This window comes from Apium graveolens, chromosome 7 (genome assembly GCF_009905375.1).
Source record: "Apium graveolens cultivar Ventura chromosome 7, ASM990537v1, whole genome shotgun sequence".
NCBI classification, from domain to species: domain Eukaryota; kingdom Viridiplantae; phylum Streptophyta; class Magnoliopsida; order Apiales; family Apiaceae; genus Apium; species Apium graveolens.
Genome location: NC_133653.1, coordinates 38,062,814 through 38,134,902, shown reverse-complemented (window position 1 = coordinate 38,134,902; position 72,089 = coordinate 38,062,814).

Sequence of the window (72,089 nt, the reverse complement as noted above, 5' to 3'; positions counted from 1 at the left end):
AATAGAGTTTCTTCTTCGACTGCATCACCAGGACTTTTGTAAATAAGTGTTCAAATTTTGATGCATTCCCAATTCTCAGTCAACAAATCGGGTATGCTCTTATAAATCAAACTCATTTTGATTATGCAAATGATGTTTTAGGCTTTATTGGGGATATGATGACTGAAGATTGAAACACTGTATATTTTGCTAGATTCTGTCAGCTTATTTATAGTTCTTGTTGTTCTGATGCACCCCAATTAGCTAGTGAGTTAATTGAACCATTTAAGCTAGCAAAGAGAGCATTTACTGACTTACTATCTGCTGATAATAAGAAAACTGTTTTGAGACCCCTCCAAATCCCACAATCTGTCAAACAGTTTTTGGTAAACTCTGATCCAACCACATATTCTACTAGATATCCTGATGTCCAACCATCCCAACCTCCATCAGCACCTACACAACCAACCACCTCTCAACCTCAACCAACTCAACCAACAATCAGAACTTACTTCCAACCATCAGCTCAATCTTCCAACACCAACCATCAGCACATACAATCAGACCTTCATCTTCCAAGCCTAAGAGGACAAAGTCTGTTCCTCAACCTCCACAAAAGAGAAGAAAAATAATTCTCAGGGATGAGTCTGATAGTGAAGAAGAACAAGTACAAGTTCATGCATCAAAACCTGTGACTTTTGAAGCTGAAACTCTGGTTTTTCAAAAAGAAACAGAAGCTGCAGGGTCAACCCCAAAGGTAAATGCTGAAGCTCAAAGTTCTGATACTTTGAAGAGAAAGAGAACTTCTAGTTCTGATGCTAATAAATCAACTCCTTCACTAGCAAGGAGATTAAATAAAATGAGAGCAGGAAGGCACATGGCTAAGCCTCCATTAGAAGATACTATTGAAAAAGCTGAGGAAGGGGATCAGGAATCTCTGATCTTAAATCCAATTGTGATTGAATCTCTGCCACCTCCAGCTAAAGCAAAAGACACTGCTAATGATACAGTGGTTATGTTACCATACGACTTTGTTTAGGTAGTTGTTAATGGATTAATTCAGAATCTTTTGTTAACCTCGTTCAAAATTTCATACTTGAAAATTCAACATATAGTGGCTTTCCTTCTAATCTTTAGAGGAAAATCCTTGGGCATTCCACACAGACTTTCTTATTCTATGAATGGCTGAGGATGTTATCAATAAATACAATTCGCTTATCCAAGTACTCCTTATACATCATGTTCCTTAATTTCTTATAGACAACTGATACACTTGTTATTTCACATAATATCACCGGAGCTTGCAATTCTCATAACTCACTTTAATTGTAATCTTTGATATGTTCTCGGGTCAGATCTTAAGTTAATCCCCGAAACATAACATACTTCTTGAATTAGGTCTTGTAAGTAATTAATTCTTTATAGGGGTCACTTATTCTTATTTGTTGTCTTGTCCAACTCCCGATAATCAGTACATACTCTCATAATTTCATTCCTTTTCTCCATCAACATTACTGGTACATTTTACGATTCACTTCTTGTAAAACCACTCTTTGGTCTGCCTTGTCCACTAGGCCTCCGATACTTTGGCTTAATTCTTTGACATGTCCAACACTTCCTAACCCATCTTGAAATTTCCTTCTTATACCTGGTTATCACTATTTTTCTTTAAATTTCCGTATATCTTGTCATCTTCTCCATAAATTAAATACTTTATATTTTGAATTTCCCGGGGACCTTATTTCTTAATCCTTTTACTTGTAGCATCCAAGTGCTGGAAGAAAACCTGGGGGTATCGTGATCATTCTCATGGGCGCATAAATTTCATCTTACTAACTGCTAACATCGTGATCCATTATCTTCTCTTAACATCTCCTTATCTTTCCCTTAACAACTGTGACTGAAAGGTCATACTATCTATCCTTGCTCCTTTTGGATTATAAGCTCTGACTTCCAATTCCAACTTTTGAAATTCCATAGATAATTCTTCCGGTACAGTTTCTATGCTTACTTTCTTCTTTTTACTTATCATTTGCCACTACATTTGCTTTTCCTTGTAAATATATACTTCAAACTCTTATGGTCCGTATAGATTTTACACCTTTCTCCATACATATAATGTTTCCCAATCTTTCAAAACAAATATTATTACTGTTAGTCCCAATTATGAGTAGGATACTTCTGCTCATAAGGTTTCGGTTGTCTGGGTGCATATACTGTTACGACCGGCATTTTATGTGAATTTGGTATAATATTAAGTCAAATGAAAATATATTCAATGATTGTACGTTTGTGTGAGTGAAAATTTCTGCATTATAAATTTGCTTTGGGTAGTATATGATTTTTCAAAGCAAGAGTTTATTTAATTTCTTTATTTTTGATTTATAAGGAATATTCTAAGCTTTGGAAAAATCTTCTTTTAAAAGGCATTTTGTTCACAAATTTTGAAAATGATTTTATAAAGTCTCTAAAAATACAAGTTAATTTATGGTATAAATTTTATAATTTTTGAACTTGTATTTTATTTTATAAAAAATAAATCATTATAAATTTTAGTTGTCATATTTATCAAATTACATGAATAACCTTGCATGCAAACTCTCTTCTATTTAATCAAAGGGCAAAGAAGACATTCTCAACCCCACTAACTCACATTTTACTAACCAATTTACCCCTTTACCCTTGCATGCAAATCTACCTAACTATATTGGAGGGTTACTCTTGTAAAATCTCAAACCCACTCACATTATAGTCAAATCAATGCATAAAAACAAGTCCAAGAAGTGATCATCACCTCACTTCACCCCACCACTTCACTCTCTTCTCCCTCCCTCCTCCCTCACCTCTCGGTTTTTTCCCCTCCCCTCTCGGCAACCACCAAAACCGAGCCCCATCCCCTTCTTTCTTCAACTCTCACTCAAACAATCATCTTATATCCAAGTAATTTTACTCCCTATATGTTATTCTTATATATATTTCAAAAGTTTAGAGTGAAAAACCTATGTTTTGACCTTGCATGGTGATGTTTTTGTTAAACTCAAAGTGAACCTCCTTGATTCTTGTGAATCTAAGGCTTTCACCATGAGATATAGTATCATAGGGTCAAGAATGGCTAGACATAAGAGTCTTACACTTATGAAATATTGTTCTTACCCTAATCCATTCGGCCATGACTTGATAGGAGCCGAATGGATGGTGTTTTGTTGCCTTGTTACATTTTTGTGTATTTTGTGATGACAACGTGAATTTTATAGTAAAAGCTTGATAAAACCCTTTTGCATGCTAGTTGATCATTTAGTTGTAATCCATGTTAGGCTTGCATGTTGAATTATGATAAAAATTTATTTGGAAATCATGTTGCTTTGGCTTGAAAGATCCGAAAGCATGCATGCATGTAAATCACTTTTGATTTTTTTTGGAAGTTTTGATCATTTAGATTCATGTTGTTAGTGAGCCTTAATTTCAGTAGGAATAATGTATTAATATTGATTTATACTTCTTATTGCATGGTAATAATTCGTGGCTATCTATTATAAAAAAAATATATATATCTTGTTGCTTCAAGAGCATAAAGGTTTGTGATTTGTAAAGAGTAGTCTCTTTTGTTTTGCCATAGTTGCACCTTAGGTAAGGATGATCTCACCAAGGTTATTTTGATAAAAAGGGAGTTAGTTCAGTAGAATACCATGTATAAGTCTTTGTTTAAGTTTTGAGTTGTTGTTAGATAGGTTTGTCAAGTCAAAGCCTTGAAAAAATGAGAGTTATAGTTTCTGCAGAAAAATCAGTTTAGTACCCTGAGGTTTAGAGTGAGTTTTGACCATGTCATTGATGTGCACTTTGAGGCCCAAGCTACCAGAAGTTAGTATGGGGAGTATATAATAGGTTTTAGGAGTTGGTTGGAGGTTTGCATGTCATTTGGTTAGGTGCACAAGTAGAATAACAAAATCTGTCCAGCAGGGGACAGTTTTGTTGCAACTTAGAAATAGGGAGATTTGGCCATGTCATGGGTAGGCCCTCATTAGGCCCAATTGGGCCTTAGTTAGAGGGTATGTCAGAGAAGTTTTTCCAACCATAGTTCATAGGATATGAGCTAGAACCATGTGTCACAAGATAATTCAAGTCAGGGCATTTTCTGCCCAGAAAAACAGGGGAACCTTGGACTTTTAGCTTAGGCCCAAGAAGGCCCAAGCCAGGCCTTTGAGCCACATCAAGCTTGTGAGATGCCCTTAGGTCAGGAGAGTCTTGTGTAAAAAGTTTGAAGAAAAACTTGTAGTTTAAGAGTGTCTAATGCACTCAAGAAACCTTAGTTACCATTCTGAAATTTGCACCAGTGAGCACTTTCACTTACCACATAGCTTTAGAACACTTAGAAGTGAGTATTAGGTCGACCACCATAGTTGTAAGATAGTATAAGGTCAGTAGAGCAAAAGGCACAAGTGAGGGTCAATAGGTTTTGGATAATTTAGGAAAGGCACATTGAGTTAGGAAGCCCAAATTTGAAGACTTTGTTTAGTTAGCGACCAAGTGACTTAAGTGGTGAGTCGAGATCATCCAAGCCTAGTGTGGCATTATGGTGTATATGATGTTATTTGGTATTAATATATGATATGTGATTATGTGTCTACGTGTGTACATTTGAAAATATAATGGTGGATATGAATTAAGTGCGTATAGGCCTAAGTGCCATCCATGTTTAATTTCGGGTTATAAATAGGTTAAGATGGTAAGAATATATTATAATGAGGATTATTATTATTTATGTAGGATCTCGAGACGAGGGAAAACTTGCCATAAAAGTCGAGTGAAGCTCCAGTTGTTGCTCCTACCAGTCAGACCAGACCAGTCTATCTCAAGGCAAGTGATTCAACTTGACCTTCGTATTTACTGTAAACAGTTCATATATATATCGATGCAATTATCCTGAGTCATTTTGATATATTTAAATCAAGCGTATCTTTTGTTTATCTTTGAGTTACATAGAGATGCCATGAACCCTCGAGTACGTATTGCAAGTAGTTCAAAAGTCTTTCATGATAGTTTAATGTCATGATAAAATAGAGATTTGTTATAATATTTTATTGATCCTTTTGATTATCATGCTATTGATCCCTGAGAAATCTTGATATTGCACCCTGATGCTTTGATTCAACTCTTGAAATAACCTCGATAGAAACTTTATCTTGATACCTAAAAGCCAATCATTTCTTAAATTCATTCATGATTGTTTGATAACCCTATCCTTACCCTAAAGCTTAATACCCTGTTATATCTTGAGCTGATGATCACTTTCTTTATATTTTAACACCTCTATCCTATTGGAACCAGTGATGCTTATCTTCTTGATGTTCTAATACCTATACCTTGTCTACAACCATTGCTTTAAGCCTAGTTTGGCATTACTCGTTCATATGATCCAATAGCCTTGCTCAATTTCCTTGTCAAAGTTCTTGTTTATGGAAACCTCTCAATTACCCTAATATAGTAAAGTCTAGTGGATCATGGCCCTGAGATTTAGTGTCATATTTCCAGTGTTTCAAGTTGATCTATAATCCCTTGATAAAAATGATTACAGTCGAAAGAGATTTTGTCATAAATCGGCATCAGTTTTTAAAATGATTAAAATGTGGATTTTTCAGTCCCAAAGGGGGATAAATGTTTTCTTTGAATGGTGGATCTGGACTGAGACGCGAGTCCTTTCCACACTTATATTAGGCTTAAAAGTTGCCTAGGGATTCCCAATAATGTTTTAGAACCCAGCGAGGTTCGGGATTACTTCGCGGCTGATCACCGGCTGTAATCCGTAGCGTCATAAAATGATTTTGATTAAGAATGATTTTAAAATTATTTTGATGCAAGCAAAATGATGCCAACTCACATAAGTTTTATCTCTCGTTATCATTGATTATGTCTTTCCATTGTCATTCCTAAAGGTATATCTCGATTTATGTCTTGCGTTGTACTATTAGCACTTGTTGAGCTTTTGGCTCACTTCTTGCTTTACCCTGATATTACAGCTAGCAGCTATGGTTAGATTCAAGCAGACTGCCCGTAAGACCTGTGATGCTGATGCTTATGTTCGAGCTCAGGTAGAATAAGTAATAATAGCTGTGAGGATTCGGTATTTGTAATCAGATGTAATAGCTGGTAGTGATGGGCTGTTCCAAACCCTAAACTGTAAGATCTTGGATTGGTTGTGTATCCTTCATTAAAATGATGTAATAGCTATATTTATTTCGCTATTTAAGTTGGGGGTGTGACAGGTTTTGGTATCAGAGCTACGGTTTAGGGTCCCTGGACAGCCCAAATAGGTTATAGGATTTGTGTGTAGGTTATAGATATTATGCGAGAGAGTAGGTTAAGTAAATTATTATTAATACTCCTCTTATTGGTTGTCAGCAAAGGGCGCATTCCTCGTCATCCTCTGGGTCGGACGACACTATTGCTTTCTCCGTGTATGCTGAGTTGAGGCGCGAGTTCGACATGCTTCAGGGCAAGTACGACTGACTGATAGACCGACTGAAGAATGTGTATCCGGACAGCCGAAACTACGAAGGGAAGCCCAAGGAGCAGATGATTGCGAGACTTGAGACCTTGGTTCAGTACGTCAACACTAAGCTTGAGGAGATGCCAGCACACCGGGACCGTACCAGCCAGTATGTCATTCAGATGGTGGCGGATGAGCTCCAGAGCATTGTGAAGACGCTTCGAGAGGAAAAGACTACCAAGCCCCGTTCAGATGGAGTGGAGCCTTAGTTCTTTCCATTTACCTTTCATGTTGTCGTACTATCAGACTCTATGGAATCCCCAGTTGTTTCCGTCTTTCCTTTAAATAAGCCTGTTATTCCTAGAATCAGACTATGTCCCAATCCTATGTACTGTGACCTTTAAAAATTTCAATAATTATGTGCTATTGTTCCATTTGCTCTCAACTGTTATTTTATGTTTTTATCATCATATCTGCTTAATTTGGAAACTTGACCCCATATGTCAATGAGAATGCCATGCGATACCCTCGAATCATTTTATCATTCATATCTGTTATGACACAACTCTTATTTCAGGATCATGCCTCCCAAAAAGAAGAACCCAACAACCACCTTCACCACAGACCCAAACATTCTTCGACTACTGGAAACCTTGCAACAGCAAACCAATGCTATAGCTCAACAACAACTAACTCTTCAACAACGAATTGAAAACCAAGATAACCGTGAGCCACACCAACCACCCGAACCACCAGTACCACCTAGACAAATTGTCACTTTCAAAGCTTTTCAGAATGTGAATCCACCTGTATTTCATGATACCACTGATCCAGTGATAGCAAACACATGGATCAAGGAGATGGAAAGGGCTTTTGAGTTGGTACAGTTAGGAGACGATCAGAAGACGCCGTATGCCACTTACTTCTTGAAGGGAGAAGTCATCTATTGGTGGGAATCAGTAAAACCTATGGAAGTCACTCATCAGGTTTCTTGGGAAAGATTTAAGAAGTTATTTCTGGACAAGTATTACCCTAAGTATATGCAGAATCAGATGGAGCTAAAATTTCTTGAGTTAAAGTAAGGGAACATGACTGTACTGGAATATGAGAAGAAGTTCACTGAGTTGTCAAGGTTTGTGACAAAGTATACTAGCACTGAGGAAGAAAAAGCAAAGAAATTTCAGCAAGGATTGGAGCCTTGGATCAGAGATAGGGTGGCTATGTTTGAGCTTGAAACTTATGCGGGAGTAATACAGAAAGCTGCTCTGATTGAGAATAATGGGATGCAGTCAAGGAAAGAGAGGGATAACAAGAAGAGGAAGGTTCCATTTTATGGAGAAAAGTCTAAAGCTGGAAGTTTGCAAGATCGGAATATAAAGAGGATTGGTTTCCAGAAGGGCGGAAATTTTCAAAGGAAGGGAAATTTGGGCAAAAGGCAAGAATCAAAAGGGAACAATCAGGCAAGCCAAGGGCAAGTTGGAGAAAACAGGTTCCAGAGGCCAGAATGCAAGCACTGTGGAAGAAGGCACCCCGGAGTATGCAATAAGCTGAGTATGACCTGTTATAGGTGCAATCAGAAGGGACATTTGGCAAACGAGTGCAAGATGCCGAAGCCAGGAGTTACGTGTTACAAGTGTGGGAAGACTGGACATATGGCTAGGGAGTGTAAGGCAATAGGACCAGTCAGAGCTCTGATGAACGTGGCAAGTACCAGTGCAAGCGTGCCAGCTGAGGTATTGGCATTACCTCCACCACCCGCACCAACCCCGCAAGCAACAGCAAGGACATTTGATCTAAAGATGAAAGATGCTGTTCAGAATTCTGAGGTGATAGCAGGTACACTTTTATTCAATAATGTCAAAGCTAAAGTATTGATTGATTCGGGAGCAACAAGATCTTTCATATCAGAATCTTTTGTTGATAAGCTCCAATGTGATAAAACGGTTATGAGTGAGGTAGTAAATGTGGTAATTGTGAACCAAGAGAAGATTCCTGTGAATTAATTTTGTCCAAAATGTGAGATTGATATTTCGGGATATAAGTTCTCAGCCGACTTGATACTCTTCAAGCTGGGAGAGTTTGATATAATTTTAGGAATGGATTGGTTAGGAGAGAATAGCGCTCAGATAAATTGTAAGACCAAGAGAGTGTATTTAAAGACGAAGAGTGGAGAGAAGGTAGTATTTAAGGGGCAGAGGCAAGAGCAACTATTTCTTACAATTATTCAGGCTAAGAAGTTACTTAGAAAAGGTTGTGAGTCGTTCCTAGCATATGTAGTGGATTCAGAGAGAGGCAGCCCCAGCATGGAAGATATTCCTGTAGTTAATGAGTTCCCCGATGTGTTTCCCGATGAACTACCAGGCTTACCACCAGATCGACAAATTGAGTTCGAAATCAACCTTGCTCCAGGCACGGAACCAGTTTCAAAGGCTCCGTATAGGATGGCACCAGCAGAAATGAAAGAGTTGGCGAGCCAGCTACAAGAATTATTGGATAAGGGAGTGATACGACCAAGTACGTCGCCATGGGGAGCACCTGTTCTCTTTGTGAAGAAGAAAGATGAGAGTATGCGTCTATGCATAGATTATCGGGAGTTGAATAAAGTAACGATCGAGAACCGCTACCCGCTACCAAGGATAGATGACCTTTTTGATCAGTTAAAGGGAGCAAAATGCTTTTCGAAGATTGATTTGAGATCGGGATACCATCAATTAAAGATCAAGGAAGAAGATATTCCCAAGACCGCATTTAGGACCAGATATGGGCATTATGAATTCCTAGTAATGCCATTTGGATTGACCAACGCTCCGGCCGCATTTATGGATCTGATGAATCAAGTATTTAAGAAGTATTTGGATAAATTTGTCGTGGTATTTATTGATGACATCCTTATTTATTCTAAGTCGGAAGAAGAACATAAGCAGCACCTCTGGATAGCATTGGAGATACTCCGACAAGAGAAGTTGTATGCCAAGTTTACCAAATGTGAGTTTTGGTTAAAGGAAGTTCAATTTTTGGGGCATGTTATTGGAAATGAGGGAGTTAAAGTGGATCCGGTGAAGATTGAGGCAGTTATGAGTTGGGAGAGGCCAAAGACTCCTACGGAAGTGCGAAGTTTTCTAGGATTGGCCGGATACTATAGAAGATTCGTCAAGGATTTCTCGAAGATCGCCACGCCATTGACCAAGTTAACCAGAAAGAATCAAAAGTTTGAATGGAGTGCAGAATGTGAAAATAGCTTTCAAGAGTTAAAACAGAAGTTGGTAACAGCTCCGGTGTTGGTACTTCCAGATGATCAAGGGAATTTTGTAATATTCAGCGACGCTTCACATAAGGGTTTGGGTTGTGTGTTGATGCAACACAGTAAGGTAATAGCATATGCGTCAAGACAGTTGAAGCCGCATGAGTTAAAGTATCCGACGCATGACTTGGAACTAGCCGCCATAGTGTTCGCACTCAAGATTTGGAGACACTATCTCTAGGGAGAGAAGTGTGAAATCTACACGGATCACAAGAGTTTAAAGTACATTTTTACTCAGAAAGAGCTCAATATGAGGCAGAGGAGATGGCTGGAATTGATCAAGGACTATGACTGTTCGATAAATTACCATCCTGGAAAGGCGAACGTAGTGGTCGATGCGCTGAGTCGGAAGGAGAGATTGAATATGATGATAACATCAAAAGAGTTATCTGAAGAAATCGGAAAATTTGAATTGGAACTTTGTGCTTATGGGAAAGTCAAAGAAGTTTGTTGTGCAATGACCTTTCAGCCAACACTAATGGAAAAGATAAAGAAGTGTCAAGAGGAAGTAATGGAAAAAGAGAAAAATCAGTTATCTGGAGAAGAGATTAATACTAAAAGGGATGAGCAAGGAATACTAAGGTTTTCATCCAGAATATGTGTAACACCCCCAGATCCGGGGTCGGGGATCCGGGTTGTCACGGTCTTTCTTTCCACAATATCACTTCACTTAATTAATAATAAATAACCTCATGCTGTGACCCCACCCTAACACACACCACAACCCGTTATAGTCTCAGAGATGAAATTGAAATAAGTACAAGTCTTTGAATCCACAATTTAAAATTATTACAACCCAAAATGATTACTTGATAATTTACAGTTAATTGCCATTATCTGCCATAAGTTATAATTATACATAATTTGATTCTCAAAAGTAGATGGTCTGAACTACAATGGATCTACCTCTGCAGCTATAGCAGCTACAACATCAACGGGAAGACGCGGGACGCTTCCCACGCGCTTACGCTGGGTCTGCTGGAGTCTGGCCATCTCTCCTAACTGTTGTTGTGTGATGAAGAAATAAAGCAAGAGTGAGCCTTACAGCTCGCAAGATAATATATAGTGATAACAATAATATATGTATCTAAATGGATACTTACTAGAATCTCTATCATATGCAAGATAATTACTTACTAGATATAAGTAAAAACAAGGAATGAAGTTACCAATACTTCACCACACTTATATCATTTATAAAGCTACTTGAACTACCACCGTTCAAAGTATTATAAGTTTTAAGAAAACATCCCATAGATGAGACCACAAGTTAAGACTTGAATAGATTCAATCTTTGAAATATTATTGAATGAAAAAGTTATGAGATACTTTATTTAGTCCCGATATATATATATATCCACATATATATATCTCTTTAAACATTTCCTGGAACCTCTGTTATATAAAGTATGAACAGAGTTTGAAACATCCAATGAATTTTGGAAAGGAAAAGAATTTTGGCATAAACCAGATATCTTGCTGATCAGGCAAAGATACCAATAAGTAACCTTTTCTACTGTAGATGGATGAATTCCTCACCGGTCATCACCCTGGCCGCATTAGGACCTCGCGCTAGACCGTTACCCGGCCCCTCACGCGTTGATGGACTGCCACCCAGCCACTTACACAATAATAGACCGTACCCCGGCCTGTCGCTTATGCCGACTCAATTAGATGGGCTTACTTCCCGAACGTTGGGCAAGTAATCAATTCATTTACCAAAACTGCAACCTCGTTGCGAATATAAAATACACCGCAGAGCCGGATTCCCCAGGTTTTGAGCGAGTATTTAAATCCCCTTAAAAGGAAGATCTTAAATATAAAAAAAAAGAGTTTTGGGATCCGCTCTGACTTTTAAAAATCATTTTGAAGACTCGAAAACACTTTAAAGAGTGTTTGGAGTAAAGCTGATTTAATGAAGTAAATCAGTCCCCAGAATATTTAGAAAATGACTGAATATTATTATTTAAATAATATTCCCATAAAGAATAATCTTTATAAAAATAATTGAAGTAGAAGTATTAAAACTTATACTTGAAATAAACATTAAATAACCAAAGATATACTTATATGAAAGTATTATCCTTATTTGAATAATCGAAAATAAGTTTGATTATTGACATCTTATTCTTTAATAAATAAAGAATATATCTCAGCACATAATCGGAGTCATAGATCCTCAAATGAATATTCAAATAATATTCATAAATAATATAAAAGAGTCATAAGTCCTCGAATAATATTCGAATAATATTCAGATAAATAAATAAAAGGAGTCATACGCCTTCGAATAATATTCGAAATAATATTCAATAATAAAATAAAGTTAAAGCTATCGAATAAACCTTATTCGATTAATAGTTTGGAAAACTATAACCATATATATATATATAAATATAAATATATATATATATATATCCATATCCATATATACAAAAATCTACTCGGGATCCTCGACTCCCGGTTTTAGAAAATATTTTCACCTTTGGGTCCCTATACTAAGGGTATATGCAAGATACCGCTATCCTCTAGCATAGGTATTATCAACTGAACCAACAGATATATATTTCAAGAATATGAAACAGGCTTGCATATATACCATATCACATGCTACAATATATCGCAAGAATTTGCTAAATAACCAACATGCATCTATCGCAAGTTAATGCATATACAAGTGTATACATCACAACAACAGTATAACGGATAGAATACTTGCCTGAGCGACTTGGGGGTGAGAAAGGCTCGGGACGAGTCTGATAACCTATAAACAACAAGTAAGTTGGAATTAAACCAAAGTCACTTGTAAATCTATACTTTAACTAACTTAGATTCTAACGCTTGTTGTGCGCTCACCGATTCGCTTAAGTCACTCGGGTACCCTCGGCTCCACCATTTTTAATAATTTAACCTTTACGAGTTTTAAAGCGATTCCTACGCGAATGTCTTACCAACTGCCTAACACACTTACCATAAATGTTTCATACATTAATTAACCCTTTTTGGTCTTTAACCTACATTTCAAAGTAAGGCGAGGGAAAAAGTTTCGTTCGCGAAACGCCGTTACTTGAAACGGTCGTTTCTCCTAAACCGTGCATCGGAATTGAACGAACTACATATCAAAACGAAGCTCGTAACATGAGCTATCTAATCATGGAAGTGGTCATAATCCAGCAGGGGGTTCTCGGGTCCTAATGCTATTCACAAAAACAGTCCAAAGAAAATCGGACGTTACGACGGCTATGTTTACGCGATTTCCAAATTTTAAACCATACAAAACCAACCACAAACCAACCTCAAATCCAACATACAACCAACATCCATCCTTATCACATCATAACAACCCCAACCAATTCAATTTAATCATTCATACTTATGCTTAAACTTAACTTTAATCATACTTAAGTTCCTTTAAATCAAAACCACAACAATTACCATTCCATTTCACTACCATTCCAAATCCCAAACTCTAAATCATAACAACAAGCTACAATATCAACCCACTAATCAAAATCATCTTATAATAAATAGGAATCTAGGGTTTGGAGATGGTATAGCTTCCTTGAAGTGGTGGGTGGAGCTAGGAAGCCTTAAGAAGCTTTGAGAAGTCTTAAGAATGCTTGGATCTTCAAGAAAACAAGAAAAAGTTCAAGTTAAAAACTTGAAAACACTATTCATTGTCTTCTTCTTTGATTAAATGAAGAAGATTGAGAAAGAATTAATGGCTTAAACTCATGATATAGTCCTAACTAAGCATGAAGATGATTAGGGAATTATCTTACCAATTTAGGAAGCTTGGATCTTGGATTTTGAAAAATCTTGCCTTTAAAAAGTAAGAAAGCCGAGAGCAATGAAGAACTAATGCCTTGGTTGCTTTTGATTTTTGATGAGAATGATTTTTACTTGGCTTGGTTGACTTGTTTTGTATTTGATTTAGTCAATTACTTTCTTGCCCTTGAAATTGTGTGGTTACAAAGCTACCACACCTCCTTCCTTCCCATGTCATGCTTATGTCATCCTCATGATGTCATCCTCCCTTCCTTGTCCTCTTTCTATTGGTTGGATGACATCATTCCCACTAATCCCTTTGATTAACTTCCTAATCGTTTGCCTAATGACCGCTGATCTGTTATACGGTTTGCTTAACTTTCATTCTCGTTTATCGTTTGAAGGATCATACCCGGGATCTTATTACTTAGGTTTCCTTAACCTTTCTCAATACATTATATTCCTTTTTATGATCCTCTATTATAATCCTTTAATTTAAATCCTTTTTATCCTGTTACCTTATACTCAATTCTCTCCGTATCTTGTGGATTTCCGGGAAAAACCAAAGTGTTCGGAATTGGATTCTGACGATCTTTACATACACTTATATACTTCATAGAGTACTAATAATATCCCAGAATATCCATAACAGAACCCCTACATAGTGTGGCATGAAAAGTTTTCTCATTCAGCTAAAACACTATTCACAAGGGTTACAAAAAGTTGAAAATTTTGGGGTTATTACAGTCTCCCCTCCTTAAAAGGATTCCGTCCCGGAATCAAACAGAAAACAAATGGGGGTACTTTTCTAGCATTGTGCTCTCTAGTTCCCAAGTTGATTCTTCCACATTATGATTCTGCCATAGTACTCTGACTAGCTTGATCACTTTGTTCCGAAGCACCTGCTCCTTCTTATCCATAATCCTTACTGGCTTCTCCACGTAAGTTAGATCTGGCTGCATATCCACCTGCTCGTACTCCACTATGTGCCTGGCATCCCGATGATACCTCCTTAACATTGACACATGGAACACATTATGAACTTGTTGCAAATTAGGGGGTAGGGCTAGCTCGTAAGCTAACTTTCCAATCCGTCTTAATATCTCAAAAGGTCCAATATATCTTGGGCTTAGTTTTCCTTTCTTTCCGAACCTCATTAATCCCTTCCAAGGGGATACTTTCAACAGTACTAAGTCCCCTACTTCATATTCCTTGTCCTTTCGGGCTAGGTCTGCATATTTCTTTTATCTGTCTTGGGCTGCTACAAGTCGCCCTCTGATAAGATCCACTATATCTTTGGTCCTTTGGACCACTTCGGGTCCGAGCATCTTCCGCTCTCCTACTTCATCCCAGTATAAGGGAGATCGACACCTTCTTCCGTACAGGGCCTCATAAGGCGGCATTCCGATGCTAGCATGAAAGCTATTGTTATAAGAAAACTCGATCAACGGCAGGTGATCATCCCAACTTCCTTTAAGGTCTATTGCACAGACTCTCAACATATCCTCTAGTGTCTGGATGGTCCTTTCACTCTGTCCATCCGTTTGGGGATGGTACGCGGTACTCATATTTAACTTGGTCCCCGCACATTCCTGAAAGCTCCTCCAAAATCTGGAGTTGAACCTAGGGTCTCGGTCTGAGACAATGGACGCTGGGACTCCATGTCGTGTCATTATTTCCTTAAGGTAAATGTCCACCAGTCTATCGACTGTGTATCTCTCATTGATAGGAATGAAATGAGCTGACTTTGTCAGTCGGTCTATAATTACCCAAATGGCATCGTGATTGGCTTTCGTCCTTGGCAAGCCTACAACAAAATCCATCGCTATCTGTTCCCATTTCCATTCGGGAATCTCCAGGGGTCGCAAAAGTCCACTGGGTCTCTGGTGCTCTGCCTTTACTCTTTGGCAAGTCAAACACTTGTTCACCCATTCTGCTACGTCCCTCTTCATGTTGGGCCACCAGTAATATTCCTTCAAATCCCTATACATCTTGGTACTTCCCGGGTGAATGGAATACCTTGAACTATGGCTTTCATCCAAAATCTCATCTTTAAGTTCTTAAACATTCGGAACCCAAATTCGGTAGGAGTACCTCATTATCCCTTTATCATCTTTCTCAGTATGGATCTCCTCTCCAGTCATTGACTCTCTGCCTTCATTCATTATTTTCTCCTGGCACAATCTGATCTTTTCCAATAACTCTGGCTGCATTGAGATCTCAAAAAGCTTTTCAGTTCCGGTTCCGGTTACCTTTACTTCTATTTCCATTTTCTCAAAATCCCTTATCAACTCTTCCGAAGTCGTTATCATTCTGAGTCTTTCCTTTCTACTAAGGGCATCAGCCACCACATTGGCTTTCCCTGGATGATAGAGAATCTCACAATCATAGTCCTTGATTAGTTCTAACCATCTCATCTGGCGCATGTTGAGCTCTTTCTGCGTAAATATGTACTTGAGGCTCTTATGGTCTGTGAAAATCTCGCACTTCTCTCCATACAAGTAGTGCCTCCAAATTTTTAAAGCAAATACTATTGCCGCGAGCTCAAGGTCATGAGTAGGATATCTAACCTCGTATTCCTTCAGTTGTCTCGACGCATACGCAATAACTCTACCGTGCTGCATAAGCACACATCCTAATCCTTTGTGCGACGCGTCACTATATATCACAAAATCTCCTTTTCCGTCTTGCAATGCCAATACCGGAGCCGTTATCAACCTTTTCTTTAATTCCTGAAAACTGTTCTCGCATTTCTCCGTCCATTCAAACTTCTCTGTCTTACGAGTAAGTCGTGTCAAAGGGGCTGCGATCTTCGCAAAGTCCTGTACAAATCTTCGATAGTAGCCGGCCAATCCTATGAAACTCCTTACCTCTGTGGGTGTGGTTGGCCTTTCCCAATTTGAGACCGCCTCTATCTTGGAGGGGTCGACCAATACTCCTTCTTTATTGATCACATGTCCTAAAAATTGTACTTCATTCCGCCAGAATTCACACTTCGAGAATTTGGCATATAACTGCTCCTCTCTGAGTATTCCTAGAGCTATCCTCAAATGCTCTGCATGTTCTGCCTCAGTCCTTGAGTAGATCAAAATATCATCGATAAAAACTATCACACACTTGTCCAAGTACTTCTTAAATACTCTATTCATTAAATCCATGAAAGCCGCTGGGGCGTTGGTTAATCCAAAGGACATTACCAAGAACTCATAATGCCCATACCTGGTACGGAACGCTGTCTTGGAAATATCTTCGGGTTTAATCTTTAGTTGGTGATATCCGGTTCTCAGGTCGATCTTGGAAAAATAAACAGCATCCTTTAGCTGGTCGAACAGATCGTCTATTCTAGGTAATGGGTACCTGTTCTTTATGGTTAGCTTGTTCAACTCTCGATAGTCTATGCACAACCTCATGCTCCCATCTTTCTTCTTAACAAATAAAACTGGTGCTCCCCACGGAGACACACTGGGTCTTATCATACCCTTATCCAAGAGTTCCTGCAATTGGATAGCTAATTCCTTCATTTCTAACGGGGCTAACCGGTAAGGTGCTTTTGAAACTGGCGCCGTCCCTGGGGCCAACTCAATAGCAAATTCAATCACTCTATCGGGTGGTAATCCCGGAAGGTCTTGTGGGAATACATCTTCAAATTCGTTGACTACTGGAATATCTTGTAAGTTGGGCACCTCCTTCTGCGTGTCCACCACATAGGCTAGGTAAGCCTCACTTCCTTTTCGTAGCATCCTTTTGGCCTGGGCCATAGTCAAAAATTTCTGCGTCTGCCTCTTTCCTCTAAATATAACTTCTTTCTTCCCGGGGATATTTAACTTAACTTTCTTCCCTTTACAGTCTATCTGAGCATCGTTGCTAGATAGCCAGTCCATTCCCAAAATCGCATCAAACTCCCCTAATTTAAAAGGAATCAGATCAACACTGAAAGATTGCTCCCCTATGCCTATCTCACAGGCGGGGTGAATCTGGTTAACAGGAATAATTTCATGATTGGCTATTTCTACTTGTAAGGGTTCTATCAAGGGTTCAGCCTTAAGTATTAACTTACGCGCAAGGTCCTTTGATATAAAAGATTTAGTTGCTCCCGAATCAAATAAAACATTTGCACTGACTGAATTTAGAGAAAGGGTACCTGCTATCACATCTGAATCTTTCATAGCATCCTGGACTGTCATGTTGAAAGTCCTCGCAGTAGGTGGCTTATTGGAAGCAGCCCTGCTTGCTCCCGAAGCTGCTGGTTTGTTCATTGGGCATTCCCTCTTCCAATGACCTGGGCGTCCGCATTGATGACAATTGGTGGTTGGAACGACGGCAGGGGTTGATGATGGGCACTTATTTGAATAGTGGCCCTTCCGACCGCACTTAAAACAGGTTACTGGCCTTTCTTTACACTCCCCAGTGTGATTCCTTCCACATATGTTACAGGCTGGCAATGGGGGCCGAGACTGGTTGGAATAGGACATTCTTGACTTCTGGCCGCCCTGGCTCACACTCTCACTCATTGGTCGCTTAAACCCAGTGTTCCTTCCTGGCAGGGACACTGCTCCTCGATTAAATCTAGTTGGGAAGCTCCTTCCTGCGGAACCTCCACCCATGCTCATACTTTTCCTCTTTATTCCTTTCTTCTCTCTTTCCTTCTGCATCTGTTTACTTCCGACTTCTACAATCGTTGCCTTTTGCACCAGAGTGGCATAGTCCGTAAGCTCAAGGATTTCCACCCTATTCTGAATCCATGGTTTCAGTCCCTGCTGAAACCTCCTAGCTTTCTTTTCCTCGGTGCTCACAAACTCCGGCACAAACCTTGATAACTCAGTAAATTTCGCTTCGTACTTTGCTACAAACAAGTTATTCTGCTTTAGCTCCAAGAACTTGAGCTCCATCTGGTTTTCCATAAACCTCGGGAAATACTTTCCCAGAAACAACTGACTAAATCTCTCCCAGGTTATAATAGCATATGTCCCCATGTTTTTCTTGGCCTCCCACCAGTAGTTAGCTTCTCCTTTCAGAAGGTAGGTAGCAAATACAGTTTTCTGTGCCTCATCGATACTCAAAATCTCAAAAGATTTCTCCATTTCCTTTAACCATGCCCTTGCCTCAACTGGGTCGGCTGATCCGTGGAACTCAGGGGGCTTAAGGGACTTAAAAGCCCTGAAAGAGTTTGCCACTGTATTGTTACTTCCTTGAGGGGGTGGGTTGGGTTGACGTTCCAAATTCTGCCTTAGGAGTTGCATGAACTGGCCCATGGGATCCATGCCTGGGTTTGGTACTGGTTGCTCAACCTCGGTTTCTCCTTCTTCAGCCTCTATCTCAAATCCCTCAACATCATATGTTTCCTCTTCCTCTTCATACAGGGAGTCATCCTGTTCCACATAATCCTCATCTTCCTCTTCACTGTGTTCTTGGTTTCTATTGTCCTGATTATGGCTTCCCTGGTCCTCAGACCCAGGGTTCGCCCTAGTTCCAATCTTTCTTGGCGGCATGATTCTGATAATAATAAAAACAATTATTGGGAAAAATTCAACGTTAGGTCACAATCATATACATCATTGTGCCTTGCACGGCCCTTATAATGGGGAGAACATATATCGCAATTCTATTATTTTAAGAAAGTTCTAATACGAAGTGCAGTAATAATAATGATAAAAACAGTGATCCCGTCACTATGGAACTGAACCGAAAGGAAACAAATATATACATAATGCGAGAAATACATAGTTTGATCTGGTCAAAAGTACAACAGTGCTACAGTCATCTGTCCCAAAAGTGATACACAAGAGTCTATCTGTCTAGTCAGAAAAAGGGATGCTATATACAAGTCAACTATCCCGGAAAATTGGCTCTTACTAAGGCCTCGGCTAACTAGACAACTAAACTATTCCATCATCAATCCTGAATCACACACCGGAGCGGGTCAGCTCCTAAACCCTTTCCATCACACGACGGAAGATATAGTCGGCCTGCCGCCTGGAGATCCTACCATGCCTGTCCCCCTGGAGAGATCTGAGTCTCGCTCGGGACGTGAGCTCTATCCCCGTAAGCTCCCTCCTCAAGGATCGGGGTATAGAAGCCCTGGTCTCATAAGCTCGGGTACGCCTACCCGCCCTCTCTGCATCCAACTCCCTCCTGGCCTCATCTAGTCGGCCCTCGGCCACAGCCACTCGGGTCCTCAATACATCCTGAACATATCCATGAGCTAACGAAGACTGCCTGTGGGCAGGGTCAAGAGGTGGTGAATCCGGAGCCGCTGAGGGTGCCTCCTCGGTCTGCCTAGGCTCGGAAGTATGGGTCTCTGAGCTGTCATCATCAGGAATCCAAGATAGTGGTGGAGGGGTAGGGGCTCTGACCACCGGAAGTGTGGGTAAAGGGATACCAGCATACACTACCACAGATCCAACACGCTCCTCAGCTACTGGGACCTCATCCGGGTCCTCCTCATCTGGAATAGCAATAACCTCTGTCTCTGACTCCTCTGAGGGGTCCTCCTCATCTGAAACAGCAATGACCTCCGTCTCAGGCTCCTCTGAGGGGTCCTCCTCATCCTCCTCCATCTCAGGCTCCTCCTGATCCTCAACATCTAACAATGCCTCATCATGCTCACGCTCGAACATCTCGGGGTCCTCTATCTCAGGCGCCTACACATTAAACGAGCTAAGTTACTATCATGATACTTATAAGGGTTCTCGTAAGGGTTTTAACTGTCAGCACTACTTTAAGTAGTCCGACCATGAACTTGGCAAGAGTTCTTATTATCTTTGTGAGTTTTTTATTATATCGACGCATCATCTCTGAGGTTTATAACGCTTAGCTCTGATACCATTTCTGTAACACCCCCAGATCCGGGGTCGGGGATCCGGGTTGTCACGGTCTTTCTTTCCACAATATCACTTCACTTAATTAATAATAAATAACCTCATGCTGTGACCCCACCCTAACACACACCACAACCCGTTATAGTCTCAGAGATGAAATTGAAATAAGTACAAGTCTTTGAATCCACAATTTAAAATTATTACAACCCAAAATGATTACTTGATAATTTACAGTTAATTGCCATTATCTGCCACAAGTTATAATTATACATAATTTGATTCTCAAAAGTAGATGGTCTGAACTACAATGGATCTACCTCTGCAGCTATAGCAGCTACAACATCAACGGGAAGACGCGGGACGCTTCCCACGCGCTTGCGCTGGGTCTGCTGGAGTCTGGCCATCTCTCCTAACTATTGTTGTGTGATGAAGAAATAAAGCAAGAGTGAGCCTTACAGCTCGCAAGATAATATATAGTGATAACAATAATATAAGTATCTAAATGGATACTTACTAGAATCTCTATCATATGCAAGATAATTACTTACTAGATATAAGTAAAAACAAGGAATGAAGTTACCAATACTTCACCACACTTATATCATTTATAAAGCTACTTGAACTACCACCGTTCAAAGTATTATAAGTTTTAAGAAAACATCCCATAGATGAGACCACAAGTTAAGACTTGAATAGATTCAATCTTTGAAATATTATTGAATGAAAAAGTTATGAGATACTTTATTTAGTCCCGATATATATATCCACATATATATATCTCTTTAAACATTTCCTGGAACCTCTGTTATGTAAAGTATGAACAGAGTTTGAAACATCCAATGAATTTTGGAAAGGAAAAGAATTTTGGCATAAACCAGATATCTTGCTGATCAGGCAAAGATACCAATAAGTAACCTTTTCTACTGTAGATGGATGAATTCCTCACCGGTCATCACCCTGGCCGCATTAGGACCTCGCGCTAGACCGTTACCCGGCCCCTCACGCGTTGATGGACTGCCACCCAGCCACTTACACAATAATAGACTGTACCCCGGCCTGTCGCTTATGCCGACTCAATTAGATGGGCTTACTTCCCGAACGTTGGGCAAGTAATCAATTCATTTACCAAAACTGCAACCTCATTGCGAATATAAAATACACCGCAGAGCCGGATTCCCCAGGTTTTGAGCGAGTATTTAAATCCCCTTAAAAGGAAGATCTTAAATATAAAAAAAAAGAGTTTTGGGATCCGCTCTGACTTTTAAAAATCGTTTTGAAGACTCGAAAACACTTTAAAGAGTGTTTGGAGTAAAGCTGATTTAATGAAGTAAATCAGTCCCCAGAATATTTAGAAAATGACTGAATATTATTATTTAAATAATATTCCCATAAAGAATAATCTTTATAAAAATAATTGAAGTAGAAGTATTAAAACTTATACTTGAAATAAACATTAAATAACCAAAGATATACTTATATGAAAGTATTATCCTTATTTGAATAATCGAAAATAAGTTTGATTATTGACATCTTATTCTTTAATAAATAAAGAATATATCTCAGCACATAATCGGAGTCATAGATCCTCAAATGAATATTCAAATAATATTCATAAATAATATAAAAGAGTCATAAGTCCTCGAATAATATTCGAATAATATTCAGATAAATAAATAAAAGGAGTCATACGCCTTCGAATAATATTCGAAATAATATTCAATAATAAAATAAAGTTAAAGCTATCGAATAAACCTTATTCGATTAATAGTTTGGAAAACTATAACCATATATATATATAAATATAAATATATATATATATATATATATATATATATATCCATATCCATATATACAAAAATCTACTCGGGATCCTCGACTCCCGGTTTTAGAAAATATTTTCACCTTTGGGTCCCTATACTAAGGGTATATGCAAGATACCGCTATCCTCTAGCATAGGTATTATCAACTGAACCAACAGATATATATTTCAAGAATATGAAACAGGCATGCATATATACCATATCACATGCTACAATATATCGCAAGAATTTGCTAAATAACCAACATGCATCTATCGCAAGATAATGCATATACAAGTGTATACATCACAACAACAGTATAACGGATAGAATACTTGCCTGAGCGACTTGGGGGTGAGAAAGGCTCGGGACGAGTCTGATAACCTATAAACAACAAGTAAGTTGGAATTAAACCAAAGTCACTTGTAAATCTATACTTTAACTAACTTAGATTCTAACGCTTGTTGTGCGCTCACCGATTCGCTTAAGTCACTCGGGTACCCTCGGCTCCACCATTTTTAATAATTTAACCTTTACGAGTTTTAAAGCGATTCCTTCGCGAATGTCTTACCAACTGCCTAACACACTTACCATAAATGTTTCATACATTAATTAACCCTTTTTGGTCTTTAACCTACATTTCAAAGTAAGGCGAGGGAAAAAGTTTCGTTCACGAAACGCCGTTACTTGAAACGGTCGTTTCTTTTAAACCGTGCATCGGAATCGAACGAACTACATATCAAAACGAAGCTCGTAACATGAGCTATCTAATAATGGCAGTGGTCATAATCCAGCAGGGGGTTCTCGGGTCCTAATGCTATGCACAAAAACAGTCCAAAGAAAATCGGACGTTACGACGGCTATGTTTACGCGATTTCCAAATTTTAAACCATACAAAACCAACCACAAACCAACCTCAAATCCAACATACAACCAACATCCATCCTTATCACATCATAACAACCCCAACCAATTCAATTTAATCATTCATACTTATGCTTAAACTTAACTTTAATCATACTTAAGTTCCTTTAAATCAAAACCACAACAATTACCATTCTATTTCACTACCATTCCAAATCCCAAACTCTAAATCATAACAACAAGCTACAATATCAACCCACTAATCAAAATCATCTTATAATAAATAGGAATCTAGGGTTTGGAGATGGTATACCTTCCTTGAAGTGGTGGGTGGAGCTAGGAAGCCTTAAGAAGCTTTGAGAAGTCTTAAGAATGCTTGGATCTTCAAGAAAACAAGAAAAAGTTCAAGTTAAAAACTTGAAAACACTATTCATTGTCTTCTTCTTTGATTAAATGAAGAAGATTGAGAAAGAATTAATGGCTTAAACTCATGATATAGTCCTAACTAAGCATGAAGATGATTAGGGAATTATCTTACCAATTTAGGAAGCTTGGTTCTTGGATTTTGAAAAATCTTGCCTTTAAAAAGTAAGAAAGCCGAGAGCAATGAAGAACTAATGCCTTGGTTGCTTTTTGATTTTTGATGAGAATGATTTTTACTTGGCTTGGTTGACTTGTTTTGTATTTGATTTAGTCAATTACTTTCTTGCCCTTGAAATTGTGTGGTTACAAAGCTACCACACCTCCTTCCTTCCCATGTCATGCTTATGTCATCCTCATGATGTCATCCTCCCTTCCTTGTCCTCTTTCTATTGGTTGGATGACATCATTCCCACTAATCCCTTTGATTAACTTCCTAATCGTTTGCCTAATGACCGCTGATCTGTTATACGGTTTGCTTAACTTTCGTTCTCGTTTATCGTTTGAAGGATCATACCCGGGATCTTATTACTTAGGTTCCCTTAACCTTTCTCAATACATTATATTCCTTTTTATGATCCTCTATTATAATCCTTTAATTTAAATCCTTTTTATCCTGTTACCTTATACTCAATTCTCTCCGTATCTTGTGGATTTCCGGGAAAAACCAAAGTGTTCGGAATTGGATTCTGACGATCTTTACATACACTTATATACTTCATAGAGTACTAATAATATCCCAGAATATCCATAACAGAACCCCTACATAGTGTGGCATGAAAAGTTTTCTCATTCAGCTAAAACACTATTCACAAGGGTTACAAAAAGTTGAAAATTTTGGGGTTATTACAATATGGATTCCTCATGTACCTGAATTAAAGAATAAGATCCTCCGTGAAGCCCACCATTCGAAATTTTCAATCCACCCGGGAAGCACCAAGATGTATCAAGACTTAAAGAAGAACTTTTGGTGGCCAAATATGAAGCGAGACGTGGCAGAATGGGTTGCGAAGTGCTATACTTGTCAGAAAGTAAAGGTAGAACATCAACGACCAAGCGGATTAATTCAGCCCCTGAAGATTCCAGAATGGAAATGGGAAAATATCGCTATGGACTTTATAGTAGGACTACCGCGAACAAAATCCGGACATGACGCAATATGGGTTATAATTGATCGTCTTACGAAGTCGGCGCATTTCCTTCCAATAAATGAGAAGTCGTCACTGGACAAGTTGGTTCATCTGTATGTGCACGAAATCGTATTAAGGCATGGAGTACCCGTATCAATAGTTTCAGACAGAGATCCCCGATTTAACTTGAGATTCTGGAAGCAATTCCAGGAATGTCTTGGCACGAAGTTGAATATGAGCACGGCGTATCACCCGCAGACTGATGGTCAGAGCGAAAGGACGATTCAAACAATCGAAGACATGTTGCGCAGTTGTGCAATCGATTTTGCAGGAAGTTGGGACGACCACCTGCCATTGATTGAATTCTCATATAACAACAGCTATCATTCCAGTATCGGCATGCCACCATATGAAGCTTTGTACGGGCGAAAATGTAGATCACCAATAAGTTGGGATGAAGTAGGAGAAGGAAGAATTCTCGGCTCAGAATTGGTACAACAGTTGCATGACTCAGTCAAGTTAATTCAGAAAAGGTTGCTTGCTGCTCAAGATAGACAGAGGAAGTATGCGGATCCAGCGCGTAAGGATGTTCAATTCCAAATTGGCGAAGCTGTGTTGCTAAAGGTGTCACCTAGGAAAGGGTTGATGAGATATGGCAAGAAAGGAAAGTTAGCACCTAGATACATAGGTCCTTTTGAGATTTTGAGTCAAGTAGGAAAGGTGGCCTACGAGTTGGCCTTACCACCTCAGTATCGACATGTGCATAATGTGTTCCATGTGTCGTTACTTAAGAAATATAATCCTGACACTAGCCATGTGATAGAATATGAACCCGTAGAAATTCAGGCAGACCTGTCATTTGTGGAGCAACCGGTTAAAATACTCGACTGGCAAGTAAAGAGTCTTAGAAATAAGTCAGTAAAGTTAGTAAAAGTACTTTGGAGGAACCCTAAGGTCGAAGAGTCGACTTGGGAGTTAGAGTCTGATATGCGTTCCCGGTATCCTCATCTGTTCTCTTAGATTCTGGGGACAGAATCCCTTAAGGGGGAGAGGATGTTACGACCGGCATTTTATGTGAATTTGGTATAATATTAAGTCAAATGAAAATATATTCAATGATTGTACGTTTGTGTGAGTGAAAATTTCTGCATTATAAATTTGCTTTGGGTAGTATATGATTTTTCAAAGCAAGAGTTTATTTAATTTCTTTATTTTTGATTTATAAGGAATATTCTAAGCTTTGGAAAAATCTTCTTTTAAAAGGCATTTTGTTCACAAATTTTGAAAATGATTTTATAAAGTCTCTAAAAATACAAGTTAATTTATGGTATAAATTTTATAATTTTTGAACTTGTATTTTATTTTATAAAAAATAAATCATTATAAATTTTAGTTGTCATATTTATCAAATTACATGAATAACCTTGCATGCAAACTCTCTTCTATTTAATCAAAGGGCAAAGAAGACATTCTCAACCCCACTAACTCACATTTTGCTAACCAATTTACCCCTTTACCCTTGCATGCAAATCTACCTAACTATATTGGAGGGTTACTCTTGTAAAATCTCAAACCCACTCACATTATAGTCAAATCAATGCATAAAAACAAGTCCAAGAAGTGATCATCACCTCACTTCACCCCACCACTTCACTCTCTTCTCCCTCCCTCCTCCCTCACCTCTCGGTTTTTCCCCTCCCCTCTCGGCAACCACCAAAATCGAGCCCCATCCCCTTCTTTCTTCAACTCTCACTCAAACAATCATCTTATATCCAAGTAATTTTACTCCCTATATGTTATTCTTATATATATTTCAAAAGTTTAGAGTGAAAAACCTATGTTTTGACCTTGCATGGTGATGTTTTTGTTAAACTCAAAGTGAACCTCCTTGATTCTTGTGAATCTAAGGCTTTCACCATGAGATATAGTATCATAGGGTCAAGAATGGCTAGACATAAGAGTGTTATACTTATGAAATGTTGTTCTTACCCTAATCCATTCGGCCATGACTTGATAGGAGCCGAATGGATGGTGTTTTGTTGCCTTGTTACATTTTTGTGTATTTTGTGATGACAACGTGAATTTTATAGTAAAAGCTTGATAAAACCCTTTTGCATGCTAGTTGATCATTTAGTTGTAATCCATGTTAGGCTTGCATGTTGAATTATGATAAAAATTTATTTGGAAATCATGTTGCTTTGGCTTGAAAGATCCGAAAGCATGCATGCATGTAAATCACTTTTGATTTTTTTTGGAAGTTTTGATCATTTAGATTCATGTTGTTAGTGAGCCTTAATTTCAGTAGGAATAATGTATTAATATTGATTTATACTTCTTATTGCATGGTAATAATTCGTGGCTATCTATTATAAAAAAATATATATATCTTGTTGCTTCAAGAGCATAAAGGTTTGTGATTTGTAAAGAGTAGTCTCTTTTGTTTTGCCATAGTTGCACCTTAGGTAAGGATGATCTCACCAAGGTTATTTTGAGAAAAAGGGAGTTAGTTCAGTAGAATACCATGTATAAGTCTTTGTTTAAGTTTTGAGTTGTTGTTAGATAGGTTTGTCAAGTCAAAGCCTTGGAAAAATGAGAGTTATAGTTTCTGCAGAAAAATCAGTTTAGTACCCTGAGGTTTAGAGTGAGTTTTGACCATGTCATTGATGTGCACTTTGAGGCCCAAGCTACCAGAAGTTAGTATGGGGAGTATATAATAGGTTTTAGGAGTTGGTTGGAGGTTTTCATGTCATTTGGTTAGGTGCACAAGTAGAATAACAAAATCTGTCCAGCAGGGGACAGTTTCGTTGCAACTTAGAAATAGGGAGATTTGGCCATGTCATGGGTAGGCCCTCATTAGGCCCAATTTGGCCTTAGTTAGAGGGTATGTCAGAGAAGTTTTTCCAACCATAGTTCATAGGATATGAGCTAGAACCATGTGTCACAAGATAATTCAAGTCAGGGCATTTTCTGCCCAGAAAAACAGGGGAACCTTGGACTTTTAGCTTAGGCCCAAGAAGGCCCAAGCCAGGCCTTTGAGCCACATCAAGCTTGTGAGATGCCCTTAGGTCAGGAGAGTCTTGTGTAAAAATTTTGAAGAAAAACTTGTAGTTTAAGAGTGTCTAATGCACTCAAGAAACCTTAGTTACCATTCTGAAATTTGCACCAGTGAGCACTTTCACTTACCACATAGCTTTAGAACACTTAGAAGTGAGTATTAGGTCGACCACCATAGTTGTAAGATAGTATAAGGTCAGTAGAGCAAAAGGCACAAGTGAGGGTCAATAGGTTTTGGATAATTTAGGAAAGGCACATTGAGTTAGGAAGCCCAAATTTGAAGACTTTGTTTAGTTAGCGACCAAGTGACTTAAGTGGTGAGTCGAGATCATCCAAGCCTAGTGTGGTATTATGGTGTATATGATGTTATTTGGTATTAATATATGATATGTGATTATGTGGCTACGTGTGTACATTTGAAAATATAATGGTGGATATGAATTAAGTGCGTATAGGCCTAAGTGTCATCCATGTTTAATTTCGGGTTGTAAATAGGTTAAGATGGTAAGAATATATTATAATGAGGATTATTATTATTTATGTAGGATCTCGAGATGAGGGAAAACTTGCCATAAAAGTCGAGTGAAGCTCCAGTTGTTGCTCCTACCAGTCAGACCAGACCAGTCTATCTCAAGGTAAGTGATTCAACTTGACCTTCGTATTTACTGTAAACAGTTCATATATATATCGATGCAATTATCCTGAGTCCTTTTGATATATTTAAATCAAGTGTATCTTTTGTTTATCTTTGAGTTACATAGAGATGCCATGAACCCTCGAGTACGTATTGCAAGTAGTTCAAAAGTCTTTCATGATAGTTTAATGCCATGATAAAATAGAGATTTGTTATAATACTTTATTGATCCTTTTGATTATCATGCTATTGATCCCTGAGAAATCTTGATATTGCACCCTGATGCTTTGATTCAACTCTTGAAATAACCTCGATAGAAACTTTATCTTGATACCTAAAAGCCAATCATTTCTTAAATTCATTCATGATTGTTTGATAACCCTATCCTTACCCTAAAGCTTGATACCCTGTTATATCTTGAGCTGATGATCACTTTCTTTATATTTTAACACCTCTATCCTATTGGAACCAGTGATGCTTATCTTCTTGATGTTCTAATACCTATACCTTGTCTACAACCATTGCTTTAAGCCTAGTTTGGCATTACTCTTTCATATTATCCAATAGCCTTGCTCAATTTCCTTGTCAAAGTTCTTGTTTATGGAAACCTCTCAATTACCCTAATATAGTAAAGTCTAGTGGATCATGGCCCTGAGATTTAGTGTCATATTTCCAGTGTTTCAAGTTGATCTATAATCCCTTGATAAAAATGATTATAGTCGAAAGAGATTTTGTCATAAATCGGCATCAGTTTTTAAAATGATTAAAATGTGGATTTTTCAGTCCCAAAGGGGGATAAATGTTTTCTTTGAATGGTGGATCTGGACTGAGACGCGAGTCCTTTCCACACTTATATTAGGCTTAAAAGTTGCCTAGGGATTCCCAATAATATTTTAGAACCCAGCGAGGTTCGGGATTACTTCGCGGCTGATCACCGGCTGTAATCCGTAGCGTCATAAAATGATTTTGATTAAGAATGATTTTAAAATTGTTTTGATGCAAGCAAAATGATGCCAACTCACATAAGTTTTATCTCTCGTTATCATTGATTATGTCTTTCCATTGTCATTCCTAAAGGTATATCTCGATTTATGTCTTGCGTTGTACTGTTAGCACTTGTTGAGCTTTTGGCTCACTTCTTGCTTTACCCTGATATTACAGCTAGCAGCTATGGTTAGATTCAAGCAGACTGCCCGTAAGACCTGTGATGCTGATGCTTATGTTCGAGCTCAGGTAGAATAAGTAATAATAGCTGTGAGGATTCGGTATTTGTAATCAGATGTAATAGCTAGTAGTGATGGGCTGTTCCAAACCCTAAACTGTAAGATCTTGGATTGGTTGTGTATCCTTCATTAAAATGATGTAATAGCTATATTTATTTCGCTATTTAAGTTGGGGGTGTGACATATACAATAATTTTATTGTGTTGCATCAACACACTTCCTACTTCCTTATGAGAACCATCACTATAAACTACCAAATCTCCTTGACACTTTCAAATTGATAAAACAGGTGTTGTAACCATTCTTTCATTTAACTTCGCAAAATTTTCCTTCACCCTTCTCCACTTCACAAAAACTCCTTATTTTTCCTGATTAGTTTCGTCAAAGGTATTGCAACTTTCAAGAAATTTTGCACAAATTTTCAATAATAACCATCCCAGGGTAAAATTTCTTACTTTTGTTGGAACTTTTTGGTCTTTCTTCATTTATAGTAACTTTAATCCTTGTTGAATCCCCCTTTTTGCCTCCTCCTCACTGACTGTTTATGCTAAGAATTATACTTCCTACCATCAAAGCTTTCACCTTGTAAACTTTACATACAATTTCATTCTTCTTCGACTTCCCAGTTATCATTAAATACCTTGCATGGTCCTCCTTGGACTTTAAGTAACATAAATATAACTTATTTGGATCTTCCTTCACAGTTTTGTTCATCAACTTTAAATATTACTAGTATATTGGTTAATCCAAATGACAATACTAGAATTTTATAACCACAGTACTTAGTTCTGAAAATTATCTTTGATATGTCCATAGGTTTAATCTTCAATTGGTGAAATACCAAGTCTTAAATCAATCTTATAAAAGTACTTTGCTTCTTTCATTTGATCAAACAAATCATTGGTTCGAGGTAACATATACTTGCTCTTGATAGTAAACTTGTTGAGCTTTCGCTAGTCAACGCATAATCCCATACTTCCGTCTTTCTTATTAACAGTTAGTACTGGTGCACCTTATGGGATACACTGGGTCTAATCGCTTCTTTTTCTAGCATCTCTTGCATCTGCTTTGCTAACTTCCTCATGTTAACTAGTGCCATTTTGTATAAAGCCTTGGTCACTGGCTTCGTCTCAGGTGCTAAGTCAATCGCGAACCTCATTTTCCTATCTGGAGGAAATGTGGATAACCCTTCTGGAAACATATCTTGAAACTCCTTGATTGCTATAAAATCCTCAAGTTCTGTGTGCTCCTGACTTTCATCTATAATCGCCATAGCGCTTACATCTCGGTCACTGTAACCTTTTAATCTTAAATCATTGTTAACAAGTTCTTTACCTTCCTTCGTCCTTTAAACCTCATCATATTCTCATTTGGCGTCTTTAAACTAACTTCTATCACTATGGTCTATCTAGGCATCACGCTTGAATAGTTAATCCATTTCTTAGAATAATGTCCAATCTTCTTATCTCAATGATATCAATTTTTTACAACTTATTTCCAGAAATCTCAATTCCACTATTGGTACTTATTAAAAAATTATACGTTCTTGACTTGCTAGTCCTTTGATCATAATCTTATCAATTCAACAGGGTAATTCATCTTATTAACAAAACCTTGAGAGATAAACAATTAAATTTCTCTCACATGTTTTAATACTTTAACGCGTAAGGTATCCAAAATAATCGTTCACGTCACCGCATCCGTATTCGGAAGAACATATTTCACAGACAAATCATAAACTCTCATTCTTGGAGACGTATTCCTTATTGGAGTAGATTCTCTTGACTCTTAGTGCATTTCTGACTGGGTTAGTGATTTGCAATTCTCGCCATATGCCCTTGTTTCCTTTCCATGCATGAGAGGTAGATGGAACTTTGCCCATTTGGTTCAGAATACGTTGATTTATACTTGAAAAACTTTTGCAAAGAACAACAGTACGACATTACAACTAGAAGGATTCACAATTTTAATAAACTTAGAGTTGGAAAGAAAGAAGAAGTGATGATTTGAATATGAATGAGACAACCACATTGGTACTTAAGATGGCCAGTCTTTCGTACCATATGGCATACAACACATGATTAGGTGGCGTCCCACCCTACTCTTCGTCATCCCGACAAAGCGTCTCACCATAACACTGTTTGTCCCAATCAGAGAGCAAAACTTGAGGGGAACAATTAAATTTGAAAGGAATGCAATATCCTCCTTTTTGATATCATCATAAGGAGTTTATTAAGAGAAGAAGTTCATACATTTTGAGGAATTAAAAAGGAATATACGCTGTAGTATTAAGGACAAGAATGATACCATTAGTCACCATCCACATTTCACTTGTATTCATCTTTCGAGCTTGTTCGATCATATCCCAGTTGTGTCATATGACCACTTTAAAAAGTACGCTGAAATGCCTTCGCAAATTAAGCATTATGGTTGATTCTTACTTGTTAAGTCTCGCGTCTTTAACATTGCACCTACACGTATAATACTTTAACAATTCGATCATAATGGTGTTCTTACCAAATAACTTTGAGTTTCCTCTTTTTAAGTTAAAATAACCATGAATCATTCAACATAATGATCCTTTTGTTAATAATATTCTTCTTTTAGAAAAATCTGGAAATCTTCCCAATCTTCTTCGATCACGCCCAGGCTCCTTTTAAATCAATGAATTCTTTAAACTTTAATGGTTTCTGCAACTGGATGAATAATTACTCCGTGCGCGGATTCTGTTATTAACCTTGTCAAACAATATTTGCACTTTACTGTTAGGAATAATCAACTTTTTCATAATCGCGGGTTACTTTGTTTTCTGAATTAACAATATTAAGTTTGAAACAAGTATCCTTTCAGGTAATCCGGGTCTTTTAACAAACAAGAAACTCAAGTAGTAACTTGAAAACCAATATTTCAAACTCATTTATTCAAAAAGGGTTTTAGGAATTTTGTAAGAAAAAATCTTTTTTCGAAAACTTGTTTAAAAATTTTGAGAATCACAAATCTGGTTGTCCTTACTATATGAGTTGGTTTTTGTCTTTCCTTCTTATAACAAGGTACCAAATCAAAGAAACGATCACATAAAGGTCCATTTACTTCAATCTACCCTCTCTCCTTTATTGGGTCCATTTGCCTTCCTTAATCAACAAAGACTTCAGTTGTCGTTGCATGCTATCTTATTCGTAGCTTCACATCAAGCTTCCATACTGGTAATACCTCCGTTATCAACTATACAATCGTTAAGTGGAACAGACTATCCAATAGTCAACAAGTCAGCTAATGTCACACCATCTTGTTAAAATATATATCACATTATCATAATACCATTATCTAACTTCAAGAAATCTCCAGATCCATAATATCCTCTAACTCTCTCTCTTCAACACTTATCTACTCCATTCCACAAGCTAGTCATGGGTGGCCTAATCACTAATAGCTTCTTGTAACCTGGTAACAACTATCCTCCGGAACACTTGAATCTTATTTCTAAACTTCTTCTCACCTTTATTTGTATCTCAATGCTCACCATTTACTGCAACTCCCGAATCCATCCTAATAGGTACAATTGCTTCATAGGACAAGTTCTAAACTGGGGGTATAGAACAAGGGGTAGGGTAAACTGAAAAGATTCATTCACAGTCGAAAGTCCAGTAAAATAAAAATAAACGGATGGAGGTTCTTAAATAGGTAGTCTCATAACAAGAGGTGGTAGAATAGCGTGGAATAACTTGAAGAGGTACAACTGTCATGACAGAAGGTAGTGCCATTAATACTGATGGAGGAACCACGTGCAAATTAAATCTGAGAGAAGATAACGATCCTCGAACGGAAAGCTCCCAAATGATCAGACGATACAGGGAAATCAGGATCTGCCATTGCCGTTATCTGGGAATCACATCGCAAGTTAAGAATCCCGAATCACAATACAAACCGTGCCGGAGACCTACTATACAATCGCACTCAACCTCACAACGTCTTATCTTTCAATTTCCTATTCCTAATCCTGACCCTCTACCCAATCCCGACAATCTAGGCTGGTTTCAGTGACTTATAACCTATAGCTCTGATACTAACCTCTGGGGCTCTTCAAACCCGGGTCAGAAGTTTAGGGTCCACAAAACATACACAATATATAAACCTGTATACGAAATATTCTTTGCAATGACCCTGTTTTACATAACCACGGATCGCAACAGGTTAAAGTATAAAAACAAGCCACAACCTTAAATTTTATTACAACGTACCAAATCCCAACTAATTTAACTTACAACTGAGAATGAAATTATTCTTACAATCTTATTATCTCACTACCATATGAAGCTTTTGCTAGCTCGATCCAACTCAAACTGGAATCCTAGCTCGCACTTTGGACTGAGGAACTTCACTATCATCCATATCCTTTTCAACTGTAGCATATATAAAAAGATTCGCAAGAGTGAGCTAACTAGCTCAGCAAGTCATAATAACGATAACTGAGGTTAAACAATGATCAAATGAGATAATTTAGAGGAATCAAGTTTCTTTTTAACTAATCATTAGAATTGGATACTCATTTTAAGTTTTAAAAACCAAGGTTAGGCTGCTGATCAGTCACGCACTAACCCCGAGCGAAGCACACAGCTCTGCTCTACGAACTGGATCCAAGGCACACATTGGCCTAATTCGACCACGAATCTGGTCTGACCACGAATCTGGTCCACATAAAGAAAACTATCCAATTCTAAAACAATTCGGTGTAATAAACAATGTAATTCAATAAGCAAGATCATAATTAACAACGATAAAGCATTGGTATAAAAGCGTAAAGTGATTCATGACTATCACAAGGGTATATCAGGGTATGTATAAGAAACGGTTTTCAGTTTGTAAAAGGATTAGGTATTAGACCAGTAATGATTTTTCAAGGTATAGTGCTTTGAGGTTATAAAGAATGGTTGGAGTATAAAAGTTTCTGTGTTTTCAAACAATTCTCTTCCAGTGTTTGGTGTTTAGTAGTTATACATTTGGGGAGTAGTATCATAGTTAGGAGGTTTGGTATCTGAAAATCAACAAAGGATGGTTTACAAAGAATAAGGCTTATGGCCCAAAGTTCAAATGATGTGATATGGGTTCAAGGTTGTATGGTTCAAGGTACTTTTAATATAAAACAGAACTATTTTGAATACTTAACAATATGTCACGAGAGAATTAAAAATATTTGCATTGTATATCAGAAAAGGTTTAGAAATACTTGCCTTACAGGGCTTTACAGCTATTACTGATCGACTTTGAGCCGACTCTGTCGCTCAGGCTTTATTGTCTATCCACTATATCCCATTGGATTCGACTTTGACACTCAGTTTTTTTTTCTGTTGAAACTCTACTGAGCTCGTTGGCTGACTACTAGGTCATCTTTAGTCCAACGTCCACTTTCGGTTTCCCGACTAGAACCTACAGGGGCGAAATACTCTATGTTAGACACTCAGTTATGCTTGACATATCCTCGCTAACCACCTACCCATATGATAGCATATTCTGACTTGTAATCATTCATATTATAATAACACAAGCAATAACTAGGGTTCACGTTCTCGAAATCGGTTCAGTGTTCATTTTCAGAAAATACATATACTCGTCATTGTATGAAATTAGGGTTATTGGTTTTGGCAAAACGTTTTACTACAACCTACAATCAGGTTTTTCATAAAACATATGTATATGTATTTACCTATACTCGCTCTACGTCTGATAATCCTCGGATACGCTCCCGTATTTCCGTAGTTTGATTTCCCGAAAATCGGACAGCGTCCCCTTTATTTATCGGACTACCCGTCGGAACATCATCGACGTCAATAACACAATCACAATCCAAATCCAAACCAACCACAATCCAATTCCCAACCACCAATTTTAGTTAACAATGTTAATTCACAAATTCACCAATACCAATTAAATATAATTATTAATTGTATTTTATTCATTTAATTATTTTAAGATATTAGGACTCAGAATTAAATCATCACCGTCCACCGTCGACTCACTGAAGTTCACCGTCGACGCGGTAAAATTTATCGGTGCCCGATACGTGTCGGGTTTCCAAATAAATCCCACCGATTAGCTTTTATAATTTCCTGCACAGAAATCATTTTTATTTCATGAATTAAAGTCAATTAATTCTGCAGAAAATAAATAAAATAAATTAATAAAACAATAATTTCCACATAGCAATTGAACCAAAGCACAGGACATCAATGGAACGCACACGCATAACTAGGAACGACCGCACAGGGGTCGCTGTGCTGGAAAAAGCCGGCGGCAACCAACAGTAGAGGATACAGGCGATGAAAAGAAAGGAACAGGGAATACAGCAAATACACATAACTCAATCGCGTATACACATATACATACGTATATATATACACTAATCGAGTAAAGACAAAACGGAGCAGTCACCGGAGTCGACCGAGAGGCGTAGGCAGCGGAAACTACCAGGCGACAACAGCATAACAGGGCGGCGGCAAAATTCCGGAGCATAGTGGTGACACGGACGGGAAAAGAAGGAACATGGAACAGAACAGAAAATGGGAATAGCCGAGTAAACTGAGATAGAGAAGAGGAGAGTGATGTTTGTTTCTTCTTCTTTTTTTATACATGTAAAGAAAATAAAAGAACTGTGCTCTAATCCTGCATACAACATGTGTACAGAAATAGGTGCCACGCAGCTCTAATTCAAGCCACGTGTCCCCAAACTATTTCACAGGCCCGGTTTTATAAATTTAACGAACATCGCGCGAATAAAAATGATACCAAAAATTCCAAATAAATTTTTAAAATGTCATGAATAATTCAAAGTTGTTAAAATAATTTTTTTCATAATTTTTAAAGTATTTTGGAAATGTAACTCGTACCCGCATTTATCAATTAAACGAATCAACGCGCGGGTGAAATTAATCCTAAAAATTTCCAAAATAATTTTAAAATTCTCAGAATATTCCAAACTTAAATAAATATGAGTTTCATAATTTTTGAAGAATTCTGGAATTAAATACAAATTTTATAATTAAATGTAATCAGAAAATCATATTAGGCTAAATAATTGATGAAATATTGATTTCTAAATTTTATAAAATCCCAAAAATAATTATTGAAATTATAAAATCATAAAACTAATTTTAGAGACAATCCAAATATTTACAGATTTAAAACTGTAATAAAATCAACTTTAAAAGTAAAACAGATCAATATAACTCAATCTTTAACTACACATTCCAATCTTTTATACCAATAAATCACAGACAAATAGTATATATCAATATACTGCTGCCAAAACCAAGACATATATTTTATTTAATTAATATTCCACAATTACATATTTAAATAATTCAAAAATATACGGGCCGTTATAGGTTACACCTCCTATCTCTCCTCTTCATGAAGATGTTACAATTGAAGATTCAGGCTTAAGTCCTGAAATTGACATCAATAGGCTGCAAATTCCTACTATTCTTTATTTGGAAGCTCCTATAGCAGCTCAGCCATTTACAGTCAACTCTCCAATCTTAAATGTTGAGATATCATCTACACCGCCAGCTCTTAATCTGGAGATAAATTCTGATGATCAGAACTTAAATGAAGATGTTCCAGTATCTCCAGTTGCCTCACATACACTTGTCTTATCAGAGAATGATGAGTCTTCTTCACGCTCTGGAGACAGTGTTTCTGTTGCCACACCAGCTCCTACTCTAGGAAAGGAGGCACTAATTGAAAAGTTTGTTGAGCAAGCTGCTCCTATTCCTTGGGAAGATACTCACAGAGGTGTGGAGTGGACCAAGAAGTGGAATGAATCAGATTTTATTCCAAGCTCTAAAGTTCTGACAGACCATATTGGAAAAGCTGATGAGTTGCTCACAAATGCAGATTTCAAGACACAACTCAAAATCACAGCTCTGTCTACTAAAAATCTTCAAGGTCTACATTCTCAAACTTATGCTAAGGTTGATAAGCTTCTTGAGTCAGCTGAAAAGATGGATATGGAGACCAACCTTGATAAAAAGAGGTTTATCAGACCTATTGCTGAAAAAGTTGAAGCAATTGAGAAGATTCAAGAGAAGCAACAGGCCCAAATTGTTGAGGTCCTACAGAATCAAGCTTCTCAGAGAGCTCAATTGGATGAAATCCAATCTTCAGTGGAACTTCTTCTCTCTCTCCTACTACCTGATGATGCCAAAAAGGGGAGAAGATAGTCAAGTCCAAATGCTCTAATGATTAAGCACTGAAGAAGAAAGATGATGAAGCTGATGACCAGGGAAACCCTAGCAAGGGTAGAGGTCAAGTTCAAGGAAAAGAGCAAAGCAGCAAAGTTTCTTCTAGGAAACTAATTACTGATGCAAGCAAATCTTCTAGTCAAAAGAAGACAAATTCTGAAGCTGCTCAAACTCAAAATCTGATAGCAAGTACTGATACTCAAAATCTGATATCAAGTTCTGATGAGAAAAGTCTGATGACAAAGCCTGATGTTTTGATTCAAGGTGAAAGTCAAGATTCTCAAAAGTTCATGCAAACTCTGAAGCTCAAGGGAAAGCAAACTACAGTCTACTATAAGGATCCAAAAATTCAGACACTTGATGAGGAAATTGCTAGAAGATTATTTCAAGCATAATCCTGGAATGGATTTGGAAGCACTCAAGGAGGAAGAAACTAGATTTAAAGCTGAAAAGATAGATCTAAAGTCTAAAGCTTTGTTGCAAAGAAACCTCCAAGGCTTAAAGAGAAAGGCAATGTGATCAAAGAGAAGTCAAATTCTGAGGCTTCAAAGCCCATGACAAGATCACAGGTTGATCCAAAAGATAAAGGGAAAGGGAAAGTTGATGAACCAGTAAAGCCACAGGAGATTAAAATTCCTCAAATCTTGATAAAAACCTGTGTGCAAACTAGTTCAAGTTATTGATATTCTTGCTGATGATGAAGATGTTCAAACTCTGAAAAGAAGGAAGATTTCTGAAGAATCAAAGACAATCTCTGACAAAGCTCAAGTTGTTCAAAGTGAAGAACAACAAGCTACAGAAGAAGCAGCAAGTTCTGATAAAGTCGTCAAATCAACCTCTGACAGTGCTCAAGTTGATTTAGACAAGATGGAAGTAGCTGATAAAAAGAAACTTCTGTGGAAGAATGTCAAACCATCAGATCCAAGGAAAAGCCAATTGCTGTCTACTTTCATGACTATTGGGTTAAATGCTAGAGAAGCAAGAGATAGGGATGGACTAGGTTCTGATGAAGCTAAGATCAAGACAGGAGTTGAAGTTGCTACTAGAGATCCATTTCTATTGACTGACAGACCTCTTGAAGATGTTACACAGAAACACCTTGATAAGGTTACCTCTGTTCAAGTGGTACTGGATGTTCATGACAAGCACAATGTCAAGGAAAATCTAATTTTATTTCTTGAAGATGGAAGGACATATCAAATGTCAGAATCAGATGTGCTAAACAAATCACTGAAAGAACTTCAATTCTTTCATTACCTTTTAGAGGTAAAGTCTGATATTACCAGGAGATGGTCAAATTTCATATTGAAGACCATAAGACATAAAGATAGAATTTCTGGTTTAAGAGTTACAGAATTCATTCCTAATATTTTTGAAGATGATGGAAGTGAGATTTCAATAAAGAAGGATTCTGCTATACTTGAAGTGATACTGAATGAGAAATGTCTGTGCTACAATGAAAATTCTTCTAATCCTAAGGTATTAAGACTGAATTGTAACGACCGGGAAATTTACGTTGTATTATATCATATTATTAATAAAAGATGTGTATTAATATGTCATTTATATGTGATTAAATGTGTTGAGTCATTAAACCCTAACTGTTACGTGTTACGTGTTATCTGTTTTGATCCAAACGTGTTTTGGATATTTATTGAGTGTTTTATTGCAAGTTAGATATCTTATATCAAAACCCGTACAGCTCAAAACCATGTTTTAAAAGCCCGTATTTCAAACAAAATCATTGGCCCTATTTTGCCAAAAATGCCCTATACCATATCGTTATTCTGAACCCCTAGACGTTTTACAAATTGACCTTTTTCGCGAAAAAACGACTTTTCCGGGCCCCTTCGGGTACCAAAAACCCCACAAAAATCACATTTTTATTTTTATATGACCATGAAATTATCATATATCAGTTTTCTTTGCATTTTTGTAATATTCACAATTTTTGGGAATTTTTGACATTAATTTTGTATTTATTAAATATTTAAAAATTCAATATTAATACCCAAAAATTATAAAAATTGGGGCCAAATATTTTTATTAGGAGTGTAATTAGACCCTTAATTTTACTTAGGGGTATTATTTTCATAAATATAAATACCTGATTTATTGTTAATTTTTCAGTTAATTTTAATTAAAAATCAGAAAATAATCAGATAATAGAAAAAGAAAAGGGAATTAGGGTTTGTGTTGGTGAAGAACAGGCAGAGAATCAAAGCTGAATTTGAAGGTGATTCCGGAGTCCAAATCAGTCATGTGAGTACTCGTTTTGAAGCTTATGATCTCTAGTTTTTGATTATGTAGTTGTTTTTCGTGTTTAATTGATCGAATAGAAATTCATATTTTCGGGTTTGAATTTCTGGTTATTGTTTGATGTTTTGATAAGTACGAGTGTGTAGATCGTTGAGTTTCGATTCATTTGGCACCGGTTTCGTCGATTATGATTGAGGTTTTGAACTCACCGGAAACCGCCGCTGTCGGCGGCGTTTCTCGGCTTCTCCGGTCTTGACGTCGTTGCTGGGGGAAGGAGAAGTAGCCCTGTGTCGTGTGGGACGAAAACGCAGTAGAAAGTCAGCAAGAAAGCACGCGTTCGAACGTCGGATTGCTCGCCGGAAAAAAACCACCGGCGTCGTTGCCGGTGGCTGTTCTTCATCGACCCGGGTTCGACCCGGTTTGCAACCCGGAAATCGACCCGGGTTTGATCCTAAAAACCCAAATCCTGAACTCAGTTTCATGTTTCTGGATTTCTATATATTTATTTTATTTTCTGAAAATTAGAAATTAGTTTTAATAATTTTAATAATTAGATAAAAATTAGTTTTGAATTCTGAAAAATAGTATTATTAATTTCTGAATTATTTTATTAAATTATAAATTCGTATGTAATTATTTAATTAATTATTTAATTATTTATCTAATTATTTATTAGTTATCTAATTAAGTACTAATTAGGTAATTAATTAATAAATAAGGATTAAAAATAATTAAATAATATGATTAATAATTCGATAATTAGTTAATATTGCGAATAGTGATTCGATAATGAGAATTATTATTCGAGCGTTAGTTATTCGAATAATATTGCAGTAATTGTTCGCATCGTATAATTAAATACCGATAATTAATTGATTAACGAATCGTTTAAATTCCAATAATAATATATTAGTTCGGTAGTATTCGAGAATAGTGCGTAGCTCGTATTTATACGAGTGATTAATCGTTGAGTTGGTTTATAATTCGAGTAATTCATAGTTATTCGATAAATAGCGTATCAGTTAATTAAATCGATTGATTATTTGTAAATAATCGATCTAATCAAATAAATAACGATGAGTTGTAAATATTTGTAATAAATTGTGATTAATCCTAATAACTAGGGATTAATTATTTTAAATTAGTAAATAATTATCTATTAATTATTTATTAGTTATTTATTTATTAAATATTTAAAAATTGATTAATTATTTCGATAATTAGTCAAATAATTTTCAATAAATCATAACTTCTTCATTTTAACTCCAAAAATTATAGAAAAATTATTTTTGACTTAGATTTTTCTTAAATAATTATTTAAAGATTATTTTGGGATTTAAAAATTAGCAATAATTATTTATATTGAATAATAAATTGAATTATCAGTGTTTAATTGATAATAATTCAACCGTTAGTCCGAATTGAGCGAAACGAAAGCCTGTTGACTCAGAAAAATGAATTCTTTTTATTAAGAATAATATGAAGACCTAATTTCTTCTTGAAATTTGTTGATTTTATTGATTGCTTGATTATCAGTCGAAATGCGTGCCGAGACGAGTTCGAAAAATTCCGGAAAAATGGGAAATGAAGTAGAAGGTGATCAACGGAGCAATCAACGAGTAGATTTCGATTCTAAAAATTATTTTAACTATAAAAATGATTATGTGCTTATGTGTATTATGTGGTTAATCGAGTCTTACTTGCTTATATGTAATATTCGAGTCGGTTATAAGCGTATGGGTAGATAGTAGGAACAAAATGAAGTCGATGTAAGGTGCAACCGAAGTACAAAATGAATTAATCAGTCTATTTTGCTAACAGAAACTAAGCCAACAAGGCAGGTCCAGTAGGGGATAGATGAAAGTGATTTAATTGCAGTAAGTCGCGCAGAAGGCAAGTTTCTCCTCTATTCTATTTTCCAGAATAGTGATATTCTCTTCTGATTCTTATTACATTTGCATTACTTTAATTCCTTTATTCATATCTCAATTTGATTCTTGAATTATTCTTTTCATTTGAATTTATTATTCATATTCCAATTATTACTCACAATTATTGATATATTCTGGTGATTAGAATATATCACAGTATACCGATTGTTCCGGTTTCTATTCCAGGGACTGGATAATATTACTTTTGGGGATTAAGTTTACTTAATCCTAAGGACCGGGACATAACCGGATCCTTGAGATGGGCCGTAGTGCCTGGGTGCCCGACGGGATCTATATAGTGAGATATAGATCTGCACTGTATCCTGGCTGATCAGCAGGGTATAGCTGCGAACTTGAGTCCAGTGTAGTTCGTTTGTATTCGCCAGCAATGGCCTTCTTTTGATTCTTATGAGGTTATATCTTTACAGATATACCTGGGATACAGATTCAGTTATATTGCTTTAACATTGTGTATATTTTGTAGACTTGTTGAGCAATTTTGGCTCACCCCTTTTTGTTGTTATTCACCTTATTATTTTCAGTTAAGAAGGAATATGAAACCCGTCAGGACACGAGTGGTAAAGAAGCGGGTCAAGCCTCGGGATCCTCTTATACCCAAGGTGTTGATCCCAATCCAGGAAGAAAGCTTTGAGTTGCCCGAGCAGGTGGAGTGTTGATAGATAGTATGTGTGTTTGAATAAAAGCTAAACTTAGTTTAAAATGAATTAGACAATGGTTTGTAATAAAGAAAGTTTGTGAGATTTTGAATGTTGGTTTGTAATAAAAATAGTTAGTGGTTCTTGTTTTCATACTTCAACCTAAAAAGGTACTGGTAGTTATTAAGGGGTTTAGTTTCATTTCTTTATTATTTATTAATAAGCTTGTACATGTTTGGTGATTAGCTCGTAACCCCCAGACTTATACCCCGGGTCTGGAGGGCATTACAGTTTGGTATCAGAGCTGTAGGTTTGGTCCCTGAAAACAAGAACATTAGGATTAAGATAGGATATAGAGATCACATAAGATATGGATAGTTAGATTAGGAAGAATAGTGTTAGGATTTAGGTCAGATTAGAATAGGGAAATATAAATCTTAGAATTATTTAATGACCTTTTCTTTTCTTTTCTTTGGTATATTATTAGATGGCTTCTTCATCAGAGCGGACTGAGTCAGACCCAACACTAGCCCCAGCATCAGTGCCGATTTTTCCTCCATTGCCACCACCTCCACCATTACCACCCGGACCGGCACCGGAGATACCACCTCCACTAGAGGTACCAGTCTTTGTTGATTATTTCCCTTATTTTGAGCCAGAGATGCCTGACTTTCCACCTTTGGAGTTTCCGATGTTTGATGTTCCTGATATGATTGATCTTCCACAGTGGGATGACTTAGAGCCGCAGATTCCAGTACCGCAGCTTGAGATTCCAGATATTCCACAGATGGAGCCAGAGGCAGAGCCACCAGTGTATGCACCTATGGAGCAGCCAATCTTATTTCCTGCCCCTTTAGCTATTTATGCCCTTGTTCCCGGGGTATATCAGTTTCCCCAGCAGGAATTTATGGATGAGATAGTAGTTGATGGGCCGTTACCTTCTCGAGGTTCTAGCACGGATCTTAGTGAGCATCATACAGTTACTTATCAGCGTTTTCAGGCGGAGAGAGAGGAGAGGGTTCGATGGCAGAACCAGTGCAGAGAGATCCTTGGATTGTTTGAGACGCAAGCAGATGGTCCCGTCCGAGCATTACGATCAGATTACATACTGAGGGAGAGGTTACGTCAGATTCACCGAGTTAGTTCTCAGCAGCTTATGGATTTGAGACAGCATGATATTAGTGCAGAGACAGCATATCGTAGGGCATTGGGACTTACCGAGGCAGTGCTAGAGGCATTACAGGAGGAGTTGAGTCACGTGCCACCAGGGTTCTGTGTCAGGGATAGTTGAGACAGTGACTTCAGAGTATAGATGTATGTAGAGGCAGCATAGTATAACCTAGTGATAAGTGTGTATGTGTGTACTAGTAGTTTAACCTGTAGTAGGTTTTTGACCTGTAGTGGTAGTATGACTTGTAGCCGCGGTGGTTACCAGCAGAGCGAGACTTTTTCTATCAAGCATTTACACCTGAGGCTGGTGTCATATATATATAAACTGAACTTTTCAAATTTCTTTTATTTAAATTTCAGTCTTTCCAGTTTTACAGCATTTACTTTCACTTTATTGCTTTACAGTCTTGTATACTATAATTCATGTTGAAAAAAAAATGAAAATGAAATGAATGAAAGGACAACCATTTTATTTAACTGCTTACATTTCTAGTTTTTATATTCAGCAACTGTTTTCTTTATATAAATCATGTTATTAATACCGGATAAATTGTTTTCTTACATACTGTCAATTGTTTATTAAATTGTTAAATAAATATCACTTGTTTTATTATCAGAAGAAGATGGCACCAAAAAGAAAGACTAGGGCTGAGACCTCTAACAACAATTCCGAAGATCAGACTAATGAGACCATGAACCAAATGTTCCATCTGATGCAATAACATATGGTAATGATGCAGCAGCAGATGCAGCATCAGCAACAACAGATGCAACAACAAATGTTACAACATCCACCTCGTCTTGAGCCTCAATTACCACCAGCATTACATGTTGTTACTTTTAAGCAGTTTCAGTCAGTTAAACCTCCAGAATTTGATGGGTCTACTGATCCTATTAAAGCTACCACCTGGTTAAAGGAAATAGAGAAAGCTTTTGTACTAGTGAAGGTAGGTGAGGACCAGAAGACTGATTTTGCTAGTTACTTGTTGAAAGGAGAGGCAAATTATTGGTGGGAATCGAAGAAGGCTTTAGAGGGTGAAGATGTTATTGCTTGGGATAAGTTTAAAGAGTTATTTTTAGAAAAGCATTTTCCTCGCTACGTAAGGAATCAGATGTAGATGAAGTTTTTAGAGCTGAAGCAGGGAAGTATGTCTGTAATAGAATATGAAGCCAAATTCAATGAATTGGCTAGGTTTGTTCCAGAACAGGTTGACACTGAAGAGAAACGAGTGCAGAGGTTTCAAGAGGGATTACGACCATGGATACGCGGGCAAGTTGCAGTTTTTGAATTAGCAACATATACCGCCATAGTCCAGAAAGCTTTGATCATCGAAGGGGAAAGTGAAAGATCTCAACGAGACAGAGGACAGGGAAGTTTCCAAGACCGTTCCAACAGGAAGCCGGGATTTCAAGCCCGGGCAAATCTGAATTTCAAAAGGATAGGACAGGGTACACAAAAAGCAGGTAATCATTTTCAAGTCTCCAACCAGCAGGGAATTGTTAAAGTTCCAGTGCCGTATTGCAAAACTTATGGACGCAAGCATACCGGCGTATGTATTAAAGCAGATGTGACATGCTTCAAATGCAAGCAAAAAGGGCACTACTCTAACGAATGTCCGACAGGAAGAACCAGAAATCACTTGCTATCAATGTGGAAAGAAAGGGCATATCGCTAGGAATTGTAAAGGACCAGCAATGGCAGCCAGTATTCCGAAAGTATTGGCATTACCTCCGCCACCACCGCCAAATCAACCCAGAGCAAGGACTTTTAACATGATAATGAAAGAGGCAGTGCAGAATCCAAGTGTAATTGCAGGTACGCTTTTGGTGAACTCCGTAGATTCAAAAGTATTAATTGATTCTGGAGCTACCCGTTCATTTATTTATGAAGAATTTCTTGATAAGTTACATTGCGAAATTGAATGGTTGGGTGAGACGTTAATTATAAAATTAGCGAATGACGACCAAGTTCCAGTAGATCGAGTATATCCTGCGTGTGATGTAGAAGTAGCAGGACATCATTTTTCTGTAGATTTAATTCCTTTTAAGCTAGGAGAATTCGATATCATTTTGGGAATGGATTGGTTAGCATGTCATAAGGCTCAGATAGATTGCGCGAATAAGAAAGTTGAATTGCGAACTGCGGAAAATACAACGGTAATATTCAAGGGCGAAAAGCAGCAGAATAAATTTCTCACTGTAGTGCAAACCAAATGATTGCTTCGACAAGGATGTGAAGCGTACATAGCTTACGTGTTAGATACCGAAAAAGGAAGTCCTAGAATAGAAGACATTCCAGTTTTATGTGAATTTTCGGACGTCTTTCCAGACGAGCTTCCAGGGTTACCGCCAGATCGAGAAATCGAGTTTACGATTGATCTAGCACCAGGTACAGAACCAGTTTCGAAAGCTCCGTATCGAATGGCTCCAGTTGAGATGAAGGAATTGTCAACGCAACTACAAGATCTTCTAGACCGAGGCATTATACGACCTAGTGTATCCTCATGGGGTGCACCAGTGTTATTTGTAAAGAAGAAAGATGGCAGCATGCGATTGTGCATCGACTATAGGGAATTGAATAAGCTCACTATCAAGAACAAGTATCCTTTACCGAGAATCGACGATTTGTTCGATCAGCTAAAAGGAGCTGCATGGTTTTCGAAGATAGATTTACGATCAGGCTATCATCAATTGAAGATTAAAGCTGAAGATATTCCAAAGACTGCATTTCGTATGAGATATGGGCATTACGAGTTTTTGGTAATGGCATTCGGTTTGACAAACGCGCCAGCAGCATTCATGGATTTGATGAACAGGATATTCAAGAAATATTTGGACAAGTTCGTGATTGTATTCATTGATGACATCTTGATTTACTCCATGACTAAAGAAGAGCATGCAGAACACTTGAGGATAGTTTTGGAAATTCTGAGGAAAGAGCAATTATACGCAAAATTCTCGAAATGTGAATTCTGGTTAAGGGAAGTACAATTTCTAGGGCATATCATCAGTAGAGAAGGCATCCAAGTTGATCCAGTGAAGATTGAAGCTGTGTTGAATTGGGAAAGACCAAAGACGCCGACAGAAGTTCGAAGTTTCTTGGGATTGGCAGGGTATTATCGAAGATTTGTCAAAGATTTTGCGAAAATAGCAACGCCGCTGACTAAGTTAACTCGAAAAAGTGAAAAGTTTGAATGGAATGATAAATGTGAAGAAAGTTTTCAAGAGTTAAAGAATCGGTTGGTGACCGCACCAGTATTGGTATTGCCAGACGAGCAAGGAAATTTCGTCATTTACAGTGATGCTTCGTATCGCGGGCTAGGATGTGTATTGATGCAACACGGTAACGTCATTGCATATGCTTTGAGATAACTTAAACCCCATGAACAGAAATATCCTACGCATGATCTGGAATTAGCAGCGATCGTATTTACATTGAAGCTTTGGAGACATTATCTCTACGGTCAAAAATGCGAAATCTACACGGATCATAAAAGTCTGAAGTATATCTTTACACAAAAGGAAGTCAACATGCGACAACGTCGATGGCTGGAATTGATTAAAGATTACGATGTTATAATCAGTTATCATCCAGGAAAAGCAAATGTTGTAGCGGATTCGCTAAGCAGAAAAGAAAGATTGAATCAGATAACTTCATGCAAAGAATTGGCCAAGGAATTTGACAAATTAGAAATTGAGATTCGCATTCCCAACGAATCTGCAGGAACTATTTACGCTATGACTTTCCAACCGGAGTTGTTAGAGAAGATTCACCGCTGTCAAGATGAAGTGATGAGTCAAGATGATGACTTAACGGGAGAAGAGATCATAACTTAGAAAGATAATGAAGGAATTTTACGCTTTGCATCGAGAATCTGGATCCCTAACGTTGCAGAATTAAAAGAAGAAATAATGCGGGATGCGCATAATTTGAAGTATTCCATTCATCCAGGAAGCACAAAAATGTATCGCGATTTGAAGGAAAACTTTTGGTGGCCGAATATGAAGAAGGAAATAGCAGAATGGGTGAGTAAATGCTACACCTGCCAGCGAGTTAAAGCGGAACATCAACATCCGAGCGGATTATTACAACCGTTAGACATTCCAGAATGGAAATGGGAACATCTAGCGATGGATTTCGTAGTAGGACTACCAAGGACTAAGGCAAATCATGATGTGATATGGGTAATCATTGACAGACTTACGAAGTCGGCACATTTTCTACCAATTAATGAAAGATTTTCGCTCGACAAATTAGTGCACATGTATCTCAAGGAAATTGTGATGCGACATGGAGTTCCAATATCTATCGTGTCTGATTGAGATCCTCGTTTCAACTCAAGATTTTGGAAACAATTTCAAGAATGTCTTGGAACGAAATTAAACATGAGTACCGCGTACCATCCGCAAACCGACGGGCAAAGTGAAAGAACTATTCAAACGATTGAAGACATGCTACGACTTTGTGCGATCGATTTTGAAGGCAGTTGGGATGAGCATCTACCCCTAGTGGAATTTTCTTATAATAACAGCTATCACACCAGTATTGGAATGCCACTGTATGAAGCACTATATGGGAGAAAATGCAGATCACCAATGCACTGGGATGAAGTTGGAGAACGCAAAATTTTGGGTCCAGAATTAATTCAGCTAACGAAAGAAAAGATTGAACTAATTCGGAAACGACTCGATGTAGCGCAAAACAGGCAACGCAAATATGCATAACAAGCAAGGAAGGATATGGACTATCAGGAAGGAGAACACGTACTACTCAAAATATCGCCATGGAAAGGATTGACCAGATTTGGCAATAAGGGTAAAATTGAAGCCACGATACGTCGGGCCATTTGAAATTTTGAAGAAAGTAGGGAACCTTGCATACGAATTAGCTTTACCGCCTCATATGCAACACATTCACAATGTGTTTCATGTGTCAATCCTTAAGCGATATAATCCTGACTCTAGACATGTAATAGAATATGAACTGATAGATATCCAACCAGATTTGTCTTTTGTAGAGCAGCCGATAAGAATTTTAGATCGGCGAGAGAAAGTGTTGAGAAATAAGTCTGTATATTTAGTACGAGTGTTGTGGAGAAACCCAGTGGTTGAAGAATCAACCTGGGAGCTTGAAAGTGAATTGTTAGAGAAATACCCTCATTTGTTTTCGTAGAAGATTCTGTGGACAGAATCCTATTAAGGGGGGAGAATGTAATGACCAGGAAATTTACGTTGTATTATATCATATTATTAATAAAAGATGTGTATTAATATGTGTTGAGTCATTAAACCCTAACTGCTACGTGTTACGTGTTATCTGTTTTGATCCAAACGTGTTTTGGATATTTATTGAGTGTTTTATTGCAAGTTAGATATCTTATATCAAAACCCGTACAGCTCAAAACCATGTTTTAAAAGCCCGTATTTCAAACAAAATCATTGGCCCTATTTTGCCAAAAATGCCCTATACCATATCGTTATTCTGAACCCCTAGACGTTTTACAAATTGACCTTTTTTGCGAAAAAACGACTTTTCTGGGCCCCTTCGGGTACCAAAAACCCCACAAAAATCACATTTTTATTTTTATATGACCATGAAATTATCATATATCAGTTTTCTTTGCATTTTTGTAATATTCACAATTTTTGGAAATTTTTGACATTAATTTTGTATTTATTAAATATTTAAAAATTCAATATTAATACCCAAAAATTATAAAAATTGGGGCCAAATATTTTTAGTAGGAGTGTAATTAGACCCTTAATTTTACTTAGGGGTATTATTTTCATAAATATAAATACCTGATTTATTGTTAATTTTTCAGTTAATTTTAATTAAAAATCAGAAAATAATCAGAAAATAGAAAAAGAAAAGGGAATTAGGGTTTGTGTTGGTGAAGAACAGGCAGATAATCAAAGCTGAATTTGAAGGTGATTCCGGAGTCCAAATCAGTCATGTGAGTACTCGTTTTGAAGCTTATGATCTCTAGTTTTTGATTATGTAGTTGTTTTTCATGTTTAATTGATCGAACAGAAATTCATATTTTCGTGTTTTAATCTTGAATTCAGGTTTGAATTTCTGGTTATTGTTTGATGTTTTGATAAGTACGAGTGTGTAGATCGTTAAATTTCGATTCATTTGGCACCGGTTTCGTCGATTTTGATTGAGGTTTTGAACTGACCGGAAACCGCCGCTGTCGGCGGCGTTTCTCGGCTTCTCCGGTCTTGACGTCGTTGCTGGGGGAAGGAGAAGTAGCCCTGTGTCGTGTGGGACGAAAACGCAGTAGAAAGTCAGCAAGAAAGCACGCGTTCGAACGTCGGATTGCTCGCCGAAAAAAAACCACCGGCGCCGTTGCTGGTGGCTGTTCTTCATCGACCCGGGTTCGACCCGGTTTGCAACCCGGAAATCGACCCGGGTTTGATCCTAAAAACCTAAATCCTGAACTCAGTTTCATGTTTCTGGATTTCTATATATATATTTATTTTCTGAAAATTAGAAATTAGTTTTAATAATTCTAATAATAGATAAAAATTAGTTTTGAATTCTGAAAAATAGTATTATTAATTTCTGAATTATTTTATTAAATTATAAATTCGTATGTAATTATTTAATTAATTATTTAATTATTTGTCTAGTTATTTATTAGTTATCTAATTAAGTACTAATTAGGTAATTAGTTAATAATTAGGTAATTAATTAATAAATAAGGATTAAAAATAATTAAATAATATGATTAATAATTCGATAATTAGTTAATATTGCGAATAATGATTCGATAATGAGAATTATTATTCGAGCGTTAGTTATTCGAATAATATTGCAGTAATTGTTTGTATCGTATAATTAAATACCGATAATTAATTGATTAACGAATCGTTTAAATTCCAATAATAATATATTAGTTCAGTAGTATTCGAGAATAGTGCGTAGCTCGTATTTATACGAGTGATTAATCGTTGAGTTGGTTTATAATTCGAGTAATTCATAGTTATTCGATAAATAGCATATCAGTTAATTAAATCGATTGATTATTTGTAAATAATCGATCTAATCAAATAAATAACGATGAGTTGTAAATATTTGTAATAAATTGTGATTAATCCTAATAACTAGGGATTAATTATTTTAAATTAGTAAATAATTATCTATTAATTATTTATTAGTTATTTATTTATTAAATATTTAAAAAGTGATTAATTATTTCAATAATTAGTCACATAATTTTCAATAAATCATAACTTCTTCATTTTAACTCCAAAAATTATAGAAAAATTATTTTTGACTTTGATTTTTCTTAAATAATTATTTAAAGATTATTTTGGGATTTAAAAATTAGCAATAATTATTTATATTGAATGATAAATTGAATTATCAGTGTTTAATTGATAATAATTCAACCGATAGTCCGAATTGAGCGAAACGAAAGCCTGTTGACTCAGAAAAATGAATTCTTTTTATTAAAAATAATATGCAGACCTAATTTCTTCTGATTCTTATTACATTTGCATTACTTTAATTCCTTTATTCATATCTCAATTTGATTCTTGAATTATTCTTTTCATTTGAATTTATTATTCATATTCCAATTATTACTCACAATTATTGATATATTCTGGTGATTAGAATATATCACAGTATACCGATTGTTCCGGTTTCTATTCCAGGGACTGGATAACATTACTTTTGGGGATTAAGTTTACTTAATCCTAAGGACCGGGACATAACCGGATCCTTGAGATGGGTTGTAGTGCCTGGGTGCCCGACGGGATCTATATAGTGAGATATAGATCTGCACTGTATCCTGGCTGATCAGCAGAGTATAGCTGCGAACTTGAGTCCAGTGTAGTTGGTTTGTATTCGCCAGCAATGGCCTTCTTTTGATTCTTATGAGGTTATATCTTTACAGATATACCTGGGATACGGATTCAGTTATATTGCTTTCAGTTAAGAAGGAATATGAAACCCGTCAGGACACGAGTGGTAAAGAAGCGGGTCAAGCCTCGGGATCCTCTTATACCCAAGGTGTTGATCCCAATCCAGGAAGAAAGCTTTGAGTTGCCCGAGCAGGTGGAGTGTTGATAGGTAGTATGTGTGTTTGAATAAAAGCTGAACTTATTTTAAAATGAATTAGACAATGGTTTGTAATAAAGAAAGTTTGTGAGATTTTGAATGTTGGTTTGTAATAAAAATAGTTAGTGGTTCTTGTTTTCATACTTCAACCTAAAAAGGTCCTGGTAGTTGTTAAGGGGTTTAGTTTCATTTCTTTATTATTTATTAATAAGCTTGTACAGGTTTGGTGATTAGCTCGTAACCCCGAGACTTATATCCCGGGTCTGGAGGGCGTTACATGAATGATGGTTTAGAAAGAAACCATATCTCTGCTTTAAGGACTGCAATCTATTAGATTGGAAGTCAGAATGAAGAGATGAAGCAAGTCAAGACTACACTATCTCAAGTCCTGAGGGGTAAAGAAGAAAAGCTGATATTAATCTTTGTCAAGAATCATTTTGGATTCAGATTGACTCAGTGAGATTGGTAAAAGCTACAAGGACTGTAAGTTGTAGTTAGTTGTCTAGTTAAACTTTTATTACATTTGTACTTAAATGTTTTTTACATTATCAAATCTATTAACTTATATATTTTGCATAATTTACAAGTTGGGGGAGATTATTAGATATATTTGAGATGTCATGTCTAATATGATTTGTGTTTAGTTTTCAGAACTTAACAACAGGACAAATCAGGACTTACTGGAAGTCAGAACTTAATATCAGAACTTAAGGTCATATCAGAACTTAAGTGCGGGAAAACTTTCATATAAGGAAGGAAGCTGATTTACAGTAGAAGATTTGAACTAAAACAAAAGAAGATATGTATGGAAAGAGTTTGCAGACTTGTAGAAGATATCTGATTGATATATTTTAGGAGACAGATTTATATTCCATATATATCAATTAGGATATATCTTGTAGCTGTGTAGTATATAAACACTGGCTTAGGGTTTACACTATATGTGTTATCATTATCGAGAAGATTATACATTGTAACCTAGCAGCTCTTAGTGATATTTGTTCATCACTGAGAGAGAACAGCCGTTCATATTGTAAAAGAGTTTATTGAATATACTTGATCTTTGTTACATACTTGTGTTAAATCGTTTGATTGTATAAACACTGTATTCCACCCCTTCTACAGTGTTGTATGACGTAACATGATATAAAACTGACATCTGCAATAGCGCAGAATGTTTAAAATCATAATTGCTGAATCTGAAAATTTATTAAAGATCGGATAATTGTTTTCCACTGTATTCAAAACTCTTTTTGGTATTTTCGAGCGAAATGCTTCAGCAATACTTTGAATCTTGTCGAGGATAAAACTCATAAAACAGTATTTACAGAAATATCATAAACAACAATAACAAGAATGATTATGGATTGAATCATAAACTCTATTCAAAACTGAACACTGATGTTAATACTCATGTTGTTGTTATATTAAATTAGATATCAATACGAACTTTGATGCTCACAACATTAAATACTGAAGTCAACTTCAATCATCTATACTAATACCACCTTTAATATTTAACAACAACCTAAATATCCACATCAAGTAGAAACTGAATCAAAACTGCATTTCACCTTTAATCCAAAACAAAAACAGTTGATAAATCATTTATTCTATGATTATCAAAACAATAAAAAAATTTATATATCAATTTAGATTGGAACTAATTATGCACTATGTTGTTCCTGATGATCAGTCACGAAACAGCACCGGTATTCCGCAGACATACCATAAATATAGGTACTACCCGTATTTCGCAGCCATAAGGCACCTATAGGGCGCCAATAAAAGGCATATATTCACCTTGTAAGATATTACACTTCCTTATAATAGCTCACGCTGGACCGGTGCCTCGGCCTCTAACGCAACCAGTAACCATCCAATCTTAAAACATTTTATTGAAAAGGAGCCGAATCAATTGACATCCAAAATAATTTTATTCCCCCATTCATTTGGGCAGGAATACTTGCAACAAAATCATTTTTCTCAAAACCCAAAACATTTATAAATCCAGTAATTTGATAAGTAAAAACATTTAACTATTCTGAACATAGAATAAAAGAGAGTATTTGCATGATAACTCAGTGATATGTAAAACATTTATTTATGCTGAAGTGAGAATAAGAAAGCAATACTTGCATAAGAAGATTTAAAGTAAATATCACTTGAACAATAAGTGATGATAGGGATACTGGCCTTTGGGTTTTTAGCAGTTAGTCACACTCGTAGAAACATAATTAATCTGATATTTTGTCTCATAACATCACCGTCTTTATTCTACTAATCCTTTGGCCCGCTGCTCATGCAGTGCTGCAACCTAATATTCCATACTATTCAACTCTAGCCTTTATCCACTTCATCTGGCCCTGATCGTCTTGAAAGACTCATATCTATAATTAGAAAATAACATTTTAATCGTCTAAACGATAATTACTCGATGAACTGCGCGTCAAAATCCTATCGTCTACCCATACGATAGCCCACACATAAAGAAGACAGACAAACACAAGACCATTGACTCACTTACACACGTAATTCATATAACACGTAAGCACATAATCAACATATCACATAATTTATATAACATAGGACTCGGTTCGTCAGAAGGTCCGACTAGGTACGTTTAAACCGGAAATCGGGTCAAAAATATGATTTATCAATCAATAATCGACTCATAATTAACTTGCAAAACAACCAATCTTTCGAAACAAAAGGATTTGGGTCTCGAAAGTATTTTTAATGAAAGCGGAATATTTTTCTGAGTCTATACGCGTTCATTTCATATTAAACGGACGAACGGTTTATTTATTATGAATAAAATAGGAATAAATCAATTATTAATAATATTAATTGATTTTTAAATACCAAAATATAAATTTTAAAAGCTCAAAATAATTTTTAAATCATTATCTAGGAAAAATCAAAATTAAAATGATTTTTCCATAATTTTTGGAATAAAAATCAAATTAATACAAATTATATAAATAAACTGATTAATTATCAAAATAATAAATCAATTTATAAAAATAATAAATAAAATTTTGGATTTTTTTGAAAATAATTCAAGAAAATAATCTTTGGAATTTAAAATAATTAAGAAAATAATTTTTAGAATTATAAATAATAAGTAAATGATTTTTGAAAGTAAAATAAATGATTTTTAAAAACAGAAATAATTTTTGATTTAAAAGTAAAACAGGAAATACAGAAACATGTTTGCACTTGGGTTGTCTTCTCCAGAGGATCAAACGATGGCGTTGGGGAGGGGGAATCGACCGGAATTTCAACGAACACGTCCGGCGTCGTTCCGGCGACCCCCAAAACACGGAAACAACAGCCTGATTCCATCGTTTAACCATGCCTACAGTCCAAGTCGATTCCAGGAATTCAATTAACACCATACTAACATCAAATGATTTCCAGAGAATCAAAACCGACCAAAACTTCCATTATATCCGGCGGACCTTAAATCTTTCCGGCGAAAATCCGATTTTAGCCGATCCTTAACCAAAATCAACAATATATACCTCAAATTAAAGTTATAAACACGTCTAATCTGTTCATACCACTCCAATCTTAACTCATATCAAGAACAATTCGAAAATTTAAAAAAGTAAAAACACTAAAATTCAAGAACTCGACTTATACTAAAACATAACCAAAATCAACAAAATTATATACTAAATCGACTCTCGTGAACTCTGGAACAATAATCAATCAACCAAATCATCAAACAATCCTTCAAAAATCAAAAACGAATTCTTAAGAACAAGAACACAAAAAATCGATTTTTAGAAATACAGCACCTCAGATCACGATGTTGATATCAACAGAAAGAGCTTGAAACAAGGATTAATTTGGTATATCGAAAGTTTGATTTGGTTTCCTGGATAGCCCAAAATCATCAATCAAAGTTTGGTTCAAGAGTTTTACCCCCAAAGTTGTTCTTGGATTTTTTTTGTTTTATTTTCTGAATTTTTGATAAGTAAATGAATAAAATAAATTCTTGCAGCTATTTATATTTTTGGAAAATAAATACCCCTAAATCAATTAAGGGTGTTTTTATTCTCATAATTAAAATAATTATGCCCCAAAATAATAATTACGGGGAATAATTTTAAAAGCAATAAAATTTAAAATTTATATCAAAGTTCCCCAAAAATTGCGAATAATGCAAAAATGCAAAAATAATGGGTATTTGAAATACGAATGATTGTATAAAAATAAAAACATGAATTTTGCAGGCTTTGACGTTCCGGTGGGGTCCCGGTTCGTTGATTTTTGAAAAACCGAAACGATTCCTAAATTAACAGAAAATTCCGAAAACACATAAAATACTTTCAAATGCACATAAAATGACATAAAGCGAGTAACTCGACAAAGACGCAAATAAACACGCGTCCAAATTACGAATCGATTCATATAAATGCATCTTAAACACGTAACAAGTATCCCATTGGATCATACCGGATCCGAAAATAGATTACTTAGCCGCTAAGTAACTATAAAAATGATATAATTTAATACCAGATTTGGATAATTATCAAAGCCGAGCTTCTTATAAACACCCTATGAGAAAATAATGTACAAATATCCTGTCTCTCGAGAATACGGGTTTTGTTGATTTACCAAAATGATTACCGTATAGAAAATTTTACGCCGAGACGCGCACGGGTCAAACCGTAATCCGGATTGAAAAAGTTAAAACACGGAAAATGTTCAGAATATCAAGATTAGGTTAGGAAGGAGTTTTCCGAAGAGTTTCGGGTTGTAAAAACGCAAAAATGGTTGAAGTTGGACGATTTCCGGCTTTATAAAATAGTTTTGTAATTATACAAAAAATAATTATTAAATCTCTAAACCATTATAAAATCATATAACGATCCAAAATTACCAGAAAAATACCGTAATTATCTATACTTTATTCTGGACATATAAAAATTAGATTACTCAAATTTTATCCCATATAAACATCCAAACATCAACTCCAATTATCAGATAATTCACTAAAATTCACATAAAAATCACATAAACAATTCCAAATAATAATAATAATATCTGAAAATATGGAATATAATAATCTACCCCCTTATAAGGATTCTGTCCTCGGAATCAGCAGAAGAAAGCACTAGGGATCTTCTGGCCAACTTTTCAATCTTGCATACTTAACTTTTCTCAAAATTTCAAATAACACTGAAATTCCCTATACCACACAATTATCACGGGAGTTTCACTCCGCACCATTGTTCCTTCCACATGTTATTTGACCAATTCCTCAATAGAATCACTTTTACTGATTGCGAGAAAGAAGAATAAGGGGAAAGATTAAGAAAAAAATAGAAAGAAGATAAAGAGAGAAATAGAGAAACTCACTGACTTCATTATACGCCACCGATATTTGAATCGCATTGTAATCCACTGTTGCTATTGGTAATCCTATCACATAGCCTTACTTTAACTTGACCAGAAAAATTCAGCTCAACTTTATTGGCATACCTTCAAATATTTGAGATGATAAAATCATGGACTTACAAAGAGAAAAGAATTTCATATCATAACAGGAAAAATCTGAATTTAAGAAAAAGTATTGTTGAAATAAAAGAATAACAGAGAGATCAATATGATCAAATGAACTTGGTATTGTGTGTCCAAATTAAGACACTACTAAAGGTTGTTAACTTTATTGTAGTCACAACACACACAAGTGATGGCATCCCATCCAACTCCTATCACACAGATAGGTATACCTTGTGTCCCCTATAGTTAGAGTTGTTCATCTCAGTCAGAATAAAAGAATATAAAAGGAATTCAAAATTAAATTAATAAAACTAAAAAGATTTCAAAGATGGTATTTCTGAAGGAAATGAAATCCAGAGAACAAAATTCTGGCACAAAATGAGCAAGTTGTATCACATCACTAAGAAACTATCCACCAAATAAGAAAAGTGGAATTAAATTATCATAACTTGGCAGAGCTATCAAAACCTGAAAAATAGGCTTCATGACAGCCTCTGGCACATTTAAAACACAGTTATGATTGAAAATGAGTGTTAGGGAATATATCCTCTAACAATTACTTCTTTTTGAAAGATGTCAAAAGAAATTATAGAAAGAGAAGGTATTGTCAAGGTCTTAATACTTATCTTTTATTTGAACTCTTCTGTTAAGTCGTCATCCACTTCTAGACACTTTTTCACATTTCAAGGATATCGATAATCTTTGTCATCATCGAATCGTAGTAGCCTCGGAAGATTCCACAATAGACGTTCGCAACTGCTGGGAGTTTTGTCCAGCTCAACACAACCATTTCAAACGAATACGCCTTATCTTAGCTTACTCATTGGTACTATATCCAATAGTCCAACAGGAACTCAACATGAGCTCAAGCATCCTCACATAGCTATACACACTCCTATACACTCTCGTTTCTAGTTTACTATAACCTCATCTCTGATACCAACTTGTAACGCCCCCAAATCCGGGGTCAGAGGATTTGGTCGTCACTATAAAAACTCAATCCAAATTAACCTGTTTAATCAATAAACAAATGCCAGCGGAAGATATTTAGCATAATGACCCCAAACTAATCCAATATCTTTTAAGGTTACAGTTCTACAAACAAGATAACCAAATTCCACAAATAAATTTTCACTTTCTTTTAAAACTCTTTTCAACAATTCTCAATCTCAAAACTTAACCCGCTAGTATAACTCCAAAAAGAAGTATACTAGGCCCAACTATAAAATACACAACTATAATATAATATAATATAAACAACTTTACCCAATAAAACTTACACTAGTCTGCAACCCTGGACCAACCACCTTCCAAAAGTTTCTTCTTTGCTTCCTCGAATTACGCAGCTAAACAACGCTAATCCTCACTGGAGGTTAAATTTAAAATCAGGCAAGTATGAGCGAGAGAAATGCTCAACAAGATCATTGTAATATATATATGGTCATTTTGATATAAAACCGACATCTGCAATAGCGTAGAACGTTTAAAATCATAATTGCTGAATCAGAAAATTTATTAAAGAATCGGATAATTGTTTCTCATTGTATTCAAAACTATTTTTGATATTTTTGAGCGAAATGCTTCAGCAATACTTTGAATCTTGACGAGGATAAAACTCGTAAAACAGTGTTTACGGAAATATCGTAAACAACAATAATAAGAATGATTATGGATTGAATCATAAACTTTATTCAAAACCGAACTCTTGATGTTAATACTCATGTTGTTGTTATATTAAATTAGATATCAATACGAACTTTGATGCTCACAACATCCCATACTGAAGTCAACATCAATCATCTATACTAATATCATATTTGATATTTAACAACAACTTAAATATTCACATCAAGCAGAAACTGAATCAAAACTGCATTTCACCTTTAATCCAAAACAAAAACAGTTGATAAATCATTTATTCTATGATTATCAAAACAATAAAGAATTTTAGATATCAATTTAGATTGGAACCAATTATGCACTATGCTGTTCCTGATGATCAGTCACGAAACAGCACCGGTATTCCGTAGATATACCGTAAATATAGGTACTACCTGTATTCCGCAGCCATACGGTACCTATAGGGCGCCAAGAAAAGGCATATATTCACCTTGTAAGATATTACACTTCTGTATAATAGCTCACGCTGGATTGGTGCCTCGGCCTCTTATGCAACCAGTAACCATCCAATCTTAAAACATTTTATTGAAAAGGAGCCGAATCAATCGACATACTAAATAATTTTATTCCCCCATTCACTTGGGCAGGAATACTTGCAATAAAATCATTTTTCTCAAAATCCAAAACATTTATTAATCCAGTAATTTGATAAGTAAAAACATTTAACTATTCTGAACATAGAATAACATAGAAGACTTGCATGATAACTCAGTGATATGTAAAACATTTATTTATGCTGAAGTGAGAACAGGAAAGAAATACTTGCATAAGAAGATTTAAAGTAAATATCACTTGAACAATAAGTGATGATAGGGATACTAACCTTTGGATTTTTAGCAGTTAGTCACACTCGTAGAAACACATTTAATCTGACATTTTCTCTCAAAGCATCACCGTCTTTATTCTAATAATCCTTTGGCCCGCTGCTCATGCAGTGCTGCAACCTAATATTCCATACTATTCAACTCTAGCCTTCATCCACTTCATCTGGTCCTAATCGTCTCGAAAGACTCGTATCTGTAATTAGAAAATAATATTTTAATCATCTAAACGATAATTACTCAACAAACTACGCGTCAAAAATATTATTTATCAATCAATAATCGACTCAGAATTAACTTGCAAAACAAGTGATCTTTCAAAACAAAAGAATTTGGGTCTCGAAAGTATTTTTAATAAAAGCGGAATATTTTTCTGAGTCTATACGCATTCGTTTCGTATTAAACGGACGAACGGTTTATTTATTATGAATAAAATAGGAATAAATCAATTAATAATAATATTAATTGATTTTTAAATACCAAAATATAAATTTTAAAAGCTTAAAATAATTTTTAAATCATTATCTAGGAAAAATCAGAATTAAAATGATTTTTCCATAATTTTTGGAATTAAAATCAAATTAATACAAATTATATAAATAAACTGATTAATTATCAAAATAATTAATCAACTTAAATAAATAATAAATAAAATTTTGGATTTTTTTGAAAATAAATAAAGAAAATAATCTTTGGAGTTTAAAATAATTAAGAAAATAATTTTTAGAATTATAAATAATAATTAAATGATTTTTTAAAGTAAAATAAATGATTTTTAAAAACGGAAATAAATTTTGATTTAAAAATAAAACAGGAAATACAGAAACATGTTTGCACATGGGTTGTCTTCTCGAGAGGATCAAACGTTGGCGTTGGGGAGGGGGAATCGACGGAATTTCACGAACACGTCGCCGGAATCTGGAATTCTCCAGAAAACGGCCGACGTCCGGCGTCGTTTCGGCGACCCCCAAAACACGGAAACAACAGCCCGATTCCATCGTTTTAACCATGCCTTCAGTCCAAGTCGATTCCAGGAATTCAATTAACACCATACTAACATCAAACGATTTCCAGAGAATCAAAACCGGCCAAAACTTCTATTAAATCCGGCGGACCTTGAATCTTTCCGGCGAAATCCGATTTTAGCCGATCCTTAACCAAAATCAACAATATATGCCTCAAATTAAAGCTATAAACACGTCTAATCTGTTCATATCACTCCAATCTTCACCCATATCAAGAACAATCCGAAAATTTAAAAAGTAAAAACACTAAAATTCAAGAACTCGACTTATACTAAAACATAACCAAAATCAACAACATTATATACTAAATCGACTCTCGTGAACTCAGGAACAATAATTAATCAACCAAATCATCAATAATCCTTCAAAAATCAAAAACAAATTCTTAAGAACAAGAACAGAAAAAATCAATTTTTAGAAATACAGCACCTTAGATCACGATGTTGATATCAACAGAAAGAGCTTGAAACAAGGATTAATTTGGTATATAGAATGTTTGATTTGATTTCCTGGATAGCCCAAAATCATCAATCAAAGTTTGGTTCAAGAATTTTACCCCCGAAGTTGTTCTTGGATTTTTTTTGTTTTATTTTCTGAATTTTTGATAAGTAAATGAATAAAATAAATTGTTGCAGGTATTTATATTTTTGGAAAATAAATACCCATAAATCAATTAAGGGTGTTTTTATTCCCATAATTAAAATAATTAGGCCCCAAAATAATAATTATGGGGAATAATTTTAAAAGCAATAAAATTCAAAATTTATATCAAAGTTCCCCAAAAATTGCGAATAATGCAAAAATGCAAAAATAATGGGTATTTGAAATACGAATGATTGTATAAAAATAAAAACATGAATTTTGCGGGCTTTGACGTCCCGGTGGGGTCCCAATTCATTGATTTTTGAAAAACCGAAACGATTACTAAATTAACAGAAAATCCAGAAAACACATAAAATACATTCAAATGCACATAGAATGAGATAAAACGAGTAACTCGACAAAGACGCAAATAAACGTGCATGCAAATTACGAATCGATTCATATAAATGCATCTTAAACACGTAACAAGTATCCCATTGGATCATATCGGATCCGAAAATTGATTACTTAGCCACTAAGTAACTATAAAAATGATATAATTTAATACTAGATTTGGATAATTATCAAAACCGAGCTTCTTATAAACACCCTATGAGAAAATAATGTACAAATATCCTGCCTCTCGAGAATATGGGTTTTGTTGATTTACCGAAATGATTACCGTATCAAAAATTTTACGCCGGGACGCGCACGGGTCAAACCGTAATCCGGATTGAAAAAGTTATGTTAGATATATTTAATAATGTCATGTGTAATATGATTTATGTTTAGTTTTCAGATCTTACCTAACAGGACAAAGCAGTACTTAACTGGAAATCAGCACTTATACTGAAGACAGAACTTAAGATATCAGAAGATATTTATCAGGAGATAATATCAGGACTTAAGATGACTTTCAGATAAGGCAGGCGGCTGATTAAAAGGAAAGAAGATCTAGACTAAGATAGAAAGAAATATGCATGAAAAAAGAATTCTATGAAGAATAGAATACTTGGAAGAAAAGATAACTAGTTGATATATTTTAGGAAGCAGAATTAGATTCCATATCAATTAGAACATTATCTTGTAACTGTGTAGTATATAAACACATGCATAGGGTTTACACTATATGTGTTATCATTATTGAAGTTATTATTCTTTGTAACCCTAGCAGCTCTCGTGATAATTTGTTCATCACTGAGAGAGGACAATTCCATATTATAACAGAGTTTATTGTGTTGAATAAAATCTATTTTCTGTTACAGATATTCGATTTGATTGTAGTAAACACTGTATTCAACCCCTTTGACAGTGTGTGTGACCTAACAAGTGGTATCAGAGCAGATCTGTTAACACACAAACAGTTTAAGATCCAAAAATAATCATGTCTGAAGAAGAAATTCCAACCAAGCCCACCAAAACTGAAGAACCTCCAAAAACCATAACTCATAGTCGATATGAGACTATAAGAGTTCCCATGTTGAAATCTTCTGAGTATTCCATATGGAAAGTGAAGATGGCTATGTTTCTGGAAGCTACAGATCCAGAATATCTCGACAGGATTTATGAAGGACCACATGTGCCAACCAAACTCTCTGTGGAAGTTGCAGGTCAGCCAGCAAAGTCTGTTCCAAAGGAGAAAAGTGATTACACTGCTGAAGATATCTCATCGATTGCGAAGGATACAAAGGTGAGACACTTGCTGCATAGTGCCATTGATAATGTCATGTCAAACAGGGTAATTCAATGCAAAACTGCAAAAGAGATATGGGATGCTTTGGAAACAAGGTGTCAGGGAACTGATTCAATCAAGAAGAACAGGAAGACCATACTCACTCAAGAGTATGAGCACTTTGACTCAAAGCCTGATGAGTCATTAACTGATTTATATGACAGATTTGTCAAACTCTTGAATGATTTGTCACTAGTTGACAAAGAGTATGATATTGAAGATTCAAATCTTAAATTCCTGTTAGCTCTTCCTGAAAGATGGGATTTGAAGGCCACAATAATAAGAGACAACTATAATCTTGATGAAATAACTCTTGATGAAATTTATGAGATGCTCAAGACTCATGAACTTGAGATGGAACAAAGAAGCAAGAGGAATGGAAGAAAGTCAAGGACAGTTGCTTTTGTGGCTGAGGAGGAAAGTCCCAAAGTTGCTGCCTCAGAGAAAGGCAAGTGCAAGGCTCTCATCACAAAGTCTGATACTGAGTCATCAAGTTCTGATAGTGATGATGACTCAGAAACTGAAAGTATACCTGAGATGGACCCTGATGAGGAGATGATGAAGTTGTGTGTTCTTATGGTGAAAGGAATCACAAAGATTGCATACAGAAAATTCAGGAGAGGAAAGAAGTTTTCCAGGAAAGGTGCAAGTTCTGATAAGAAAGGTTTCAGAAAATCTGAAGGCAAAGGAGGAAAGTCTGACAGAGGAGATTACTCAAATGTTAAATGCTACAACTTTGGTGAGAAAGGCCACATATCTCCTGATTGCAGAAAAGGGAAAAGTGACAAAGGCAAGGCTCTTGTCACAAAGAAGAAAAGCTGGTCAGATGCTTCAGATTCTGAGGATGAGGAAAACTATGCTTTGATGGAAAATGCTGATAGCAGTTCTGATACTGCTGACTTAAAGGTACCTCAAACTACTTATGTCTTTCATACTGATGATATTACTGAGTTGAGAAGATATCTTAAAACCATGTTCATTAGTTATAAAGATCAAACTTTAACATGTGAAAGACTAACTTTTGAAAATCTTGCTTATAAAAAGAGGAATGATTATTTAGAAAAAGAGTTAGTCATGTTCCATCAAACTCAGAAAGATAGAGATGATGCCTTTTATGTTAGGGATGAAGTACTAAAAATGAATGAATCTCTAAAAACTGAGTTAGAAAAGGAAAGAGAAATTATCAGGACTTGGACTAACTCTGGTAAAGCAACTTAGGATATTCTTAAAAGTGGAAACTGGAAAGAGGGCTTAGGCTATGGAGATGATAAGAACAGTAAGGGAACTGTAGAAACTGAGCCTATAGTTGTTAAACAAAAACCAAAGGTAAATCCTGTTAAGTTTGTAACTGCAAAGTCTGAAATTGAGAAATCAGAAGTTAAGGAGAAAGTAACTTCTGACAAACCTAAACAGGATAAGCCAACTGAAGTTAACATAGGCTTAATGACTAAGAAGCAGCTTAAGCATAAGCTGAAAGATGTTAAGAATGTAAACAAGGTAAAGCCACCTAGGAAAAATAGGAATGGAAAGGAAGGTGTGAACAAAAGTAACAATTATAAGCCCGTTCCTAATGCTCCTAGAAAAACATGTCATAACTGTGGAAATTCTAACCATCTGGCTTCTTTTTGCAGGAAGAATAAGAATATAAACTCCTTGCCCTCTAAGTCAGGAGTTAAGAGTCAGTCTGTTAGATATAAGTCACAAAATCCTTGTTTTCATTGTGGTAGTTTATGGCATTCCATTTATACTTGTAAGGAATATCATAGTTTGTACTATGATTATTATCAAATAAAACCTTCTGTAAAGAAATTTAGCACTATTCCTTCTAGTGTAAGTTCTGACGCAAAGTCTGATATTGCAAATTCTGATAAGAAAACTGTTAACATAAACTCTGATGCTAAATCCGCTGTAAATGTTAACAAACTTAAAAAGGCCAAAGGATCCAAGAAAGTCTGGGTCCTTAAAACTAATCATTAGTGGTCTTTGTGATTGCAGGGCAACAGGAAAAACATCCTATTTCTGGACAGTGGATGTTCAGGACATATGACTAGAAATAAAGCCATGTTATCAAACTTTGTGGAGAAAGCTGGCCCAGGTATTTCTTATGGAGATGGCAACATTAGAAAAACTCTGGGATATGGCAATATCAATCTTGGGAATGTCATCATTGAAAAAGTAGCTCTGGTCTCAGGACTTAAACACAATCTGCTAAGTGTGAGTCAAATCTGTGACATAGGTTATCATGTGGATTTCTTTGAAGAACACTGTGAAGTTGTAAGCAAATCTACAGGCAAAGTTGTTCTGAAAGGATACAGGCATGGTAACTTTATGAAGCCAAGCTTTCAACAAGTACTGATGGTTCTGCAATCTGTCTGTTAAGTAGAGCATCAATTGAAGAAAGCTTGGATTGGCACAAGAAACTCTCTCATTTAAATTTTAACAATATATATGAAATGGTCAAGAAAGATCTTGTGAGAGGACTGCCAAAATCAGTATCTTCTCCTGATGGCTTTTGTGATTCAAGTCAGAAGGAAAAACAAAGAAAATCTTCATTCAAGAGCAAGACTGAATCATCAATTCTTGAGCCTTATCACCTACTACATGTTGATCTATTTGGTCCAGTTAATGTCATGTCTATTGCAAAGAAGAAATATGTTATTGTTATAGTGGATGAGTTCACCAGATACACATGGGTGTATTTCTTGCACACAAAAGTGAAATTACATCTATCTTGATTGATCATGTCAAGAAACTGGATAAATTGGTCAAAGATTCTGCGAAGATCATAAGAAGTGATAATGGCACTGAGTTCAAGAATTTGATCATGGAAGAGTTCTGCAAAGACCATGGAATAAAGTAGGAATTTTCTGCTCCTGGAACTCCACAGCAAAATAGAGTTGTTGAAAGAAAGAATAGATCTCTTATTGAAGTTGCACGAACTATGCTTGATGAAGCAAGGTTGCCAACCTACTTTTGGGCTGAAGCTATGCAGACTGCTTGTTTTACTCAGAATGCAACACTTATCAACAAGCATGGAAAAATACCATATGAGATGGTGAAGAAAAAGAAGTCAAATCTGAAGTATTTTCATGTATTTGGATGCAAGTGTTTTGTTCTTAAGACTCATCCTGAACAGCTATCCAAATTTGATCTAAAAGCTGATGAAGGAATTTTTGTTGGATATCCACTTTCTATAAAAGCCTTCAGAGTCTACCATTTAAGAACAAGGGTTATCATGGAATCTATCAATGTCTCTTTTTATGATAAGAAGATTACTGGACTTGAAGATTTCAATGATCATGATCAGCTGAGATTCAAAAATGAAGTTTTAAATTCTGATTCTGTAAATCCTGAGAGTCTAAATCCTGATACTGCAAACTCTGATGGATTAAACTCTGATGTTATTGAAAATGTGGTGACTACGCCTAAAGAAAATGCACCTGTGCAGGGGGAGCATACTGAAGATCCAACCACATCTTAAGAAGCATCAGAATCTACAACAGGCTCTTCAAGTTCTGATTCGTCAAGTTCTGATGGGCCAAGTTCTGATAATTCTGGAAACTTATGTTCTGATATTTATGGAAACTCAAATTCTGAAGGATCCAACTCAGAGAGCATAATTTCAGGCGGAGCATCAGAAAAAGTTGATGGAGACAGCATGGATCATGGGGGAGCATCCAGTTCTAGAGAAAACCTTCCATCTGCAAGGAAGTGGACTAAAGCAGATACACCTGACTTAATTATTAGAAATCCTGATGCAGGTGTCAGAACTATAACATCTACATCAAGTGAATTTCTCTATCATTCTTTTCTTTCTCAGACTAAACAAAGAAAGTGGAAGAAGTTCTTCAAGATGCTGATTGGGTGCAAGCAATGCAGGAAGAGTTACATGAATTTGAAAGAAATAAAGTCTGGACCCTAGTGCCAAGACCAAAGAACAGGTCTGTTATTGGTACAAAGTGGGTGTTCAGAAATAAAACTAACAGTGATGGCATAATTACAAGGAACAAAGCAAGACTGTTTCAAAAGGATACTCTCAACTGGAGGGAATTGATTATGATGAAACATTTGCACCAGTTGCTAGATTGGAAGCCATAAGGATATTTTTGGATTATGCTGCTCACAAGAAGTTTAAAGTCTTTCAAATGGATGTGAAAAGTGCTTTTCTTAATGGAGAATTGAAAGAAGATGTATATGTTGAACAACCTCCAAAATTTGTAGATCCCAAATTTCCAAATCATGTCTACAGGCTTGATAAAGCACTTTATGGCCTTAAGCAGACTCCAAGAGCATGGTATGAGACTTTAGCTCAGTTTCATCTGGAAAGTGGATTTAACAGAGGGACTATTGACAAAACACTGTTCTACCTCAACCATGGAAAGGATTTATTTTTGGTGCAAATATATGTTGATGATATCATTTTTGGTTCTATAAATGACAGACTTTGTAAGAAGTTTGCCAAGTTGATGCAGTCAAGATATCAAATGAGTATGATAGGAGAACTTAACTATTTTCTGGGCCTTCAAGTCAAGCAGAATGAAGAAGGAACTTTTATTTGTCAATCTAAGTACACCAGAAATTTGTTGAAGAAATTTGGAATGCAAGAGTGTTCAAGTGCATCCACTCCTATGGCCACTGTAACAAAGTTGGATAAGGATACTGGTAATTTAGTAGATATTACTGATTACAGAGGTATGATTGGTTCACTACTCTATCTAACTGCAAGTAGACCTGATATCATGTATGCTACCTGTCTTTGTGCAAGATTTCAAGCAGATTCAAGAGAACCTCACTTAACAGCTGTGAAAAGAATTTTCAGGTACCTTAAGGGTATAGCTGATTTGGGATTGTGGTATCCTAGAGAATCAGACTTTAAGCTAATAGGTTACTCACATGCAGATTTTGCAGGATGCAAAATTGACAGGAATAGCACAAGTGGAAGCTGCCAATTTCTTGGAGGAAGATTGGTTTCTTGGTTTAGCAAGAAACATAGGTCAATTTCCATATCAACTGAAGAAGCAGAATACATTGCTGCAGGAAATTGTTGCTCACAGATTCTTTGGATGAAGAATCAGTTACTGGATTATGGGTTAGAATTTTCTAAAATCCATATTTACTGTGATAATCAAAGTGCTATTGTTATGACAGGTAATCCAGTTCAACAGTCAATGACAAAGCACATCAGCATTAGGTACCACTTCATAAGGGAGCATGTGGATGAAGGTATAGTAGAATTGCATTTTGTTCCAACAGATCAACAACTAGCAGATATCTTCATAAAACCACTATGTGAAGCTACTTTTACAAGATTGGTAAATGAACTTGGAATGGTTTCAGGTTCTTTATCTAAATCTGCTTAGTTTATGTTCTGATACATCAGACTTTATGATTAGTATTTACAGATATTACTATCTTTGTGTATTCTGTGCTGAAATTGAAATGTGCTTAAGTGCTAATTGTTGTCTGATGTGAATTTCTAAACTCTAATAGTGATATGAATGTTTCTGTGACTATTCAATATAATGAGGATAACTATGCTAGATGCTGACCTAGTAGTCTTTAATATACTAAAGATCCCATGTATGAAGTAATTGTTTATATGAAAATCTTTTAACACAAGCAAATTCTGATATTGAGCTTAGTTAAGTTTACTTTGTGTATCTTATTACTAAGTCAAAAACTAGAATAAATGCTTCTTATCTGTTAAGTTCTGATGTTAGTAAATCTGATGGATGTACTAAGTGCTGATAAGCCTCACTTATCAAAAGAAAAAGAAAAGAAATAAATATCAGGTACTCCTTTGAGATCTAAAGTAAAAATGTAGAAGGGAAGACCCAAGTGCATTGCTGGTATTAAGTAATATGCATTAGAAAAGCAAAATAAAATTTTCTTAGTGACTTTTCACACTCTATGATTACTGGAGAAATATTCTGATAACAACATAAATTCTGATAAGCAGTCGTGACTTACTTACCACTGAGAAGCCATTGTAAAATGGAATTTCAAAAGATGCATAAAATGAGCACAAAACAGTTGAGGTGGACTCATGAATGAACTCATTCTAAAGTAGACTTCAGAATAATGACAGATTTTGAGCAAAGTTCTTAGTTATGCCTTATTTCTAAGATGTACTAAAGTGAATCAGACTTTACTCTTTGTCAGATATTTAGCTTAATGCACACACTTACACTCCATATGAATGATGAAAATTACCGTGGTGATAAATGTTGTTTTAGATGAACAGTTTATGTGTCAGATTGCATAAATTCTGAGGACAAGTTATGATGGAAGTTCTGATGATTAAGTTCTGATGAAACCATATCAGCATTTGTGTGAAGAATTATAGGAATACACATACACTTTTCGAGTTAAGGAGCTATATTCTGATGACTTTTCAATCCTGATAATAATCAAGTTCTGATGCTCACGTGGGAGTATTTATTTACTTGGTTTATTTTTGGTCATTACCAGAACGATTATATTTTTACAGAATATTGGTTTATGTGAGATAAAACGGTCATAATCATTATGGGTTAGTGGTTATCGTGTATGTCCTGAAAAACTGCATGTGCACGGTAATTATTTCTTATTTTACGTGCCCATTAACTCTTGTTCTAACCGTTTACTGACTATTCATATGGTGCCAGGTGTAAAGTGTATCCCATGCTTAAAAAATACAACTGTTGAGTGCAGAAAGTATATATACAAGAGATAAAAGATTTTCTAATCTTGTACTTACTTTTCTATTCTAAATCTCTTTTACTTTCTCTCTCTCTCTCTCTCTCTCTCTCTCTCTTATTTTCTGAAGTTGTTTTTCTCTCAGGACTTTTTACAAACACTTTGAAAACATACTCTTATTCACTTAATTTCTTACAGAGATGGCACCAAAAGATGTAATTTTCAGTGGGGCGAAGTTTGTTCCTAATAACTTCTCCGCTATTCTTAACAAGTCAGAAGCCCCATCAGAACTTCACTTCATTCAGGACTTCCTTACTAGTTCTGATATTGGGTACGCTCTGACCGAACCGAATGAAGTCTCTGGTTCTCAAGTGCTGGAGTTCTGGAGAAGCGGAGTATATGATGATGGTGGTGCTCAAGGGTCCCCAAGTATTATTTTTTCATCAGGGGAGGATGAGCATGTCGTGATATTGGCTACGGTTCGACAAGCACTGCAGCTGCTTGAGAACTGTGTTTATTCTACTGTTGAAGAACCAGTTCTTCAAAACATGATGGCCATTCTGGGGTATGAGAGGACATTGGCAAAGCTGGGTCAGTTGAAGAGATCTTATATAAGGAGGGAATGGAGTTTCTTCTTTGACTGCATAACCAAGGCTTTTGCAAACAAATGTTCTATTTTGACAATCCCCATATTCAGCCAACAAATCGGGTATGTTCTCATAAATCAAACTGATTTTGATTATGCAAGTGTTGTCTTAGGTTTTATTGGGGATAGAATGACAGAAGACAGAAATACTGTTTACTTTGCTAGATTCTGTCAGCTTATCTATAGTTTTTGTTGTGATGATAAGTCCCAATCAGCTAGTGAATTAATTTCATCATTTAGACTAGCTAAAAGAGCTTTTAATGACTTATTATCTACTGATAATAAGAAGGTTGTGTTAAGACCCCTCCTAGTTCCTTTATCTGTCAAACAAGCCTTAATAACCTACGATCCAGTTAAATACACTGAACTATATCCTGATGTTCAACCATCAGAACCTCATCCATCAGCACCTACCACCTCTACACAAACAACTCAAACTTCTCAACCTCAACCTTCAGATCCTACAGTGAAGCCTTCATCTTCCAAACCCAAGAGGACTAAGAAAGTACCTCAGACTCAATAGAAGAGAAGGAGAATTATTCTGGGAGATAAATCAGATGCTGAGGAACAGGTTCCCATATCAGAACCTGTTGTTATAGAAGCTGAGAAGGGTTCTTCTCAGAAAGATACTGTAATTGGGAGTTCTAGGCCCCTCAAAAGGCTTAGAAAGTTAAATTTTGATGAAAAAGCTCCTACAGTGTCTCCACCTTTGAAAAAGTTAAAGAAACAGAGAGCTTACATGGACATAGTTGATTCAGATTCAGAGGATGTAATGGAAGCAGCTAAGGAAGGGGATCAGGAATCTCTGATCTCAACAGAACCAATTGTTATTGAATCACTTCCTTCTGCACAACAAGAAACTACTCAAGATAGAATTCCTACACCCCCTAAGTCACCTATAGTTGATCCAGTACACACTGAAGAACCAGGTACAAGTGCTGAAATTGATATTCATAACCTGATTGTGCCTGAGGTTTTGTACTTGGAAGCTCCACCAATTCAACTCACTCATCCAACAACATCAATTTTGGATGTTGATCAGAACCTGGCTGTAGATCAGAATTTAGAGGAAGATGTTGAAGCCTCTATAGCCTCACATTCTGCTATTTTATCTGAGGATGCTGATACTGCAGGATCTACAAGTTCTGATGCTGCCAATAAAGAAACTACTGGTGAAGTTGCTGCTAATTTAGATGTTGATGCAGCTGGTACATCAGGACATACACCTCAACAAACAGTTAATAAAGCTGATTTAGTCAAGAAGTTTGTTACAGGGGAAGCACCAGTACCTTGGAATGAAACTCCTAGAGGAAAGGAGTGGACTAATGAATGGAACACAGTTAGTCTTGTTCCTTCTGAAAAGATTCTTGCTGAGCATCTGGCAAAAGCTGATGAAATGCTGTTAAATGATGATTTTAAGGCACAGCTGAGAGTTACTGCATTGAGTACTAGGCACCTTCAAGGTCAACACTCAACAACTCATGCCAAGGTGAATAAAATTCAAGAAACTTTGATCCAGCAAGATATGAATGTGAAACTTGAAAAGAACAGATTTTTCAAGCCAGCCTTTGACAGAATTGCCTATATTGAGAAAACTCAGGAGAAGCAAC